The sequence below is a fragment of the Balaenoptera musculus genome, chromosome 1 (assembly GCF_009873245.2).
Source record: "Balaenoptera musculus isolate JJ_BM4_2016_0621 chromosome 1, mBalMus1.pri.v3, whole genome shotgun sequence".
Taxonomy (NCBI): domain Eukaryota; kingdom Metazoa; phylum Chordata; class Mammalia; order Artiodactyla; family Balaenopteridae; genus Balaenoptera; species Balaenoptera musculus.
Window position 1 is genome coordinate 23,203,414 of NC_045785.1, and position 72,089 is coordinate 23,275,502.

At 48.5% G+C, this 72,089-nt stretch overlaps 1 pseudogene; it reads left to right on the top strand.

Moving 5' to 3' along the window:
* The first annotated feature begins 12,590 nt into the window (after window positions 1-12,590).
* LOC118895179 lies at window positions 12,591-50,563 on the top strand (annotated as a pseudogene).
* Window positions 50,564-72,089: the final 21,526 nt, after the last annotated feature.

Sequence of the window (72,089 nt, forward strand, 5' to 3'; positions counted from 1 at the left end):
GTCTGGCAGCCTGTGAGTGGACACACACACACACACACACACACACACACCACATACACGCACACATGCACACACTGAGCGGGGGGTCTTTTCCCAGCTTCTCAGCCTGGTGCAATGTCCCATGGTTTTCCAAGATGGAATCAGTGGCCAGGAAGCTGGAGGCTCCAGGAAGCCCCTTCTGTCCAAGACCCTCTCTCTCTGAGGGAGAGAAGGTGCTGGAAGGGAGGAGGTGTCTGAGTCATGAGGCGCCTTGGCCCAGGTTCATCAGCAGACCTGTGGAGGGGTCACAGTTGCCAGGAGGGGTCACTGGGGTTTCCCTGTGTCCTGGGCTTGGTCCAGTGTGATCTCTTCTTGCTCTTTTCTCCATCCTTCCACCCCTCTGACGGCCTCTGAAGGCTTCAGGCTTCTCACACGGCAAGTGGAGCCTCCTGACTCCTGCCTGGGACGTTCCTTGGTGCCAGTGAGCAGGGCATCTGGGTTGGTGCTGGACTGCACGGCCACAGGGACCTGCTGAGGGGCCTCGGTGCCAAGCAGCAGTTTTTGTCTCAAGTCTGGCTTTTTTTTTCTCTTAGTGGTTCTCCAATTTCAGGATCATTTTCTGTCTGTGTTTTTATTCTCTTGTCTTTCTTGTGCTTTCTCTCGGGGTAACCTGAGGCTTGCAGGCTGCTAAGTATGACATGTACATTTCAATGAAATGCAACAGAATATAACTGAACATGTTTCTTTCATGTCTGAGTGCTGGATCAATCTCCCGGACACATCTCTGTTTCCTCTTCACTCTCTTTGCTTCTTCTCTGAGATATTTCCTCCCCTCCGCAGAATCTCTGGGATTTGAATGGCTCTGTGGCCCCTGCTCAAGGCAGACACACACAAGATCTTGATTTTACAGCCTGTGTTCCCGTGATCCACAGATCACCCCAGGGCTGAGGACAGGGAACTCCCAGAGTCTGTGTGGGCTCGGGAGGGCTTTCCACTGTTGCTGGGGACAGTTGAGGAGCTGTGGGTGGGACTGGGAGGGTTTCCTGTGGATGCAGAGACTGTCTTTGACACACTCGTGCAGACACACTCTTGGTGGGTCCTTCTTTGTTGCTCTAGAACCGAGGTTGGATGTCTGTGATCATGACTTTCAGCCAAAGCAGCCATCGTGGGTCCTCAGTGAGTGAAGGGGTCAGCAGGGAAGCCCCGGACACCACCATGAGCTGTGTACTCAGCTTAGGAGGATAGCAAGAGGCATCGGATGGAGCTGAGCAGGGAGGTTCTACTGCCTCGGTTTACTCGCTGTGTGACCTTGGTGAGTGACCCAACCCCCCGAGCCTCAGTTTCCCCATCTGTACTATGGGCACATATCAGTACACTCTACAAAGGGGTTGTAGGGAGGATTAAATGAAACGATGCTTGTAAAATGTCAGCACGGTGCCTGGGACACAGCAGGTCCTGAATAAATGGAGGCTAGTAATGTTCATCCATTCATTCATTCATTCACTCATTCATTCATCTGTCCAGCCCAGTTTGAGAGCCACTGTGTGCTGGGCTGTGTGCCAGGCACGAGGGAGAGAAGAATAAAACCTCCGGTCACCTCCAATAGCTCACAATCTAGTGGTGAGACTGAAACAAGCTCTGTAGGAGGGACATCTGCTGGGTTTTCTGGGAACGGAGGAGGGACAAGCACCAAAGGGAATCAGAGAAGGCCTCCTGGAAGAGGTGACACTTGAGCTGAAGAATGTGGTAGATTAGGGACCAGGGGGTGGTCTGGGGGCCTGACGCCCAGGGCCTGTGGGGATGAATGAAGGGAGGTTTGGCAGGGAAGGTGGGTTGAGCAGGCAGCGCTGGGAGCCATGGACGGTTCAGAAGCAGGGGAGGGATGTGGTCTGAGTGGCGGGTCCTCCCACAGATGGGAGCCTTGAGCGGAGAACATGTTCCTCTGGGGAAACCGTGTCCCTCCTGGCCCTCCTGCCTCTCGGGCCTCCATCTGGGGCTTCCCAGAGTGATTCTCATCCTCTGTCCCCCAACTCGGCCTCAGGGGCTCCTGGCTGGAGATGACATCTCCTGAGTCCCCGGCTGTGGCTTGGGGGCCCCTGGTCCTCCCTCCTATAGTCCTGTGTCTCTGTTCTGTTTTCCAGGCACCTTCTCTGAACAGAGCGAACTCCACCGATTCTTCTCCCTCCATGCCTTCCTCCCACCAGTATTTACTGAGCACCTATGATGCGCCAGGCCCTGTTCTAGGAGCTACGGCAGTGAAAGAAACAATGACACTCCCCGGCCCTGAGATCACAGCCCAGTGGGGGCACAGACGGTTCCCAAATAACCTGGAACCTGCCTGTGACCAGTGTGCCCAGGATGAGGTTCCCAGGGCTCGGGAGGCTGTGCCAGAGTTTGACCTTGACTGGAATGTCAAGGAGGGCTTCCCTGAGGAGGGGACACTTGCACTGAGATCTGAGGGGTGAGGAGGGGAGATCCTGGGGAGATGGGGAGGAGGCGTGCTCCAGGCCATGTGAACAGTGTGTGCAAAGGCCCTGTGGTGGTGGTGGGGTGGTGAATTCAGGGCCTGAGTGGTGGTGCTTCAGGCTGGGTGGAGGTGTGATGGGAAAGGAGGAAGGAGGTAAGGCTGGAGGTGGGGAGTTGGACTGGGCCCCGCTGGACCAGGTCGGCCACGGGGAGCAGTTCTGTCCTCCTCCTGAGAGCACGGGGGAACTGTTAGAACTCAGGAGGCCTGAGTGGATTACTGTGGTGAATCGCTCATTGCAGTCTCTGGTCAGGAGAAGATGGTGGGCAGGAAGCGGGAAAGAGGCTGAGAAAACGTCCAGATGGGAGATGATGGGAGATGATGGGGTGGGAAGAGGCCATGGAGTTGGAGAGAGAGAATGATGGCAGCGGTCTAGGGAGATGAAACTGGAGGTGGGTTTGATGTGGGCTGTAGGGAGGGAGTGGGAGGGGTCGAGATGCCCCAGGGTTCCTGGTGGAGGCTCCAGAGCAGTCAGGACCTGGGAGCCAGGTTTGGGGGAAGGTCGTGGTCACTGGGGTCACCTCTCTTTGGTCTTTCCCTTCCTCACCTTCTAGGTGTAAGAAGTTTCCTCTTCCCTTTTTGTCCAGTGTCTTTTCCACCCCTCCCTATACAATTATGTGTTGCCCACTGATCGCACCTTTTAATGGCCCAGAGAGGGAGCTTGATTTCCCAAGAGCACACAGCAAGATGGATGGGGATCCCAGAGCAGGGCTCTTCCTACCACACTGTGTTGCCTGAACATGACTGTTGAGTGGCCAAGACCACTGCACCACCCCTGGAATCTGTACTGTAAACACATTTGGCCACATCAGGGGCCAAATGTGTTTACAGTATAGATTCTTTTATTTCCTCTCTTTCATAGAGAAAGGAAGAAAACTGCTCTTGCAACGCTGGGGGCACCTCTCAGGATGTGGCCCTGGGCCGGCTGCGCCCTGCAGGGCTGGTGCCTGGAGGCTGCAGCAGCTCAGGGCTCCTTGCCACGTCCCCTCTGGTGCCCTGGGATTCTTGCCGCCCGGTCCAGGGGGTGGTGAGCTTCCCATCACTGGAGGGGTCCCTAGAGCCTGGGCAGCACTTGGCAGGGAACTGAGGCATCAAACGCTGGATCAGGGCATGACTGAGACTTCATCTCTGCACGTCTCCCCCACCCCGCCCTTCATGCGACCCCAACACCAAGGTGGAGACGAAGAAGGTGGGGAGGAGGAGCTGACAGTTCCCATGGCGGAGGGTAGTGTTGGGTTTGGACCTTCAGGGTCCAGATCGATTCACCTCCTCCTTCTCCAGCTCCTCCCCCAATCCCCTCCCAAGGGTCAGGCTGTGTTTTCCTCATTTCACTGATGAGGAAACCGAGGCTCAGAGAGGTCAAATGAGGCAGAAGGAGTGGAGTTGGGATTTGCCTGGCTCTTTCCCCAAAGCCCGACTCCCTCCAACACAATAAAGGCTGCTCTGAAGTGAGCGCTCACCTTCTGCCAGGCTCCTCCCTGGCCATGTCTCAGTTAACCCTGACAAGGGCCTACATGGTAGATACTGTTACCTTCACTTTCCAGGTGAGGAACATGATGATCAGGGAGGTTAAGTTACTTGCCTGAGGACACACAGCTGGTGAGCCGTGGAGCTGGGATGCAATCCCAGGTCTGTCATCCTCAGAGTCTGTGCCTGTAATCACTGCACTGCACTGCCCTCCCCCCAGGAAGTGCTTCTTGAGGTCCAACCCAGTTCCTCCACCCTGACCAGCTATGGTAGAGTAAGAAACAGATTATAAACCTCCAGAGGGCAAGGGAGTTTTATTCATCTTGGTACGTCCATGGTAACTGATGAGTGAATAAATGAATTAGTCACTCTGTATGTTGGTAAGGAGGTGGGCAGGCTGATAGGAGGACGTGGCTGCCAGGTAACTGGTGAGGGGAGAGCACTCAGATCTCTCCGAGGGGAAGGAGATGTTCAAGGGCATAATCTTAGAGGAGGCATTAAAATTGATCTTGGTGCAGCTAATACAAATCTATGTGTCAGGCCTGTAAATCGCCCATTTAATGGGCCTGGAGGTGCCGTGATGAGGAGGCAGGGGCAGGGCTCAGGCCCCACTTGGGACCACCAGCGGCCAGGGTGATGCTGAATGTGCTTATATCATGGGTGGGGAAGGGTGTTGATCTGAGCAGCCAGGATGGGGTCAGGGGGTCAATGTCCAGCTCCAAATCCACCCCCTGGCAGAGAGACTGTGAGGGCGGGGGCATGGGCTGCAGGCCCTGGGGAAGCTCCGACGTGGAAAGACAGGTCGAGGCCCAGAGCCCGTTACTATTCAGGGCTCTCCTTTGCCAGCTGTCCCTGGGCGACTCTGAGGTCGGGAGGGCAGAGCAGGGAGGCCCCTCCCTGTCTGCTGACTCGTCCCGCCCACAGGACCTTTTCCAGACACCACAAAATCAGACGTCAGTGGAAAGAAAATGACTTCTCAGTTTTGCCAAAAATCCAACTCTGAGTGAAACACAATGATGTCAAGCGGTTAACAAAGTTCTCATGGCGGGCTGTGTTTTGCTTCCTTCTTTGATCCTGTCTGCTCACAAAATGAATTCTGCCAACCCCCTTGAAGCCAACTGTCAAATTAAAGCATTTTAGGGGAGACAGATCTCTTACTCTGATGGCAAAATTCATTTGATTTGATTCTTTAATCCAGTTTCCCTGCAAAACCCGGAGCTGAAGTTTTAGAGCCTGTTCACCCTAAATGGTTTTCCTCACTTCTCCCTCCACCTCCTCTCCCAGTGCCCTGTCCTCCATCTCTTACAAAATAATGCAGCAAAGAATTGCACCTGGTGTAATGATAGCCATTTGGTTTCTTGAAACAATTTTTTAGGGGGAAAATGGCAGAGCACAAAGCCTGTCTCTCCGGCTTGGGGAAGCAGGCGCTGGCTGCCAAAGGCTCCCTCAGCCCAGGGGAGTGACTGCAGGCGGGGTAGGGATTTTAGACCTGACATCTGTGCCAGCAGGATGGAGAGGCAGGGGGACGCCTGGGAAGACAGCGGTGCCTCATTCCTGCTGGAGCAAAGGGGCTGCTGCTTTTCCTCTAATCCCGGCTCTGCGCCCTGCCCCTCTTCCATCCCACATCTCTGTCCACCTTCCAGATCTTAATCCTGCATTTGGGCTCAGCACTTTACAGTTTGCAAAGCATTTGCACATCCATTATGCTCACCCATTCACTCATTCCTTTATTCATCCATTCATTTGCTCATCATTTACCCTGTTACACTACTTGTGGAGTTGGGTTGACTGTGTGTCATGCCCTGTTTGCCCTTAGGGCAGGGAAGGTACAGAGATCAGCAAGACACAACTTCTGCCCTCTCATAGGTCAAGAATTGGTGAGGGAGATGAAGTTGTAAACAAATAGCTGGGTGCTTGACACATAGTGGGGTGCTGCCATCAGTTCAGATTTTCTGAGCAGCAACTAATAAAAAATTCAACAACAGTAGCTCATGCCATTGAGACGTGAAATGATCTCACATAAACAGATGTCTGGAGGGGCTCCCGGGCTGGTCAGAAGCTCAGAGGTATCAGCAAACCCAGATACTTTCTTTCGCTCTTCTTTACCATCCTTGGCCATCTTGGTCCAGGGTCTGATATGAGAGTCAGAGGTGTAGACAAATAGCCCTGACTCTGTGTGTTGAGGGTTATGAGAGACATGGACGGGGCACATGGTAAGTGGTTCCATCAGTTGGGATGTGTTGGGTATCAAGTAACAGAAAATCCAACAACAGTGGCTCAAGTTATTGAGACATGTAATGATCGGGCATAAAAAGATGTCTGGAGGGAGGTAGTTCTGGGGTTGGTCAGAAACTCAGTGATGCCAAAAAACCAAGGTCTTTCCCTCTTTTCGGGTTACCATCCTTGACCTTACTGACCTTTTTCCTTACTTGTTGCCTCATGGCTGCATGATGTCTACTGCAGCTCCAAACATCATGTCTCACACTAAAACATTCAAGTTGAGAAGAAGGGAGGGAGTGGAGTGAGGCAGAAAAAATAATTCCCAGAAGTCCCTCTACCAGATTTTCCCTTATATCTCAATGGCCAGATCTGGGTCGCACTCTCACCCCTAAAACAATGTCTGGAGAAAGGAGGTGGGGTGCCAGGCTTGGCTTCACCCCCAGGCTGGGGAGGCCCACCAGGCCTGAGCCTGTTGCTGCAGAACAATCCCAGGGCTCTGTGAGTGAAGGAAGGAGGGGTGGGCTGCTAGGCGGGCAGCCACGAGTGTCTGCCACCTTCTCATCAGTGCTTGTGACCGAGTGTCCTGGTCAGTGTGGGGTCTGGGGTGGTGGCCCAGCCTGGGCCCTGGGGGCAGAAAGCTCTGCTCTGAGCCTCTGCCCCATGCGGGCTGTGTGATTCCGGAGGTACTTGACCCGCCCGGGGCATAACCTCCCCCCTGTAGAGAGGGGGCCTGAACAACACCTGCTGCTTAGGGCGCTTGTGAAGGGGACATGGGGTCATGCGAGCAGGTGCCTGACCCAAGGGGGTGTCAGCAGCTGGGAACCATAGCAGCCATTAGCCCCATTTGTGAAATGGGCCCATGTGCCTTCTCTGTCACAGTCCTGGGGTGACAACAGCAGGGGCATCAGTTCACACGAGTGAGCACTTCCTGCGTCTGCTGGGCGCCCTTCACTTGCACTCGCTCCCTTAATCCTCACAGCCACCCTGCGAGGAGGGAGCTGCTTTCATCCCCATTTTACAGCCAAGGAAACTGAGGCTCAGGGGTGAACCCAGGTGAGTGAGGGCAGCCGGAGGTCCAGCTCTGACCCCCTGCAGGGACCTTGGTGGAGCCACAGGCAGGCGCTCAGGTAACCCCTCCCCCCGCCGATTGTCACCTGGTCCAGGCTGGTGGCTGGGGCTGACCTCTCTCCTGACCCTGCTCTCTGTCCTCCCGGAGCTCCAGGACCCCAGGACCTGCCTGTGGTGTGGGGAGATTTGTCCACCTTCCCCGCTGCCCCTCCTCCCCAGGATGATGAATGGACACGTTCCATGTCCTGCGTGATGGGGACACGTGAGCATCAGGCTGGGGTCCCTGTGTCTTGGTCGTGAATTGGCAACTTGCATCCTCAGGGAAAAAATGTACACTTATGAGAACATAAGCATATGCTAATGATGGATAATTACAACCCATATATATAGATTTATCAAAATATGCAAAACTATTCTGACAATTATACACCTATGGCACATCGCATTTAATAACTGCACTTGAAGATCCTGGCCAGCACTGTGATGCAAACTTGGACACCAAGTGTGAAATGAAACTGCAGCCCCATGGGATGCCTTGGTTGTCTCCCCTGCCGGCCCGCCACTCAGACCTGCACCGATCCCCACCGTTTCCAGCCTTCCTGGTTCTCTCAGCTCCCAGAGAGACAGACCTTGTGGGGGATGGGTGTGGAAGAGACCCTGAAGACCACCAAGAGTGAACTTCCCCTTTTCTAGACGGGGAAACTGAGGCTTCACCCATCACTCTCTCACCCAACAGTTTGCTGAGTGCCCACGACGTGCCGGGCTCTGTTCTGGGCACCGGGATTGAGCTGGTGTCCCTGTGGGGGGAGACACGACAGTGCCGGGTGGTAATGGGCCACTTGCGAGAACTGAAGTGGGTGGTGGGGGTCCCAGAAGAACTCGCTGAGCGGGTGACCTTGAGCGGAGAACTGAAGGAAGTGAGGGCGGAGCTGTTCTGGCCCCTGAGGGATAAAATGTGCACGGGCTTGGCTGGCGGGGGACCGAGCTCACCCAGGGAGGATGGGTCTCCACCCACTTGTGGGTTCTGCAAACGTTTATGTCTCTGGGTCACCGGTGGGGGCCCCATGCTGAGGGCGAAGGGAGCAGAGAGAAGCAAGGACGGGTCCCTGTCCTCAGGGATGGGGGGCGGTTTAGATAAATGACGACAGTCCATAGTGTTCAGGGCACTGAGCCGGGGGATGTCTCAGGAGATGAGAGAAGCAGAGCGTGGACCCGGACAGGCCTGAGCTCAGTCCTCACACCAACACTTCCTTCTTCAGCTCCCAGAGCCTCTGATTTCCTGTCTGTACAATGGGTGGGTGAGGGTGTCTGGGCATCAGGCTTGTTTTAAAGCCAGTGACTCTAATGGTCCTGGAACGAGACCCCTGGTCTGGGTGGTCTTCCAGGCATCTTTCCAGCCCTGAGTAAATAGATGATAGCTATTTAGATGGCTAGGGGGATAGAAAGGCCTGAATCTGGATCTCTTCTGAAGCTCTTTCCTTTAAGCCCCTGCCCCTCTCCGGCTGCCCTGGGTCACCAGGGACTTTCCCCCTCCCTGTTCTCAGGACAGCATCTGAATATAGACCCTTGGGGGCCTCTCCTGAAGGGTTTTATATTATGATTCTGAACACCAATAGTGGAGAGTCAGTCTCTGTTAATGGTCCCTGCGGTAGAGGGAGGCAGTGTGGCCTACTTGTTAGACCACAAGCTCTGGCCAACCCTGGTTTCTAGCTGCTTGCTTGCTGTGGGACCTCAGGAGAATTACTTAACCTCTCTGAGCTCAGCCCCCTCATGTGTGAGTTGAAGATAATAAAAGCATCTGCCTTATGGGTGGGGCCAGACTTAGATGTGGTAACACATGTGACACGCTCAGTGACAGATTCTGTTAGTATTACTCCTGTGTTGTGTCATGGCTGGTGATCTCTTTGGCCCAAGCCCCCCGAGGTGGGCAGCTCCCCCTGCACCTGGAGGGTGCTGGCTCCACCTGGGCCTCTCACCATTGACGCAGTGAGAAGAGATTGGCCTTGGATCCTATAGACCTGGGCTCAGATTCAGTCTCTAGTGCTCACTCGTTGTGTGACTTGGACAAGTGGCTTAACCTCTATGAGCCTCATCGCTTTTCCCCTCTGTAAAATGGGCACAATAATACTGACCACATATGGTTATTGTGAGGATTTGATGAGGCTACCTCAGCGGGAGGCAGATTCCTGGGCTGACATGGCACTTCCAGGCAGCACTTGGAGGTGGGACTCTGGGCAAACCCAGGGCCTCTCTGTGCCTCAGATTCTTATCTGTAACACAGTGATTGTGACAGTCCCTGGTGGGAAGGAGGTTGTGGGGACTCCACCCCCTAATGTGTGTTAAATGCCTGGTACACGATGAGCCCCGAATGCATGTTCACTGGCATGGTTATCATTATTATGACGATGATCATTAATCAGCTTGCAGGTAGATGCCGCCATCTTGACATTGGACATCAAGCCCAGCCCCGGCACAGGGTCTGGGCACAGTAGAGGTCGACACTCAGTACAGCAGGAAGAGCAGGGACTGGGGAGCAGACTGCTGGGGTTCAAGGCCCAGCTCCATCACTTCTGAGCTGTGTGACCTTGGATGAGTTCCTAAACCTCTCTGTGCTTCAGTATCTTCATCTTTAAAATGCGGGGATAGCAACAGTGCCTCCCTGATAGGATTGTTGAAACGATTAAGTGAACTAATGCACATGAAGAGCTAAGCGCCAGGCCTGGCATAGAGTCAGCTCTTGCTATTCCAGGCCCCGAGGGAGTGTTGGCATTGAGGGGCCTCTAAAGATCTCCCTTTCTGTGTGGAAAAGGGAACCCTCTTACACTGTTGGTGGGAATGTAAATTGATACAGCCACTATGGAAACAGTATGGAGGATCCTTAAAAAACTAAAATTAGAACTGCCATATGACCCAGCAATCCCACTCCTGGGCATATACCTAGAGAAGACCATAATTCAAAAAGATACATGCACCCCAATGTTCATTGCAGCACTATTTACAATAGCCAGGACATGGAAGCAACCTAAATGTCCATCAACAGAGGAATGGATAAAGAAGATGTGGTACACATATACAATGGAATATGACTCAGCCATAAAAAAGAACGAAACTGGGTCATTTGTAGAGACGTGGATGGACCTAGAGATTGTCATACAGAGTGAAATAAGTCAGATAGAGAAAAACAAATATTGTATAATATCGCTTATACACGGAATGTAGAAAAATGATACGGATGAAGTTATTTGCAAAGCAGAAATAGAGACACAGACATAGAGAACAAACATATGGATACCAAGGTGGGAAGGGGAGGGGTGGGATGATTGGGAGATTGGGATTGACATATATACACTACTATGTATAAAACAAGTAACTAATGAGAACCTACTGTATAGCATAGGGAACTCTACTCAGTGCTCTGTGGTGACCTAAATGGGAAGGAAATCCAAAAAAGAGGGGATGTATGTATATATATAGCTGATTCACTTTGCTGTACAGAAGAAACTAACACAACATTGTAAAGCAACTATACTGTAATAAAAATTAATTAAAAAAAAAAAAAGATCTCCCTTTCTGCCACTGCTGCACTCAGAGATGAGAAACCAAGGCCAAGAGACACTAAATTAAACATTTGAGAACAAGACAGTAGATGACGGTGCTAAATTGTGCAGGGTGGACAATTAGAGAACAAAACCATCTGTAATAAAGGGCTAATGGGCGGGACAGATGCTCGGTGTGCCCAGAGCCTGAGATGCAGCCTGAGATGGGGACGGCCTCGCCAGGGCCCAGCACTCTTGTTAATAACACTGACCTTTCCGCTTAAAGTAAGTGATGCCTACTTCCGGTGAAGCGTTTGGAGTGTAAAATGGTAAATATGAGAGTACATAAATCACCTGATGCCGCATCTCCCAAGGATAGTGGCCGGTAAATTATTGATATCTTTCTTTATTCTTCTGTTCGTCCGTGCACATTTTCATTTTTATGTGACTGTCAGGATAAGCTCAGATATGATGCAATAATGAACAACCCTCCAAAACAACCGAGGTTATCCTTGCTCCTGTCATGTGTCCGCTGCAGTCAGCGGGGAGGGCTTTGCTCATCACCAGGGACCCTCACTGATGGAGGCGCCACTGTTTCAGGATGTCAGCATCTCCACGTGTGTCTCTCAACTGTGACAAGGAAGATTGGAATGTTGAGCTCTGACCCTTAGGTGCTCCCTCCTGGAAGGGACACTCCCCACCTCCACTCATGTTTCCTTGGCCAAAGCAAGTCTCATGGGCATGAAGACTGACATGAGGGTGATGGGGGCGTGCCACTCCCCCACTATGAGGGCGGGCAGCTCAGGAGAACTGGGTCTTGGAGAACCCCAGCTGTGCCCTCCACTCTGCACACACCGATTTGGCTCTTTCTTGCCTGACGCTCCCCTCTGACCAGTTTTCCATCTCGTGTGTTCTTGGAAATAATCCATTTGATTAATATTTCATAATTTATTTAACATCCTATTTATGTAGTTTAGATAGCTTCATTTTTTACTATTATGAATAACACTGTGATTAATATTTTCATTCTTTCATCTTCCTTTAAGCTTCTGTTTTGTTAGAATAGCTTTCTATAAGGAAGGAGATGTTAGATAAAGTAGTATGAAGTTTTAAGAACTGATAATGCCTAATATATAGGGAATGAATAATTTCCATTTGCTTGACTGTCACTTAACCCCAGAACTGAGATCCTCTCCCACTGTCCAGGCTCTCCCCCTGGTCCATCACCATCACGCCTGCACCGGTGCAGTGAGCTTCTGCCTAGTCCCTGCCTCTGCCCTGGCCCTGCTCCCGTCACTCTCCCCGCAGGAGCCGGGTGACCCTGTGAGACTCGGGGCAGAGCCGTCCCTGCTCTGCTCCACGTCCCAGGGCTCCTGCCTCACGGGGACACCGTCCACACTGATAGTGGCCCTGGGCCCTGAGGTCTCATCCCCATCACCTCTAAGCACAAAGCAGCCAGAGACAGCTTTAGAAATATGACTTTAATATACTTCAGTGACTTACTGTGGCACTTAAGCTTAAGTCCTGAATTCCTGATGCAGCCGCCAAGGCCCAGGGAAGTCTGACTCTGTCCGCCTCTGATCCCCCCATTCAAGATGGTCCAGGCACACTGGTCTTTCTTCTGCCACCCAAACGTCTGAGCCTTGGCACGTGTTGTTCCCTCTGCCTGGAGCATCCTCACCAGGGAGGCCAGAGGGAATGACGGGACAGGGGGCGTGGGCCGGTGTGGGACCAACCCCGCAGGTGCTACAGGATGCGGACAGGGTCTGCCTGCTCTGCTCGCAGCTGCCTGAACCATGAGGACGGAACCAGAGCCACAGCCCCCCGCAGACGAGATCCGGCACCTGGACAGGTTAGCGGGTGGCGGTGGGTAGTCAGGTCACCTGCTTTCCTTACTGGGCACGGCCACTGGAGCCACCAGGAACGTCTCTCACAGAAGCTCCGCTGGCCAAGGGAGGGGCGTCTCTGCCCTGGAGTCAGGAACGTCACTGCCTGTGCGTGCACTGGCCGTGACGCGGGCTGGGCAACTCGCCTCTCGGGCAGAACGGGGTTGTGATGCTCTGTTCTACTCACTCTTCGGCAACCAGGTCTGTGAGGGGCCTCGGACAATGCAGAGGTTGCCCGGGTTACCTGTTACCAGCAGGACCCTCATCCAGGGCGGGAGAAGGCAGAGGGCAGGGGCGGGGCGGGGCGAGCCTCCCGGTCCTGCTCAGGCCTCTCCTCGCTCACGTGCCTCACTGCTCACTCCTGGCATCTCAGGGACACGTGGAGGGAGCCGGCTGCTTCCCAGCGGCGGAGGAAAGAGTTCTTACCAGATTCCCAGATGTTCATCAAATTGGAATGGAAGTTGTGATAGTTATCCATGTGAAAATGCTACTCTGAAAATAAAAATAAAAGCAAGAAAGGCCATCTACCCTCTTTCCTGAGAGAAACATTGTGGGAACTGCCAGTGTCCAGGGGCAGGAGGGAGGAGCAGGGAAGTGGGCGGCCCAGGATCAGATATCTGACCTCAGTCTCTCCCACTTGCATGGCCCACGCCTGCATCTCTGCTCCCAGCCTGTATGGAAGATTCTTCTGAACACATCTGTTTTTACGCAAAACCACCCCTGAGTTTTCCACTGGTGTCAGCCCCATGTTCCTGGGAGGGAGTGGTGAGGGCTGAGGGCCATGGGGCTGGATGGAAAAAAGGAAGGAAAAAAACTCCCATCACAGGAGATGGCGAGGCTGGCCTATTAGTACATGAATGGAACTAACCCTTAGTTAAGAAATGATTTGCTGAAATAACAGGCTTCTCATCTTCTTCCTGTGATCACTGCATGCTCCCTGACCACCTGTCTTCTCTCTGCACTCCCTCCCCCTCAGGATGCTCTATTATTTTTTCCTTCTTTTTGCTTAACTATAAGACAACACTTTTTGCCACATCATTTTCATAAAAATCCTCCAGGGAGAAGCACAGCAGAGCCGACTGCGTAGCCCCTTTTGCAGGAACCAAAGAAACCATTTTGCAAATTGCACAAAATGATTAGAAATTAGAACGGCATTTATGTCAATTACAGCTGGGGATGGAGAGAAAGGTGGTCTGTGTGGAGGTGGGGCTGGGGTGCATTACGCTCTCCTCAGTAATGGGGGGGCAGCGTGGGAAGTGGAGAGAGCACTGGACTGGGGGTCCCGGGGGCCTGGAGTCACACCCCAATGGGCTCCATCCAGAACCTCTGTATGTGTAGACGGGTGTGCAGATATGGTCAGCACACACATGGACACACACAGAGACACAGATACACACAGGCAGAGACAGACGCAGATACACGTGGACACAGGCACGTATTCCCCCCGGATACACATACACCCATCCCCCACGCGCACACACTCACCCATTCACGTGACACACAGATGTGTTCGTTTGGCCGAGGTCAGAGGCAGGGGAAGGTGAGCCCACAAGGCAGCGGGGCGGGGGGCTGTGAGTGTCATTCCCATCCCCCACGCTCCACCCAACTCCCCTTCGGAGGGAGAGGATGAAGAGGGTGGATTGGGTGGCAACCCTCACCCTCTCAGGAGTCAGGAATGGATTCTGCTCCCAGCTCTGATGAGCCCCCTACCCTGAGCCCCCTTCCTCGAGCCCCCGGCCCCACCACTGCCAGGCAGAGACACCTCCTGCTCTGGCTCCTTGCCCAGCCGAGGAAGGAGCTCTACTTGCGTGATGACAAGCAACACACACATGATACAGGTCAACCTGGTGACACTTACAGATCCGAGAGGCTGAGGATTCTCAGGGCACCGGCGGGTCAGCAGCCAAGGGAGGATGAGACACACCAGTCAGGTCCGTCTCTGCTGGCCCTTGACCTGAGGATGTGTGGTTTCAAGGGAGGAGGGTGGTGATTCTGGCAATGAGAGGAGAGGAGCAGGGAAACCAGCCGTAGAGAGAAGGATGAACAGGTGCCCAGAGAGAAGCTGAGATGAGCCCCCAGGGTGGGGTGGGCAGTGAGCAGCTGTCTAGGGTCCCAGCGGGGGCTGCAGGCCCTGGTTTCAGGCTCTAGTGTGGCAGGGTCTTCCCTGAGACGCTCCCCCCGACCCCAAGCCTGGTACTCTATCCACACACAATTTCCTCTTGCCTAAGCTACACTGGTTTTCTGTTTTTTGCAAAGAGCCCTAACTCGGACACCAAGAAAACCTATTTATTTTTAAAACTGCTTTAAAAAAAGCACCATTTCCAACAATGAATGTCTCCCGCTCACAGAGGCCTCGTCAAACATGAGGAACGAGGCGTTTGCAAACCTGTATGAAAATTAAATCCACAATCTGGGCACACAGTTGCTTGACAAGTGATAATTAACTGCTGACAACATAATTTCAGTTTGGATGCAAATGTGTTTTTCATTAAAAAGTAATCAAAGAAGATCTGTGAATGGCCAATAAGCACAAGAAAAGATGCTCAACATTGTTAGTTATCAAGGAAATGAAAATTAAAGCCACATTGAGAGGGCATTACACACCTACTAGAGTGGCTAAAATTAAAAAGACTGAAAATAACAAGTATTGGTGAGGATGTGGAAGAACGGAGCCCTTACACATTGCTGGTGGGAATATGAAATGTTACAATGACAGTGGAGAACAGTCTGGTGGTTTCTTAAAAACTTGACTGCATCTACCCCACAATCCAGCTGTTCCACTCCGTTTACCCAAAACTCTGGGCTTGACTGTGGGAGCTCAGCCCTTCCTCTGGAAAGCTTTTCAGAACAGATGTTGAGTGTCCACTGCCCTTTGCTGGGATGGGGCTCCACCAAAAAAAGGCACTGGGATTATGTGTCCCTAGATCTTCTCTGACCCACAGACCTGGCGGCAGTCCTGGCTCAGACAATCCATCTCTTGCTGAGGGACCAGCATCCTCCTCTGATCATGCCCAGGCCTGAATGTGCCCAAATCCAATGGGTGGGGGCTTGGTGCTGACGCCAGCTTCAAGAGAGGAGACGGGCATCTCATCTCTGCAGCCCCTACCACACTCTAGGTTCTGCAGGTGTCATACCCTATCTCCCCATTTCACAGAGGAGGAAACTGAGGCTCAGAGACTTGGAGTCACTTATTCAAGGCCACACAGGTGATGAGTGGCAAAACGGGGAGAGATGTGAACTCTGACTTGCCTGACTCCCAAGTCTGTGGCCCTCACCCCACCTACCTCCCTTTCCTGTGATCCACTCAACTCCTCTGTGCCTCAGTTTTCTCATGTGTAAAATGGGAATGATAGTGGTACTTAGCCTCATGAGCTTGTCATGAGGATTAAATAAGTTAATACATAGAACAGTGCTTGGTATACGGAAATCTCTCAATCCATGTGAGTGATAATACTTATTATTAATTAATTCAGATAATTAAAACTATCATGGTGCCATCTTCATTCCTTCCCCCAGTGGGACAAGTTGGCTCTTCCCCCTTAATCATCTCCGTATCCCCCTGGGAATTTCATCCTGATTTCCCTTACCCACTTAAGAGGGAAACCAGAAAGGGACCCTGTGACCTAGAGATCAGGGCAAACATTGTTTCCCGGCCTGTGAAGGGGCAGAATCCTCTGAGCTGAGAATCCAAGATTCCTATACCACTAAAATAGCCAAACTCTCCAGTCACTCAATTACTGTAGAATCTACGCTAACCATGTGAAAGGGCATTTTAAATGCCCACGTCCGATTGTGTAGAAGGAAACTTGACTTCATTTCAAAGGGGCCACATCTGTCTATTTCTCTTCTCTCTTAGGAGCAATATGTCATGATCAAGGACAATTCGAAAAATGTAGCAAACTTAAGAAGAGGAGCCCGGTCTCCCTCTTGGACAGTCCTTCTCCAACTCTCCCTCACTCTGGAAGGAGGCAGAAATTCTAGAATCACGGATACAGACTGGAGACACAGCATTCAGTCCACACGACAGACAGCAGGTGTGGCATCCAGGTCATTGTCAGGGAGTCAGCTCCTCCAGGCACTCATGAGGGACTCCGCAGTTGTCCGTCCCCCATCCTCCATCCCCCATGCTGACTTCTCATCAATACCTGGGCCGGGTCAGGGTCAGTGTGGGGACCCGGAGACACGTTAACCCTCATGCACTTTGATCAGAGCAGAGCCCCGGCCCGGCATCAGAGCCCGTTGAGACTCTGTGTACAATCGCACTGGTTTCCATACATACTAGAGGTAGCGCACAGGGAGTGGGGGAGGGGCCGAGACGGGCAGACACAGGCAGAGTCCAGGGAAGGAGTGACACCTGGGAGAGCGTCAGTGACGGGGCCACCGTGAGAAGCTCCGTGAGGACGTGGTGAGTGGCCGCCTGCTCGTCAAACCTCGTGGTTCTGAAAGGGACTGAAGTGGCTTCTCAAACCCACACTGCACAGCAAGATTCATGCGTTCCTCCCCCAGCGTTCGCTGAGCACCTACTGTGTGCAAGCCCTGCTCTGGGAGCTGAGCTTGCGCTGAGGACCAGATGGGTCCCACCCTCAGTCAGGTGGGGGAGAAATAGAGACCCCATTACCCCTTGATGAGGATGTACCTGAGCTGTGGGGAAACAGTTGAGGGATGACTAACTCTGACCCTGACCTGGGTCTAGAGTGAGAGCTCCCCGATAACCTGGGGAGTTTGGGCATTTGGAGACCATCTTCACTTCTCAGGGGAGCTGACAGAGGTGGCCCAGATGGGGGAGAGACTTGCCTCATGTCCTGGATCCAGGTTTCCCCAAACCTGAGCTCCGTCCTCAGCATCACCTGGCTTCGGGGGCTTATGGGACAATCATGGTGATGACGCAACCCCCTTCCTCATTCCCAGGCCACACAGCAAACTTTCCCACACTGACAGTAATTATACTAAGCAGAGTTTAACTTGCAAGGAGACAATGAAAATGTGTTATTTAAATAGTGATTATTAAAATCATGCTGGGGGTTTGCTACATAATAGGTAATTATCTGGAACATAATTGGGAAAACAATGTAGTCAACGCTATTTAGCTCTTCCCACTGAAACCAGAGTTAATCCTGGGGAGCGAGCGGAGTACTCAGTGGCACCAGTGATATTTGCAATTATATTCTTATTACGTCTAAATTGAGTGGAGGTGCTTCCTTAAGGTTATTGATACTTCCCCTTCATGTCCAGCCAGAACACATCAAACCATTGTTCCATTTACACCTTTGTACAATTATGCATTTGCTTATTGTTTTTTATATGCACTCATTCACCTCTAGTACTAGTTTTATTTTTCATGCATTTATTGCTTCTTTCATTCATTTATTCATACACTCATCCTGTGTTCATTTATTCCTTGCTATTCATTCCTCCTTCCATTGATTGTACTTTCATTCACTCTTTCTCCCCTTGTTTATTTATGTACCCAGTTCCTCACTCAGTCAACCAGCGACTCCTTCATTCCTTCACACTTTACTTCATTGGGTCATTCATCCTACCACTCGAGGATGTGCTCTTTCATTCATCACTTCATTCTTTCATTTATTTGTTATTCCCTGGTTCACTCATTTATTCAATGGTTCATGTAGTTGTCCATCCCTTCATTCATTCATCATTTGACTGTGAAGGGTTTGTTCATATGCAATGTGTGGGGTGCATCTGTCTGGTGTGATTGCAGCCATGCCACCTCTCTGGCATTTTCTAGGCATTTCAGTAGAATGGGCCTTGGGACTTACCTTTTTTTAAAGCCAACTTTTTATTATAGGATAATGTAATGTAAAACATACATAGAGCAAAGTACACAAATCATAAGTGTATGGCTAGAAGAATTTTCTGAAACTAAATATACTTGTAGGACAAGCACCAGGTCAAGCAAGAGAATGTTACCAGTAGCCCAGCCTGTCACTGTCCCTCCAAGCTTAGACTGGTAATCAGTATCGTGATGTCTAACACTGTGTATTGCCTGTGCCTGATACAGAACTTCATACAAGTGGATTTGAACTATTTTGTGCTCTTACGTGCCTTGTTTCCACTTTGTCCAACATTATGTTTGTGTGGTTTATCCAAGTTTCTGCGTTGAGTTGTACATTGTTCACTCATGTTGATGTATGATATATGTATATTGTTTGAATATGCAACTATTTATTTACCCATCTAACTCCAGGTGAAATTGAGTACCGTCCACTTTGGGACTGCTATGAACAGTGCTGCTATGGAATTCTTGCGTGTGTCTTTTGGGGAACATATGGATGAATTTCTGCTGGGTGGACATCTCGGAGTGGAATTTCTGGATTTCATGGACTATTTCATGAATATATGTATAGCAATATACACATATACTGAGATATATATATATATGTACACATAGTATATGTATATATGACTATACGTATGTTCAGCCGTAAAAGATACCATCACACAGTGTTCCAAAGTGTTTATTGCAATTCGTCTTCCCACCAGCAGTGTGTGAGGCCCATCCTTTCCCCACATGCCCCTGAATCACTCGCCTTCCCCATGACCTCACCTCACCCTTGGTCTGTCTCAGGCCCCCGGCCCAGGTGCTCACTGCTCCTTCCCAGTCTTGCCCCTCCTTGGGGCCTCAGTGAAGGTCTTCCTCTTCCCTGGTTCTGCTGTTGGCTCCTTCCAGCCCTGGTCCTGGGGACACATTCTCAAGCCACTCTGGGTGAGTGGCTTGAGGCCAGGTCATCTGGACCTGGCCCAGCCTGGCTGCCTTTCCCACCCTGGGGACTTTGTTGGGGGATGAGGTACCCAGGCATCCTGACCTACCTCCTGGGGTAACCGGCCCACGGCTCAGGCCTTCTGCTGAGCACTGGGGGTCTTTGATAAACCAGGTGTAGGTCCTGCCCTTGCACAGTTCACAGAGTAGTGTCTGAGATATTGCCTGGGTTTCTCTTGCTGTGACTCAAAGATGGGTAGTCAGATGTGAGAGGAAGAAATTGACAGAGGAAACTTCACATGGAGAGACTCATAGAACCTGGCATCTGATTTACTGGGGGTGGGGTGGGGGTGGTGATATCATAGGCTAGAAAGTACCTGAACTTTAAAATGAGTTGGATCTGGGCTCAAATTCCAATGCATTCATGTCTAGCTGTGCGACTGGAAGGTGATAGCACCAATTTTGGTGATTAGAACACGTGGAGGTGCCATCAGTGCATCCAGGAGGACATGTCCAGTGGGCTGTTAGGAATCCAGAGACTGATGGCAAGGGCCCTGGAGTTGGAGCTGGAAAATCTGGAGAGTCTCACCTCCGTGACCCTCTCTAGGGACTGCAGTCAGCCAAACCCACATTTCCTTCTGTTTCCTTCTCTGATTCTCCAGCAGTGTGACCTTGGGAAAGTCCCTTCACCTGTTTGTGTCTCAGGTGCCACAATCATGCAATGGGGATAAAAAGACCGGCCTCCTGGGACTATGCAGAGGATTGAGCGAGACGGTGGAGGTGAAGGGGTTAACAAACCCTGCCGCCTAATCCTTCCTGGGTTGGTCATCACATTCTCTCGGAGGGTGGTGCTTCCCTCACTTTGGTTCTATGTATCACCCTTCAGGATTCCACTTCCCTCCTTCTTTCCACTCCCTGCTCACTTACTTTCCTTTGTCTCACTTTTTCTTTGACTTATTTTAATTTTAGACTCAGAAAGATTGTTAGAGACCAACTGGCCCAACCCCTTGCTTTACACATTGGGGAAACTGAGGCCTGGAGAAGTAGAGCAATGGGCTTGAGGTCACCCAGCCAGCTGTGGTCCAGCTCCCAGCTCCACTCAGGATCAATGTCTTTGCTCAATGTGGTTCCTACTCTATGTTCCAGGGAGATGTTCAACCTCGTCTGGGAATTTTCTGACTGATATTCTCAGAAAGAACAAAAGCCAACAAGCATGAACACTGCCTTTGAAAAGCTGGAAGCTGATTTGTCTTGGGGCCCTATTTTCTTTTTCGACTCACCCAAAGCCACGTTTTCTCATCTGAACTGGCTGTCAGCTTCACTCCAAAGCAAGCACGCTTGATCTATTGCCTATGTGAACATAGCATGCTATTGATGTAATTAAAAATGCCATCAAAAAAGTTTATGACAAGTGAAGGGCTTTGATTTGGGAGAACTCAAGTTGCTTTCAGACTTTTACTTTAATTTTTAAGTCAGGAGAGAGCAAATTATTTTAAAAGGTTACCTTCACCTTAAAAACACCCCAGATGACATTGCTTGAGTACATGTTGAACGTGTGAAATGTGAGTGTTTTATCACTTATCTAAGCCTTTCCCCAGTGATGGGAAGACCCAGGCCAGGGACTCCCTGCTGCATTGCATCATCAGCAATTTCTCTTTGCAGCCTGAGGGTTTGTTTCAAGAGACCAGACGGAGCTACTAGACTCAGATGAAGACAGGCAGCGACAAGACTTGATTTCAGATTTATCAGCCCTTTCCATTTACTGATGATAATAGCTACCATCTCCTGAGGGCCTACAATGTGCCATGCACCATGCTGGGTGCTTGTTTGTTTAGTTATCATTCATTATTCATGATCCTTATGGTAACCCTGGAAAATACGTTTATTTAAGGTCCCACCTTTATCACAGCCACATCTGCCTGGATTATTGCGGGAGCTGTTCAACTTTCTCCCTGGTTCCATTTTTGCCTTCTATGGTCTTGTCTCCATGGAGCAGAAGAATAGAGTCTATGAAAACGCCAGTGCAACCAGGTCCTTTCTGTTTACACCCTCCATGGCTCCCATCTTCTTCAGATTAAAGAGTCCTTCACGGGCACCTAAGATGTCTGTGACCTCTCTCCCCTCCCCTCCCCTAACCCTCCCTCCCCACTCTGCCCCAGTCACATGGGGACCAACCCTCCTTGATGACCCTCGAGTATGCCAGGCACACTCCCACCTCCTGCCTCACAATTGTGGTTCCTGTGGCCTGGAGTGCTCTCCCCAGGTACACGCATGGGTCACACCTTTTATGATCCAGTTGACCTTTAGGGATTAAGGTTATTGAGGGCTTAGATGATCTTCAGGATGCCAGTTATTATTAAGCGCAATGCTCCTGAAACTTTTCTTACAACACCCTCTTAGGGCAGGGGGTAGTGAATGCTCTCTGGGAATCTGAGGGCATTGACAGACATGAACCACCACGGAACAGAACTTTTTGAGGACTGCTCACTGATCTTGAAAAAAGTCATGTTAATTTTCACTGTATTCCATTATATATTTGTATTTTCTTGAATTAAAAAAAACTTCCACTAAATCTTTGAGTAGTATGGACGTTCTAGGAAGGTTGGCTTATCATTCAAAAAGGTGCTGTGCCTGGAAATCCACCAACTGGAGAAGCAGAGATTTGGGGGTAGGCGAGGTAGGGTGAGGTCTTGGAGTAGGTAGAATAAGCTGAAGCTGCAGTTGGCTTAGAGGGACTTTGAGAAGTAAAGAGCCATGTGGTTAAGAGCACTGACACGTATCTCATATTTCACACCAACCAGCCAAGTATCTTTATCCTCAATTTCCTCATCTTTAAAATGCCACTAACATTGGGGATTACTTCATAGAGCTCCCATGAAGGGTCAATGGAATAATGAGTGCAAAGCAGCCAACACACAGTGACATCATTGCTATTGTTAGCTATCATCATAGCAGGGCTGATTTTTAGGGTCTTCAGCCCAGGGACATGACTGAAGTATTTTGGGTGGATTTCTGCAGCACTTGCAGAGGGAAGTAGACGGGGCTGTTGGCTGGGGACCAGGAACTGATCTTGGTTCTGGTTCCAGCTCTGCCACTAACTCACAGAGGGACCCTCGGTAGGACTTTTTCTCTCCCTGGGCCTCAGTTTTCTCATCTATAAAATACAGAAGTTTGGATAGAACAATTGCCGAAACACTTCCAGCTGGAACGTTCTCTGAATCTGGGAGTTGCTTTCTTGACCTGTTGAAAAACATTTCAATGTCTCATGAGGTGTCTGCTAAAGAAGCTTCTAAAAAGTCTAATTAGTTTGGTGTTGATGAATATGGCCACATTTATTAGCCATTCATCAAGAATCTTCTGTATAGGAGAACAGAAGGGATAAAATACTTGGAAGTGCAAAAATATGGTGGGCAATCAGCAGACTCACAAGCCTGTTGGGTGCTTTTCCCCATATGGGGACAGAATTAGGGTTGTGGAACTCAGAGATAGCACCTGCATTGTACATCAAACCAGGCATCCTAGAATCAGAGGATTGTGGCTCAGGGAGGGAATTTATTTTCCCCAAGGGGATATAAAGCTGATCCAAGTCACTGGCCTTTTAGTCCAGTGACCATTTTATCAATTTACATCACTACTCCAACACTCCTGGCATTTCTTCACCTGTAAACTGAAGAGAGAGATTATTAAACTCTCTCTCTGAGATTTCTTTTCACTATATTAATTTACTATTCCTTGAGTCATGAAAGACATACGGAAGCTGGAGTTAGAACCTAGGCCAGCATGGCCACTCTCCAAGGTTCTAAAGGAGAGTGAGGGCCTGTCTCTACAACTAGGCCCCCACAGCCAAGGGGAGGAGGGCACAATTGGCTTCAGAACCTCATGCCATCCACCCTAAAATTATTATTTCTACCATCTCATCGTCCCCCCATGTGCCAGGCTCCTGGTGCCCTCCCCAACTAAGCCTTGGAAACCATGCATGACAGGGGCCTTTGGAGAGAAAACAGCAGTGGTGAACGGTATGTTAGCTTTGTTTTCTCACTGATGAGGCACTGAAACTGTGTCTGTCCTAGGTCTGGGTGGTCCAGAAAAAACAACGCCAAAGCTAAGCTGTCTCCATCAACCATGATACCATATGATGGTGGGAGGGGCACTCTTGGATACACTAAAGGGCACATTCACAAGCTGTGGTCAGGTTATTATCTCAGACCTTAGATGGGCTGGCTGTCAAGACCCTGTAGGAGCAGCTACAGCCAACAGAGTGGGAGACCAGGGATGTGGAAAAGATGGGCCAGGAAGGGCAGGAGATCCCATGGTCAGACCCACAACTTGGAATCAGTTGGGCTGGAGAACTGCAGGAGGGAAGGTAGATTTGAGGAGGCCAGAAGGTAAAATCCTGGGAAGTGCCTGATGAAATCATCTCCTTCCAATTTAAATTTGCATTCACTGAGCACTCACTGTGTTACACGTGTGGTTTAATTTAATTCGTTTTAGTGATACAATAAAGAATGCAGCATTATTGCCACTTTACTACTAAGTAAACGTAGCCTCAGAGTGGTGGAGGGACTTGCCCAAGCTCTGTCAGGTTGGGGAGGGGACAGAAGTGAGTTTGGAATAAACTCTGTCTGCCTGTAAAACCCTCATTCATTCCATAGCAAACACTCCCACCCCTGACTCTGAATGCAATGGAAACAGGGATGGACTTGTCCGGAGTGAGTGGGGAGGGTGGGTACAGCAAGGGTGCTGAGTCCCTTCCTGCCACCTGACTTTTGTGCAAACACAGCATTGAATTGGTATGACTTGGAAGCCCATTTCTGGGAGAAGGGGTAGTGCATACCAGCTGGCATCTTATGGCTGGCAGTGTCTCTAAGTGCCCTTGGGAAAAGTGATGTGGGAATATCCACTGGTCAATTAATCAAAGGAGATTGGCCTTTGGGTCATACTTGGCCCTTAGGCCAGGGGTCATAAACACTGACTCACCCACCAGATGTATCTGGGACATTGAGTACTTTCTCTCTCTTGGTATCATGTGATTCCTTGAATAAATAAGAGCCGTTTGTTGATCATCTACTGAACTCATTCAACAAATGTCTATTGAGTGCCTACTAGGTTCTGGGCACAGTGAACCCCACAAAGCGGGCAATGACAGAGACAGGACAGCCGGACTCCCGCTGTGTCCACTGTGCTTGTGGCCTCTGTAGCCACGTGAGAGCTTCCCTTTCATACTCTGGCCCCTCCTGCTGCTCAACTTCAGATGCTACGTTTCCCCGCCCCCCCATCATTTGCTGGTCCTTGGTCTTAGAGCTGGGGCTGGGGATGGGAGGAGGGAAACAGCAGGCACATGGAAGACAAATCACAGAGCCAAAGTGGGGATTTTCCTTCTGTTTCTTACTCTAAGAAATGACAAGTTTAACTCAAATTAATTCAAGCTCAGTTTATACCTGAAGAAGAAAAAGGAGCTGGTTAGACTCAATTTCTTGGTCGGCTTTTCAAGCCTGGTATTAATCTATTCACCAGCTTCGTTCACCAGGAGAAAACATGCTTCTTCAGGAGTTTTCTAACTGAAAATAATGCCTCATTTAGTTAAATATATTAACCTGAGAACAGTATTGGTGTCAGAGAGACTAATGAATGTCATTATAGGGAATGCACAGTAGTCCTCGAGGGGCCCAACCAGCCATTAGAAACTCTCTGCAAATGCACTCAGCTATTGTCCCAAGGATGTGGAATCTCGAGGGAGGGATGGAGATGGGAAAGGAGCTGGTGTGGAGCTGCGGTCATCCCAGGAAGCGGTGCTCTGATGAATCCCGGCATCTTTGAATGCTGTGAGGGGCACATGGCCAAGGGAGGCACCAAGTGTAAAGTGACTCATTGTTGGGTCCAAAAGGAGGGACACTGGGTTTAGCTTCTAGAACAGGAGGGAAGGCAGAAGGATCGGAGTTCAGACATCAGAACACTGGGTCCTGGTCCCAAGTCTCCTCATCACAGTGGACGAAATTTCATTCCACCCCATCTTTTCTGAGCCAAGCACTGTGCTGGGCATATTCACATGCATTATATTCATGCAATCCTCACAGGATCCTAGGGAAACTGAGGCTCAGAGGAGTTAAGGGGCTTTCCCAAGGTCACCAGTGAGTGGGTGGGGGATCTGAGACCGAGATCCAGTCTGGCTGACCCTGGTGGAGGCTTCCTCTTCCAACCCACCCGGCCTCTCCCTCCTGGTGGTCTGTCTTCAAAGCCCTCCAGACTCCTTCTCCTGGACCCTGTAATTCCTTCATTACAGCTGTGCGGGACTCCTCTGGTCTGGAGCTGGTGTACCCCCTTGCAGAGGGAGTCCCGCTATTCATGGGGGGGTGTGAATTACAATCACTATGGACATCTGCTCTCTCACAAGGTGAGCTCTGACAGTTCTGGCTGAGTGTTGTAGTTGCAACTTAATTGCAGATTGGGGTACTTTATATGCTGAATGGAACAAATTCTGGGTGAAATGCTACGTTTAACTCCACTGTAATTATTTTTGCAATTATTTATTTAATTTTCATATCTCCTGTAAGTTCTTTGGTGGCAGGTTCTATCACTATCTTCGTCATTTTTCTATTCTTTGGTGCCTGGCACATATAGTAGGCACATTTTAAGTATCTGCTGGGTGGTTGAATAAAGGATGCACTGAAAGGGGGAAATGAGTTCTACTAGCTCAGTTTCTTTAGGCAGGGTGAAATACCTGTGGAATCTTAGGAACAAAGATAATGGTGAAGAGATGATTGAGAAGAACCAAGGCACTAGAGGAAACACTGCAAGGCTATTGAGTCCTGCAGCTCTGCAGTGAGAGAAATGTGGTGTATCAGTTAGCTAATACTGCATAACAAATAACCCGGAAACTTATTGGCTTAAGATAATAAGCATTTATTTAGCTTATTTATTTATTTAGCTTATTTAGGAGTGTGTACATAAGCTGGGTACTTCTGCTGATGGGGTGGGTCTGCTTGATCTTGGTTGGGTTCACTCATGCACCTGCAGTCAGCTGTGGACTGGTTCAGGGCGGGGGCAGTCCCTGGTTTAGCATGGCCTCAGCTGGGATGGCTCATTTCTGTTTCATGTGGCCTCATCTGACAGTGGGCCTGTTCCTATCTTCATGGTGAAGATAAAAGTTCAAAAGAGGAAGTGAAAGCGCACAAAGTTGTTATGAGACATGGGTTGGCAGATTGACCATATATTCTTATTTTCCATATTCTTGATGCTCTGTGTTAGAGCCTGGTTCTCTCCAGGAAGGGCTAGTTAGTTCCTACAGATAACAAGTGACTCCCCTGTGAGAATGCCTTTGATGTACAAACCAACCAATCCGGAGCCTACAGCCCTGACCACTCTTATCTAACTCTCACATATCAAGTCAATATTCTTCCTGCCCTAAATCACCCCAAGCTAGGTACTGGCAACCAGGGACCACCCCTATAGCCCAGAACTGCCAAAATTATTCAGATTATCTAATCCTAAGCTTACTCAGCATTCCTACCTTACCTTGCCCATTTCTTCCCACAAAAGCCCCGAAAAAAGCTCTGGGCCATGCCTTCCCTTCTTCCCCTTCTGCTTCCTGACCCACCTTGGTGCTTCCCCATGTGGCCCTGAATGCTGTGCTGTGCCTCATTTTTCTAGGGATCTATGCGTTTAAATTTCCTCCTTTATAACATGTCTTCACGTCTTACCATACCTGGTTAAAAAAACCCTGAGTATATTTTTTTTAAATTGAAGTATATTTGATTTACAATATTGTGTTAGTTTCAGGTGCACAGCAAAGAGATTCAGTTATATATATATATATGTTTTTTAGATTATTTTTCATTCTAAGTTATTGTAAGATATTGAATGTAGTTTCCTGTGCTATACAGTCGATCCTTGTTGCTTATCTATTTTATGTATAGTAGTTTGTATCTGTTAATCCCATACTCCTAATTTATCCCTCCTCCCTCCCTTTCCCCTTTGGTAACCATCAGTTTGTTTTCTATGCCTGTGAGTCTGTTTCTGTTTTGTATATAGATTCATTTGTATTATTTTGCTAGCCAACAGGCACATGAAAAGATGCTCAACACTGGGAACATTTTAACACAACTGGTACAGCAAAGCAGGGCGGTTTGACACTAGATGGAGATGCTATGTCTTCAGACTGCTCTCTGCTTACTAACCGGCCCCCACAGACAGCGGCCACTGCCCCGAGAGGCACAGCCAGGTGTCGGGGTGCATGCTGCTTGACGGTGATTGCGTTGTGCTGTTCCTGTCGGGTGGTGCCATGATTTCCCAGCCGCAAATGGTGGAACTCGAAAAGCTGAGTCATCCCCGAGCTGGTGGTGGTCTAGAGTTTCAGGTGTTCAGGACAGAGCATCTGGGGGTGTGGAGGTAATTAGCTACTTCAGTTTCCCCAAGAGACCCCTCTGCAGGGGACAAGGAGTGACCACACTTCTGGTGCTGTGGGACGAGTCTGACCAGCTGGCTGGGCAGGACCTACAAGCCTTGGGGCCATCTGAGTCATTTCGATGAACGTGCCTAGTACCCGGGACGTTATATACTCCTGGTGACGGTCAATAAACCACCTCCTCTTTCCCCTTGGAGCTTCGCGGAGTCACATTTGCGCCTGTTCTGTAGAGTCGTCGGGAAGTGCGCCACCTGAACCTTTGCCATGTGTCGAGGGTCCCATTTGCGGGGTCAGTGCGAGTTCCTCCTCCTCCTCCGGGGGGTGCGATGCCCTGCAATCCCTGTGGTTCAGGCTGCAAGCTTCTCTGCTGTCATCTGCTTGCTGCTGTCGCGATTTGTTCCCCCACCTAGTGGGATATAGGAGGGCCCCTCCCTGGAGACCAGTGGCTCCATGTTTAATAAAAGAGGGGAAAGGAAAGGATCATCCCAGCCCTGGCTCCCCTCAGACCCCTCACTCCCCGGGGATATGGTTCAATTAATAAAAAAACATAAAACATCTAATCAATGTGCAAGGGCTCTCTGAAGTACTGCGTGTCAGTACCAGGGACGTCCACACTCAAAAGAAAAAAACTTGAAAAAGAAAGCTGATAGCACTGGTGCTCTCTCAGATGTAAACCCTCTGAGCTGGAGTGGGATGCCCTAGAAAGGGAGGCCCCCGCTCACAGCAGAGGCCACTGGGGACCACGCAGAGTCCAGCTGGTAAGCACCCTAAGGAAAAAGGAAAAAAAGGAAACTATGGTCAAAGACAGACATGAAAAAAAAAAAAGGAAAAAAAGTTACTCACCTAGAGATACAAGCCAGAGCCCATACCCCACTCTTCTTCTTTATCAAACTCTCACATACCATGCCAATATTTCCCCTGCCCTAAATGACCCCAGAGCCAGTTATCAGACATCTCGGGATGACTCAATAGTCCACAGTCTGCAAAAATTATTCAAACTGTCTGATCCTAAGGTTACTCAGCATACTTACCTTGCCTCACCCGTTCTTTCTCACAAAAACCCTAATAAAGACTCTGGGCCATGCTCTCCCTTACTCTCCTTCTGCCTCCTAACCCACCCTAGTGCTTCCCCAGATGGCCCGGTGCAGTGTGCTCTGCCTCTTTCTTCCAGGTATCTGTGAGGATAAACTTCTTCCTTAATGAAAATCATTTCTGTGTCTGCGTGTCTTACCATACCTGATTGAAAAAAAACAACAACCCTTTACAATGTTGTGTTAGTTTCTGCTGTACGGTGAAGTGAATCAGCTATATGTATACATATATCCCCTCCCTCTTGGACCTCCCTCCTCCCACCCCCCATCCCCCCCATCTGTGTCATCACAGAGCAGCAAGTTGTACTCCCTGTGCTATACAGCAGGTTCCCACTAGCTAGCTATTTTACCCATGGTAGTGTATTTATGTCAAACCTAATCTCCTAATTCATCCCACCCTCCCCTTCCCCTTCTGTGTCCACACATCCGTCCTCTAATTATACTCCAAAAAAAAAAAAAAAAAGGATAACCAACAAGGACCTACTGTGTAGCACAGGGAATGCTGCTCAATATTATGTAACGACCTAAACTGGGAAAAGGATTTGAAAAAGAATAGGTATGTGTATAACTGAATCACTTTGCTGTACACCTGAAATGAACACACATATAGCTAATCAACTATATTCCAATATAAAATAAAAAGTTAAAAAAAACACAAAAAGACAACAACCTTGGGCATATTTTAGAACAGCTGGGAACTGGCACACTTCTACCACATTCTATGGGCCAAAGCAAGTCACAGGGCCATCCCAGATTCAAGATCTGGGGAAAAAGACCTCATCTCTTGATGGGAAGAGAAGCAAAGTCATATTTCAAAGGTCAGGAGACAGATGCTGACAGAGAAGAAGTATGGTGGCCATTTTCCAATCAGTTTTTACATATGTTTTAACATTTCATTATTCACCATTTATATTCCTTATGAAAACTCTCAGCAAACTAGGAATAAAAAGGAACTTTTGCAAACTGATAAAGAGCACCTATGAAAGCCAACAGCTAACATACTTAATGGTGAAAGAGTGAATATTCTACCCCTAAGATCAGGAACAAGAGAAGGATGTCCTTTTTCAGAATCTGCTCTGTTCAACACTGTACTTAAGGGTCTAGCCAGTACAATGAGGTTTGAAAAAGAAATGAAACGCATCCACACAGGAAGGGAACAAGTAAAACTTTAGTTGCAGACAACGTGATCAGCTACATAGAAAACCCAAAGGAATCTAAGTTATTAGAACTAATAAATGAGCTTAGCAAGGTTGCAGGATGCAAGATCAATATAGAAAAATCAACTGTATATTTACTAGCAATGAACAATTAGAGATTGAAATAAAAAATACCATTTACAACAGCATCAAAAATTTTTAAATACTCAGGGATAACTCTGACAAAAGATGTATGAGACCTATACACTCTGGACTAAAAAAAAAGCATTGGTGTGAGAAATTAAACAGGATCCAAATATATGGAGAGACATATACCGTTCAAGGTCAGGGGACCTAATATTGATGTGTCAGTTCTCTCGGTCAACTCAATCCAATTGAAAGACCAACAGGCATTTGTTTTTTTAGAAATGTACAAGCTGTTTTTAAAATTCATATGGAAATGCAAAAGACCTAGAATAGTCAAAACACTGTGAAAAAGAATATATTTGGAGGATTAACGCTACTTAACTTCAAGACTTATAAGGCTCAAGTAATCAAAACGTGTCATATTGACATATTTATCAGAAAGATCAATAGAGCAAGATAGAGGGTCCAGAAAGAGACCCATAGATATATGCACAACTGAATTTTGCCAAAGGTGAAAAGGAAATTCAGTAGAGAAATTGTTTTTTCATCAAATGGTCTTGGCACTATTGGATGTCCCTATGCAAAAAAGTGAGCTTCAGTTCATACCTTACATCACACAAAAACTTAATTTAAAATTGATTACAGATCTAAATATAAATCCTGAAACGATATAACTTCTAGAAGAAAACAGAGGAAAAAATCTCTGTGACCTTGGGTTAGGCAAAGCTTTCTTAGATGACACCAAGAGCATGGTCTGTAAAAGAAAACACTGATAAATTGAAGTTAATGAAAGTTAAAAAAACATTTACTCTTTGAAAGATGTCAGAGAATTAAAATACAAGCCATGGACTGGGAGAAAATATTTGCAAAGCGTATATCTGATAAAAGATTTATATCCAGAGTATGTAAAGAACCCTCAAAACAAACAACCAATAAACAGTAGACAAAAGAGTTGAACACATAATCAAAGAAGATCTGTGAATGGCAAATAAATAACACATGAAAAATGCCAAACATCACTAGTGATTAGGAAAGCACAAATTAGAACCACAATGAAATGCCTCTACAGACCTGGGGTATCACAATGGCTAAAATTTAGAAGATGGATCATATCAAGTTTTGCCAAGGGTATGGAAGAACTGGACTGCTCATACATTGCTGGTGGGAATGTGAAATCATACAGCCAATTTGGAGAACAGTGCGATAGTTTCTTACAAAGTTAAACACCTACCATATGATCCACTCCCAGTTATTCACCGAAGGGGAACATGGAAGTCCATAACAACTTTAAATATAATAGCCTCAAACTAGAAACAACCCAAATGTCCATTGGCGGGTCAATGGATGGACAAATTCGGCATATTTATATAATGTGACACTACTTAGCAATAAAATAACTATTGATACATGCAACATGAGTGGATCTCAAAATAAATACACTGATGCCAGATATAAAGGATCACATTGCTGTATGATTCTATTTACATAAAATTCTAGAAAATGCCAACTCATTGATAGTGACAGAAAGCAGATCCATGGCTGTCCAGGGACGGGGGCGGGAGAGCAGAGACGGGCGGGAGAGAGGGATGATAAAGGAGGACATGGAGATTTTTGGGGTGACGGGTACATTGATTATCTTGATTGCAGTGATGGTTTCAAGGATGTATATAAAAAAACGTACCAAATTGTATGTTTTAAATACATGCAGTTTACATCAATTATATTATACTTCACTAAAGTATTACGAGACTAAACTGAAGTAACACATGTAGAACACTAAAACGATCAAACACAGTTTCCCCAGTGGCTGGAAGCTGATGTCATTACATTTTTTTTTTGGTTTTTATTTTTTTATTTTATTTTTTTAAACATCTTTACTGGAGTTTAATTGCTTTACAATGGTGTGTTAGTTTCTGCTTTATAACAAAGTGAATCAGTTATACATATACATATGTTCCCATATCTCTTCCCTCTTGCATCTCCCTCCCTCCCACCCTTCCTATCCCACCCCTCTAGGTAGTCACAAAGCACCGAGCTGATCTCCCTGTGCTACGCGGTTGCTTCCCACTAGCTATCTATTTTACGTTTGGTAGTGTATATATGTCCATGCCACTCTCTCACTTTGTCACAGCTTACCCTTCCCCCTCCCCATATCCTCAAGTCCATTCTCTAGTAGGTCTGTGTCTTTATTTTGGTCTTACCACTAGGTTCTTCATGACCTTTTTTTTTTTTCCCTTAGATTCCATACATATGTGTTAGCATACTTATTTGTTTTTCTCTTTCTGACTTACTTCACTCTGTATGACAGACTCTAACTCCATCCACCTCACTACAAATACCTCCATTTCGTTTCTTTTTATGGCTGAGTAATATTCCATTGTATATATGTGCCACATCTTCTTTATCCATTCATCTGATGATGGACATTTAGGTTGCTTCCATGTCCTGGCTATTGTAAATAGAGCTGCAATGAACATTTTGGTACATGACTCTTTTTGAATTATGGTTTTCTCAGGGTATATGCCCAGTAGTGGGATTGCTGGGTCGTATGGTAGTTCTATTTTTAGTTTTTTAAGGAACCTCCATACTGTTCTCCATAGTGGCTGTATCAATTTACATTCCCACCAACAGTGCAAGAGTGTTCCCTTTTCTCCACACCCTCTCCAGCATTTATTGCAGATTTTCTGATGATGGCCATTCTGACCAGTGTGAGGTGATACCTCAATGTAGTTTTTTTTTTAATTAATTAATTAATTTTTTAAAAATTAATTAATTAATTTTATTTTATTTATTTTTGGCTGTGTTGGGTCTTTGTTTCTGTGCGAGGGCTTTCTCTAGTTGCGGCAAGCGGGGGCCACTCTTCATCGCGGTGCGCGGGCCTCTCACTATCACGGCCTCTCTTGTTGCGGAGCACAGGCTCCAGATGCGCAGGTTCAGTAGTCGTGGCTCACGGGCCTAGTTGCTCCGCGGCATGTGGGATCTTCCCAGACCAGGGCTCAAACCCGTGTCCCCTGCATTGGCAGGCAGATTCTCAACCACTGCACCACCAGGGAAGCCCCTCAATGTAGTTTTGATTTGTATTTCTCTAATGATTAGTGATGTTGAGCATTCTTTCATGTGTTTGTTGGCAATCTGTATATCTTCTTTGGAGAAATGTCTATTTAGGTCTTCTGCCCATTTTTGGATTGGGTTGTTTGTTTTTTTAATATTGAGCTGCATGAGCTGTTTGTAAATTTTGGAGATTAATCCTTTGTCAGTTGCTTCATTTGCAAATATTTTCTCCCATTCTGAGGGTTGTCTTTTGGTCTTGTTTATGGTTTCCTTTGCTGTGCAAAAGCTTTTAACTTTCATTAGGTCCCATTTGTTTATTTTTGTTTTTATTTCCATTTCTCTAGGAGGTGGGTCAAAAAGGATCTTGCTGTCATTTATGTCATAGAGTGTTCTGCCTATGTTTTCCTCTAAGAGTTTGATAGTGTCTGGCCTTACATTTAGGTCTTTAATCCACACCCTGATACCAAAACCAGACAAAGATGTCACAAAGAAAGAAAACTACAGGCCAATATCACTGATGAACATAGATGCAAAAATCCTCAACAGAATACTAGCAAACAGAATCCAACAGCACATTAAAAGGATCATACACCATGATCAAGTGGGGTTTATTCCAGGAATGCAAGCATTCTTCAATATATGCAAATCAATCAACATGATACACTATATTAACAAATTGAAAGAGAAAAACCATATGATCATCTCAATAGATGCAGAGAAAGCTTTCGACAAAATTCAACACCCATTTATGATAAAAGCCCTGCAGAAAGTAGGCATAGAGGGAACTTTCCTCAACATAATAAAGGCCATATATGACAAACCCACAGCCAACATCGTCCTCAATGGTGAAAAACTGAAACCATTTCCACTAAGATCAGGAACAAGACAAGGTTGCCCACTCTCACCACTATTATTCAACATAGTTTTGGAAGTGTTAGCCACAGCAATCAGAGAAGAAAAAGAAATAAAAGGAATTCAAATTGGAAAAGAAGAAGTAAAGCTGTCACTGTTTGCAGATGACATGATACTATACATAGAGAATCCTAAAGATGCCACCAGAAAACTACTAGAGCTAATCAATGAATTTGGTAATGTAGCAGGATACAAAATTAATGCACAGAAATCTCTGGCATTCCTATACAGTGGTGATGAAAAATCTGAAAGTGAAATTAAGAAAACACTCCCATTTACCATTGCAACAAAAAGAATGAAATATCTAGGAATAAACCTACCTAAGGAGACAAAAGACCTGTATGCAGAAAATTATAAGACACTGATGAAAGAAATTAAAGATGATACAAGTAGATGGAGAGATATACCATGTTCTTGGATTGGAAGAATCAACATTGTGAAAATGACTCTACTACCCAAAGCAATCTACAGATTCAGTGCAATCCCTATCAAACCACCAATGACATTTTTCACAGAACTAGAACAAAAAATTTCACAATTTGTATGGAAACACAAAAGACCCCAAATAGCCAAAGCAATCTTGAGAGCGCAGAATGGAGGTGGAGGAATCAGGCTCCCGGACTTCAGACTATACTTCAAAGCTACAGTAATCAAGACAGTATGGTACTGGCACAAAAACAGAAATATAGATCGATGGAACAGGATAGAAAGCCCAGAGATAAACCCACGCACATATGGTCAGCTTATCTTTGATAAAGGAGGCAAGCGTATACAGTGGAGAAAAGACAGCCTCTTCAATAAGTGGTGCTGGGAAAACTGGACAGGTACATGTAAAAGTATGAAATTAGAACACTCCCTAACACCATACACAAAAATAAACTCAAAATGGATTACGTTTTCTTTTTGTTGAGGAGATCCGTCATCAGATGAGGCTTTGGCTGTTACCTCTTTTCAGCACTCTGAGTCTTTGGAACGAACCCTATCATTTACCCCTGACAGTAAGTGGTCTGTCCCTCCTTCTTGCTCTCCCCCTGGCCCTCCCTCTTCTTCCAGAAATGACCTCTGCTAATTCACAACCCCCCACCTGGCCTTCCTTTTCCCAGTGAACTCCAGCATTGAGGTGACATTCAGGTTTCCTGGCTCCCACTGCCCACATGCACATGAGGATGACTGATTCACACTACGAGGGGTCCCTGGATCCACAAAATCGCTGACACATTTACAGTCTTTGCAGAGCAGAGACCCTTTCCAAGGAGTGATCTGGGAGCACCTCCTCTGTCTACCGCACCTGACTGGCTGTCTGCTCTTCTGATCATCTTCTCTGGTCTCCAAAATGAACTTTAATTTCAGGCAGAGGAAAAAGAAAAGGCTCACAGAACCTTGTTCCAGGGCTCCCAGCAGAGCTATCACTTCTTGGTCTTAGTCAAAGGCCCCCTCCGTAAGCAACTGCCCACTTAGCACTTGTGAATGGATCTAACTTCCACAGGCTTTAAGTGTTTTCTTGGAATTGATCTTCCCATGAAAAGTATGCTTTCAAGGCATGCAATAACCATGAGAACCTTAAACAAATTACACTTTATCAAATGGAGAAAAACAATGCACTTGAAACACGCTATACAAGGGAATAAAGGGCTGTCAGGTATCAAGATGGAGACGGTGAGGGGAGAGCCTGGGTACCACGTGCGGCTGAACTCACGTATTGTCACAAACGTTTACCTTTGCATTCAAGAGGTGAATGTATGTCCTGGGTCAGTTTCTCTGCTGTGTGATCTGTTTCTCTGCTCATTTCCCAATCTGCCCCCCCTGGGAGGGGGGCTTCTGAGCCACTCTCCTCCCCTCTGGGGGGTGATGGCTTTGCCTGGGAAAGGAAGGTGGGGAGGGGTCCTGCTCTCTCCTCCTCCTTCCCCCCATCTGCCTCCTCCCTCCTGGGCCCCATCTGCTGAAATGAGCCTGGAGATCCTGGGAAAACAGGGTGCAGGGGCCCCAGTTCTCCAGGAACACGGTCGTGTGGAGACATCTCATCGGGGCGGGAGGACAAAGATGAGCCCCAGCCGCCCCTCTTGTCCGCCCCTTCCCCACACAAGGGCCCGGGGAGGGGGCTCCGTTCCTCTGGACGCTCAGTCAGCAGGCGTTGGCCAAGGGCAGCCCGTGCCCGGCTCTGTGCGGGGCCGGGGATTCAGGCAGGACGAGCCCTGGTCCCCACCTCGCTCTGTGCACAGTGAGGCCACATCGGCCTCTGACCCGCACGCTGTCACATCTGTCCCCTCACCCTGCTTTGTGTTCCCTTAGTGAGTGTCACCACCTGCCTCTGGACATGGCTGTGTCTGTTCCCGTCCGTCTCTCCACCGAATGTCAGCTCCATGAGGACAGGCCTTTTCCTGGCCCGCTCAGAGCTGTGTCCCCAAGCCTGGGACAGCTCCCGGTGTGTAGTGGACACTCTGTTTTGTGAGTGAATGTCACTGGACTTGCTCTAGTGGAGGAAACAGGAGGACAGAGTTGCGGGTGTCCTCAGGGGGCCGCCTTCCTTAATGTGTGAGGGCCCAGGGGACACAGGCGGGTCAGCCACAGCATCTGCTATGATCATAAGAGCATCTCGTGCACGGAGCGCCGGGGCTCCGAACCAGCAAACTCCACTCTCTCTTGACCAAGGCCAACCCAGCCCCTGTCGGTGACAGCTGTCCTCCTGCTGCCACCAGGCCACTTGGATCTGCGCACCTCCCGCCTCAGCCCACCCTCCCCACGTGTGGAGCAAGGGCTCAGCTGGGGCTTCCATGCTGTGCCTCGGCCATTGGCCCTGGGGTCCTGCAGGTGCAGTTCTGATGCAGGAGGCTGGATGGGCCCAGAGATGCTGCACTTCTAACAGGCTCCCAGGCGATGTTGCTGTTGCTGGCCCACGGAGCACACACTAAGCAGCAGGGTGGTTAGAGGTCACCTTGTTTGTGCACTGATGTTTACTGAGGGCCTACTGTGTGCTGGGCACCGAGACACAGTGGTAAGCAAGGCGGGCTCGGCCCTGCCCTGTGGAGAAAACAGACACGCTGCCGAGAAAACAGACAAGGATGAGCCACGTGCGTGATCCCCGAGCCGCCCACTCATCCCAGCGTCCACCCCAGGCACTGCCTCGAGGGACCCTGCAGGGCAGCCCAGGCTCTCCCCTCACTGCACTCTTCTTTCCAGGGCGTCAGTGGGGAGGGGACAGGGAAAAGTCTAGCTGGGCTCTGTCCCGAGGCTGGTCTTGGGGTGTTTCCCAATGGGCCAGGTCAGAGGACAGTTCCCATCCAGGACAGGGCATGGAACTGGGGCAGGAGGAATGTACCACAGCAGAGAGCCCAAGGGGAAGCTGAGAGCCAGGCCTAGGAAAGCTAAATCCCACAGTCAAGGCAGATGGGTGAGTGGGGAACAGTGCCTGGTTAGGAGCAGGGTCCTTAGAGATGCCTGAACATCCAGGAGTGGTCCCTTGATGGGTCTGGCCAGGCTGGGTGTGACTGGGTCTCAGAGGGTAAAGGTGCCCACTGTGCACATCCCTCCCACAGCCTGGAGCTGCTACTGGCTGTGTGCTGATTCCTCTGGACCCCACCCACCCCATTCCTGGCTATGCAGCCCAGAGCCCTAGATTGACCCCTGGGCTCTGTAGAAAGCCGAGCCCCACCCCCTCCTCCCTCCCCACACTGGCCCAGCGCCTGCGGGCACGGGGACGGGGATGCACCGTGTCGGGGTGTCGGGGGCTGTCCAGCCCTGGCAGAGGTTAACGGTGTGTTACTGCAGGGGCTGCAGGGGCTCCCTTTGCATCCGAGGGAGGCAGGATGCCTTCAATCATCAGAAGCAGGTGTTCTGTGTTTGCCTCCTGGATGAAGTCTTCCTTGAAGGTAATAAGTAAAGCGGGTACATTAGGGAAGTGACAGCCCTGGGGCTCGGGTGGGGGGGAGGATAAGGGGGGATGTGGTGCAGACCTAGAAAGAGGGGTTTGGCCACCAGGACAGGAGATACCGCGAATGGAGGCTTTTCTGTGAGCCCACGACACCCCCGCCCCAGGGAGCGCCTCAGTCTGTGCTTTCCTCTGAGGATTGTTGTGGGGAGGGCGGTGGGGGGCAGGCAAGGCAGCCCTAGAAGAGGAGTTAGGCACACGGGGATCCCCCAACTCCCTGCTGTGTGACTTTGGGCAAGTTGTCTTCCCTCTCTGGGCCTCAGTTTCCTCATCTGTAGATGGGGGACAGTGATTTAAACAGCCCTTCCCTCACAGGGTGGTTGAGGACATGAGCCCTAAAAGCCGTACAGATGGACACCCAGGAGTAGAGGGGCAGTGAGGGCAGTGGTCAGGGGCCAGGGGTGGAGTCACCACAGGTCTGGGATTTAGATCCAAGCTGTGACCTTGGGAAGTTCCGTTCCTTAACTTCTCAGTGTCAGTTCCCTCAGCTGTAAAACAGGTTAACACAGTCCCTTCCTTGGAGAGTGGTGGTGAGAATTAATGAGGTGGTGCCCACACAGCCTGGCGCACAGTAAGCCCCCAGCCAACCGTGGGCGGTGTCACTGGTGTTCTAAAGGGACGTGAACCGGAGGCACATTCATGCTCCTGGTCTCCGTCGACCCTGACTCTGACTTCTTATGTCTACAGAGCCTGGTCTCACTCTGCTTTGCTCTCTCTGCTTAGGGTACCCATCCAATTTTTCCCCCCATTTCTCGGGAACGGCCCAGGGAAGGGAGGATGTGTTGTTGGTGTCTGGCGTTTGGACTACATTTCCCCAAAGAAGCCTTGTTATCGTGGTTAGTAGTAGTAGAAGCCATTAGGACTTTTGGTCCAACCCCAGTCTATAACAGAGTTTTAGGGAAAATTCTATTCTGAACTTCAAAAAAACTTTAGGAACATAACATTCCTAAACTCTTGGAGAAGAATGAATATCCGTCTTGCACCCCTGCGTGCCAGGCATGGTGTAAGTTCTTTGCATATGTTAATTTACTTAATTTTCACAGTGATGCAATGAGATTGGCGGTATTAGTCTTATTTATTTATTTTTTTCTGGCATATAATTTATTTTTAAAATTAACCTTTTTGTGGGGGGAGGTAATTGAAGAGCCCTGTGAAGTTATAAGAAATAATACAGAGGTGTTTCCCTGTTCCTCCCCACTAACCATAACTATCGTTGCTGGAAATGACACGAGAACCAAAGGAGCACTCTGTAAAGTGGGCAGAGGAAGGCAGGCGGGTTAAGAGCCCCAAGACTGGAGGCACAACACGGCGGCAGGATGTCTTAGATCCCACCCACCCACAGAAGAAGGAGACCCAGGCCCGGTTCCTCTCTTAGCCCCAATCTGGCAACAGAAGGCAGCCCAGGTAAGCTCCTTCCTCACTGGATCTAACGGGAGCCCTGCCCACACAATCAGGTGACACCGGCCAGATGGATCCTACCACAGCCCCCAGCTGGGCAAGCATTCATCATCCTGTGGGGGAATTGACATTCAGCTGAATTTTAAAAAAAGAAAGGAATGAGAGAGATCTTGTGTACCCTTTGTCCAGTTTCCCCCAATGGTAACATCCTGTAAAACTGCAGGACTATATCACAATCAGGAGATTGACATTGATACAACCCACCCATCTGACTCAGACTTCCCCAGTTTTCACTTGTACTCATTCATGAGTATGTATGTGTACGTGGTACGGCCGGGGGTGGGGTCTTCTCTGCCCATTCTGACCCACCATGGCCACACCAAAATGGTGGCCCCTACCTGCCCTGAGCTACCCCTCTTCCAGCTGGCTGCCACAGTTTAGTGACTCTGTCTCCATGTTCCAAACTGAGGTTCCCGAGAGGGGAGATCTGCTAATTTGGCCAGTGTGGACCAGGTGTGCACCTCAATACTGTTAATCAGCTGAGGGTTGCTGGTGGTGTGGGAGCGGGAGAGGATCTTCGGGGCTGCGGGCTGAGCAGGGAGGAATGGGTCAGGAGAAAATAATCAGTATTTCTAAAATGATGGGAGTTATGGTCCTTATTTTTCAGTTAAGGAAATTGAAGCTCAAAGAGGTACAGTGAGTTGCTAAAGATAGCACAGCTAGCAAGCTGGAGAATCGCGATTTATACCTGAGGTTCAGCTGCAATCCAGACTGCAACCCTCAACCCCTCTTGCTTTTCCGTCTCTTCCTACCATCTGCTCCTCTCACCTGCCGCTTCCTGCTGGGCCAAGCAGAGCAGGAAACAGGGAAAAATGACTCCCCTGAGGTGAGAGATAATGGGGGCAGCTCCTGGGGCCGGTGAGGGTGAAGTCCTGTCGCTGCCCCCTCAGCACCTGGGGCACCTGCAGATTCCCCCAGAGCCCTGCACCTGACACCGAGGTTGCCCCTGCTCTCCTTCCAGAGCAGGCCTGAGGAAGTCAGTGCACCTGACCGTCATGCTCAATTATTCACGCCAGTAAGAGTTTAATTAAAATTTCATGACAGTCATCATGTTTCACCCAAACAGCGGATGATGGCCTTGCATTTTTGCCTGAGTCCAGCGGTCGCATCGCAGAGATCTTCATCCGAAGCCTTTCAACCCTCACAAATCAGTTCTGATAACAAGCCCTCTTGTGATTGTCACAAAGTCCAAAGTGGGGCAGACGCAGCACCCTGGTGACTGTGGTTGAAGAAGGCCCTCGCTGGAGCAGGGCTGTGGGGTCTGCTGGCCACTTGGTCCTGGCCTCTGGTTCCAGGAGACAGTCTCTGACATTTACCCAGCGAGATCCATGGGATGATTCCAGGTAAACAAAGGCCAAGGATTTAAGAAGGGAGACTGCAGAGTGGGTTGTACCTGGAGGTTACAGAAAACCACATCCCTGCAGGGGCAGTGGGAGGGAGGGAATGTGTGTGCATCCCCTTCAGGATGTCTTAGGGTTAGGCAGGTGACCTTGGGGCAGGTCCTCAGTTTCTCCACTTGGAAGGTGGAGCTGATGAACCCTCCTTCACAGGGCGCTTGTGGGGGTCACAGGAGGGGCTGTGGGAAGCTCTGAGCACGCTGCCTGCACAGTAGCTGCTCAGATAAGTGGCTGTTGACTTGAATTGGGTGCCAGATGACTTGCTGAGCTGGGTGAGGTGGTGATGGGGAGCCCTGGCTTCCAGCCCTCCCCTGTCCCACCACTGATTGTCTGCGGAGGCTCTGGGCACCACTGGGCAGTGGGAGACTGGGTCTACATCGAGGCCAACCAGACATGGAGACTCAGGGATATGGGCAATAGACTTTCCTGCTCAAACAGACAGCAGCGCTTTGGAGGCAGCCCCAGCCATGGCTGATAGGAGACCAGACAGCATTTAGAGAAACTGGGGCAGGTGAGAGATGACCAGCAAGGTCAGCCCAGGGCTTCCAGCAACAAAACAGAGCAAGGGTGTGTCCTGCAGGCAGGCGGAGCTCCACCCGCTGTGGGGCCCGGGAGTGGGTGGTGAGGGGAGATCCTGACTCGGGGTGAAGAAGGGCATCCATAACATCTGAGAAGAAGGCCGGTGCCTGAGCCCGGAGCTCAGCTCAGGCCCTGGGAATGAGTGCAGCAGACCCCCCAGTACACATCCATATCCCCTCTGCACCCACCGATGCGGGGCCAGCTGATGGAATAACTGGGGGTGTTCAGTGTAGTGTAGGCTCTGGGAGATAGCAAGGATTCTATGGGAGGGGCTGCTTAGGACCCGGGGAGGAAACAGATCGCATCCTGGGAAGAAGCCATGGCAGAGTGAAAGGAGCAACTGGACTCAGAACAGCGAGATCTGGGTTCTGGGCCCAACTCAGTCTCCAGATCACTGTGTGAGACCCTGGGCAAGTCACGTGACCTCTCTGCACGTCTGCAGAACAAGGCACTTCTAAGAGCCCTCCCAGAGCCTTGACTCTAAAGAGTTCTGTGCGAATGCTTCCGTCCAACCCCCACCTTCAATACGACCCGTGGCTTCCCAGCTCAAACCCGCCTCCTGCCAGAAGGCAAGTCAGCACCAGGAACCCACAGGGTGAGTCAGCAGCCCTCACGGCCGCCGCGTGATGCAGGTCTGGCCGTGACAAGGCTGATCGGTTCATTAGAGTCTGGGGATAATGTGCCCTCGCCCTTGGAGATGCCATTACGGGGTGGTTTCTGCAGCTTCCTCCTTGGGAGGGAAGAAAACGGGGAGAAGGGGCAGCGGGAGATGAACCTGACTCACACCCTTGGGGGAGAGGCTGACACGGCAAAGTTTTGTGCTGGTCTCAGCTTGGAGACTTAGATGCTGGAGGGGAGGCAGCCATTAGGCTCTTTCATCTCCTGTGAAAGGAACCTCAGTGCCTAAACCTGGCTTGAGCTCAGAAGGGATTTATTGGTTTTATGCCACTGACAAGCTCAGGGATGAACCTTTAGTTCCACCTTGTTGCAGGGGCTCAAATGATGCCACCAGGATGTTCTCCCATCTTTTAGCGTCTCTCCCCCATGCAAGGCCATGCTCAGATCCCCCTTCTTGGAGGCCAGATGGTTTTCCATCCAGACTGGAGTCCAGCAGAGAAGAGAGAGCTTCCTCAACAACTAATCAAAAGTCCTGGGCCGATTCCCATTGGCTCCAAGGGTCACACACCTATCCCCGAACCGATCTGGGTCAGTGGGAAGGAATGTGGTGATTGGCTTAATCCAATCAAGAAAGATCCTGCAATCTGGAGGTGGGGTTGATCCAGCCTAAACCTGGGGTGGGCTGAGAGTAGGGGAGGGGGAAATTCTGGGGGAAATTACAGCTTTACTAGTAAAAGGGTGACAGGATACTGGATGGCAACAGCCTACAGATATCTTCCACTGGGTTAGGGTAGAGGGCAAGAATAGCTAATGTATAAGATCAAGAGGAATAGTGGGAGAAAAGCCTAATATCCATGAAGCATGGCTGATCTTACTTCATCTTCCCAGTAGTCTAATTAGAGTGTGAGTAGTAGTATCCTAAATCCAGAATCCTATATTTTAGTGTCGGAAGGATCTTCAAAAGCACCTGGTGTGACATCCTTATGTTTAGAGATAAGGCAACAGACCCAGAAAGGTTAAGTGACTCTCTCAGGGTCACATGGCTCATTAGTAGAAGACTCAGGTCTTCCCAGGCAGAGGTCGTTCCAGCCGGTGTCCATCTGTTCAGAGGTGCTGCTGAATTACAGTGAACGCTGTGCAAGGCAAGCCTGGCTCTCACTCAAACCAGGCAGGACAGCCTACATGGGCTAGAGTCCATCCTGCCTTGGGTGAGCAGAAAAATGGGTCCCTCATCACCTCCCTGCCCCCAACCCCCCAGCATGGGCAGGTGTCTCCGTAGATACACCCAGCTGCGCCCTGCTGGAGACTCTCTCAGAGGATCCTGGGGCGCTTCACGTTTCACACTCCTGATCGGTAGCTGACCCCAACCTCTGCCACCTGACCCTGCCTCCCTGCAGGTCTGTGAAAGCAGAAAAATTAACTCCAAGAGTATGAAAAATGGTGAGACTCTTCACGGTCATCTAGCCAAAACCCTGCATTTTATAGGAGGCAAACTGAGGCCCAGGAGAGGAGGGACATTCCAACGCAGGCAGAGCGATCCAGGCAGAAGGGCCCCTGGCTCCCAGTCTGATGCTTTCCCGCCACCCCACTGGCCTTGCTGGTTGCATGAGCCCTGAGCCGCCCTTCTTGTGACCTCTGATGGGGACTATCAACCATCCACATATTTACACACGGACAACCTCTCTCCCTTAAACAGTATCACACTTTTTGCAAGGTGTATCCACTGTCCTAGTTAAACATGAAACAAATGAGGGCCAGAAAGCAGTTGGGGGTTGTCCAAGGTCAGCTGCCCACCAGTCAGAGATCAGGGCCAGCCTCCTGTGTCTCAGGACAGAAGCCTTCAAAGAGTTTGTGTCACTTATCCTCCTTGATCCCTGCAAGGCTGGAGTCCCTGTAACTGTTGCCCTAGTTATAGATGAAATAATGGGGCTCAGAGGGGCCCAGCTCTCTGGGCTCCCTCACACAGCTGGTCAGTGGTGAAGAGGGGGTGGGCCAGCGTGCCTGGAGTCCAGTCTGGTACCCTGTCACCCTGCACACTGCCACTTGTACAGTTGGGAATGGCCTTCCTGAGAGTAACTGGAACCCGACCAGTGGAGCTCTAGACAAGTCAGGGGTTATTTTTCTCACTCAGTGAGGCGGGATTCACTCAATGAATCACTGGGGTGGGAGGTGGTGAAAGCCCAGCAGCTCCAAGATACCATCTGGCCAGCCTCCTCCTCTATCTCCCCTCAGTGTCCTCAGGGTGTGCGGACGCCCTTGAGGTCACAGCGTGGCTGCTCCACCTGGGCCTCCTTTCAGGCTGGGCAGCTGGCGGTCCTCTGGGAGAAGCCAGAGGCCCCTGCCCTTCCAGGGAATTTCCCAGAATGCCCCACAGCCACCTCTGCCCCGTCTCATTGGTGGGAGCTGTGTCACATGACAGCCTGCAGAAGGACAGGAAATGTAATGTTTTTAAGTAGGGGAAATTGTTGTCCCGGACAAAATAGGGGTCGTGTTAGGAGGAAAGCAGAGGAGGGTCACTATTGATGGGCAGCCTGCAGTCTCCGCCCCAACACTTACAATCTCATTTTCATGTTTGCTACCTCCCTGGGTCCACACAAGCATGTTTGTTGTGATCAGGCAGTGAGAGGCTGAGCCACTTGCCCGGGACCCCACAGGAGTGGTCTGAGGAACAAGGCTAGAGCCCGGCTCCCTGCAGCTCCCCAGATCTGCCCTCCTGCCCCACGTTGTCCGCTCTCTCTTCTCTCACCGTCCCAATTCTCTGCCTCTCCAGCTCCCCAGACCAGATGGGGGTCAGCACATTCCTGCGGGCTGAAGATGAGAGGGCAATTGTTTATCACTTATGGTTCTGACACAGACGTACTTTCAGGCTGAACTACCTTAAGCAAGTCTGCTATGGAAAGTCCAAACTCAAACCAATCCCCCGGTGTTACACTCCCTCTCTCACATCCTGCTGGTGGGATAGTCACTGGGGTAACCTTAGCGGAAGACAGTTGGGCAGTGTCTATCAAAATTCAAAATGCACGTGTCCTTTGTCTCAGCAATTTAACTTCTAGGAGCTGATCATTCTGAAACACGCTAGAGTACAAAGCTATGCAACGATCTTCACTACGATGTTATTTGTAATAGCAAAATTGGAGAGATCTAAATGTCTATCAGTAGGAGATTGGTTACTTAAGTTATGGCATATCCATACCATTGAGTACGGAGCAGCCATGAAAATGATTGACTTTGGCCTCTACGATCTGACTTGGGAAAATGTCCATGATGTGTTTTTGAATAAAGAAAGTAGACTGATGAAAAATACAAATAGCATTATAAAGATTCTAATAATCTTGGTTTGTATACAGATAAGTGAGTATCTGGAAGGATATGTGCCTGTGTGGGAGACTCTCAGGAAAGTTCCTCATGCATTGAGGCCCTCTCATTACATGAACTCTATGTCCCTTATCCAAGCCATTTGTGCCTGAGATCCTTTCCCTTTTTGCCTACATCAGTAATGTTCCCATCTCTTCTGGATCATTCCAATTAGTGTACAAACACACCATTAATTCTCTAATAGCCCCAAATAGAAACAAGTCAATATCCAACCTCTTCTGCTACTTTTGTTTCCCTTTACAATAAAACAAAAGTCACGATTATTACTATCTTTAATTCCCCTCCTCCTAGTTTCTTTTCACTGCACTCTAATTGGATTTCATCTCCTCACATTCCACCATAACTGCTCTTGTCAAGGTCATCAATTATCTATGCACCGATAAACCCAATGGTCAACTTTCAATGACATTTGACCTATCAGTATTTGGAATAGTTGCTCATGGCTCTCAAACCTTCCCTCCTCTCTGCTCTGGGATCCCACTCTCTCTTGTTTTTTTCTGCTTCCCTGGTTACTCCTCCTCCATCTCCTTTGCTTGTTCTTTCTTGGCTCCTCAACCTGTAACCCTTGAGTTATTCCAGAGTTCTGCCGTTGGTTCTCTTCTCCTTATCCCCCCTCACCCCCTTCGGGACTTCACCAGACTTGTGGCCTTTACATGCCATTCATATGCTGATGGCTCCCAAATGTACATCTCAACCTGGACTTCTCCCTGAACTTTAGGCTTATACATCCAGCTGTCTATTCATTCTTCCCTCCCTCCCTACCTTCCTGGTCTCCTGCCTCCCTTCTTCCCTTTCTTTCTTCCTACCTACCTCCTTCTTCTCTCTCTTTTTCTTTCTACCAAAAATCATACATTATCTCTATAATTTGTGCACACAAGTTCATGCGTGTGTGTGAAACACCCTTACAAGCCAGAACTATTTTCAATAGAAAGCAGTTCCACACTTTACAAAAGATTTCCAAAGCCTTCCTTGAAATGCTACACTCTCCAGAGAGCTACAGAAAATGATTTTGATTTATAAACCCGTTTCTTTTATGCTCCAATGCAACCCTTAAAAACCTTCTCAATTTCTGTTTCAAGTTCTGTCCAATTCAACCAGTATTTTCCCATGTTCTTACTAAGAGCTGGGTGCTGTGCTTGGCACTGTGGGGGGACAGAGATGAATAAGATCCATGTTCCAAGGGAAACTGGCACTGTCAACTCTCTTACAGAGAAGGCTTTTAAGAAGAACTTACCTGGGCAGCTGATGCCACAGGAAATTTAACGAAACCCTAAGCACCATAAGCAGATTGAACTGACAGCCCAGAATGAATAAATGCCCCTGGTTTCTGACAAAAATTCTTTCCTTGATTGGACTCCAGCCTGGTTCCTCTGAACCCCCCTTTTGACTAAGCCTAACCTTAGCTCTAAAGAATTGAACAAAACACTAACAGTTTCTAACAGCTCAAGGCCACATCCCTAGGATGTCCTTAGCCCCTCTTAAAGAGCCTGCCTGACAAAGCTCAAGGATGCCAAAAGAAGTTTTGTTTGTTGCAGCCAACACCTGAAGATATGGCTGCTGTCTCCCAACCTTCATAGGAGGGCAGGAGCCTACCTCAATGAGTGCCACTTAGCAAACCCAGATGGGTTTTACGTGGACCAACCTTCCTTCCCACTCTTTGTAATTTTTCACTTTCCTGACTCTGCTCAAGACCCTGCCATTGCCTCTCTTCCTCATCATTCTCCCTTTAAAACACCCAATCACCTCTGCACAGATTGGGGTAGAGCTCAGCTCTTTCCCTTAGTGTCAGTAGTTATTGAATAAATTCTATTTTCACTGCTGTAACTAATGTCTGGTTGTGTTTATCTTCAACATCCCTCAGGCTGGTGGGGCAGCCAGAAGGGGCATAACTATACACAGAAGGGTAGCTGAGGGATGGCAGGGGGAATAGCTGCCAAAGTCACCTAGATTTTCTCCTATGTTTTCTTCTAGACATTTTATAGGTTGTATTTTATGTTTAGGTCTATGATCAATTTTGTGTTAATTTTTGTGAAAGATGTAAGGTCTGTGCCTGGGTTCATTTGTTTTTGCAAATAGGTATACAATTTTTCCAGCACCATTTGTTGCAAACACTATTATTTCTCCATTGACTTGCCATGCCCTTTTGTAAAAAACCAGTTGACTATTTTTATGTGGGTCTATTTTGGGGCTCTCTATTCTGTTCCACTGATCTAAGTGTCTAACTTTCATTGTCTTGAAAACTGTAGCTTTATAGTTAATCTTGAAATTGGATAATGTGAGTCTTCCAACTTTGTTCTTTTTCAGTATTATGTTTCCACATAAATCAGCTTGTCAATATCTACAAAATAACTTACTGGGATTTTGACTGGTATTGCATTGAGTCTATATGTCAAGTTGGGAAGAATTGATGTCTTAACAATATTGAGTCTCAGTTCATGAATATGGACTGTCTCTTCTACTTAGACCTTCAAAAATTTCTTTTATCAGTGTTTTTTAGTATATAGATCCTGAATATATTTTGTTTTATATATATACCTAAGTTCTTTGGGTTTTTGGTGCTATTGTAAGTGGTATTTAAAAAATTCAAATTCCATTTGTTCATTGCTGGTATGTAGAAGAGCAATAGACTTTTGTATATTAATCTTGTATCCTGTGGCCTTGCTATACTTATTTTAGGTTTTTTTCGCAGAATTTTGGTGATTTTCTGTAAAAAACCATGTCAACTATGAATGAAGACAGTTTTATTTCTTCCTTTATGATATATATGCTTTTAATTTCTTTTTCATGTCTCATCGCACTAGCTAGGATTTCCAGTATGATGTTGAATAGGAGTGATAAGAAAGAAGACATCCTTACTTTATTCTTGATCTTAATCTCACCATTAAGTATTGATATGATGTTGGCTGTAGGTTTTTTGTAGATGTTCTTTATTGTGTTGAAGAAGTTATCCTCTATTCCTAGTTTGCTGAGAGGTTTTTGTTTTGTTTTTTTTTTGAATGATGATGAATAGGCATTAGATTTTGTTAAATGCTTTTACTGCATCACTTGATATGATTGTATGATTTTTCTTCTTTAGCCTTTTGCTATGGTGGATTACACTGACTGATTTTCAAATGTTGAACTATCCTTGCATTTTCAAATGTTAACAGTTCTTGAAAATATGGAGTCTTCTAGCCCATAAACCTGGAATAAAATCCACTTGGTTGACATGTTCATCCTTGTTATACATTGTCAGATTTGATTCGCTAATATTTTCTTGATAATTTTTGTGTCTGTTCATAAGAGATATTGATCTGTAATTTTCTTTTGTTATAATGTCTTTTTTTTAAGGTATTGGGATACTATTGACTTCATAGGATGAATTAAGATGTGTTCCTTCTGTTTCTATCTTTTGGAAAAGATTGTAGAGAATTGGTAATATTTCTTCCTTAAATGTTTGGTGGAATTCACCAGCAAAACCATCTGGGCCTGTTGTTTGCTTTTTTGGAAGACTTTAAAAGAATTATTGATTCGATTTCTTTAATAGCTGAAGGGCTATGCAGGTTATCTATTTGTCTTTCTGTGAGTGTTGGTAGTTTGTGTCTTTCAAGGAGCTGGTCCATTTCAGCTAAGTTATCAAATTTGTGTGCATAAAGTTGTTCCCTTATTATTCCCTTAGTATCTTTTTGATGTCCTTGGGATCAGTACTGATGACCATTTTTTCATTTCTGATACTGGTAATTTGTACATTCTCTCCTGTTTTCTTGTTCAGCCTGGCTAGAGAAGAGAAAAAAGCTCCTTAAGTGATGAAACCGTAAACTTCAAGGTCAGGTTTTACTAGTTTTTTGTAGATTTTTTTGCTCTCTGGCACATGAAATGTTTCAGGAACATAATAATTGCATAATGTATTGTGTTGTTATATCTCAAAATGACAGAAGTTTTGAATACTACAATCCCCTGATCTTAAGAAGTTTAGAATTTTAACTTTCAGCAAGTCATTAACAATTAACTGAGCATCTACTATGTGGCAGGCACTGTGCTGGGCCCTGGGATACAATGGTGAGCAAATTAGACATGTTTCCTATCTTCATGGTAACTGGTCTAACATGAGTAATGATATCACAAATAAATAAAAAGTTGCTACTGTGGTAAATTATATAGGGAGAAAGGGTCTATGATACCAATTCATAGAGGAATTTGACCAAGCTCAGGAAATCAAGGAAGGCTTCCCCAAGGAAGAGACAATGGAGCTGAGGTCTGAAGACTGATGAGAAGGTACCGAGGCAGAAAGCGAAATGTGTTTCTGGTAGGGTTGACAGCACATGCAGAGGCCCTGTGGTGGGAAGGACTACATCAATATGAAGTCCTGAAAGAAGGCCAGTGTATTTGGGGAGGACATAAGGCATGGGAGAGTGTTGGGAACTGAAGCTGGAGAGGGCAGGGCCTGGCCAGGATGGAGTTGGGCCTTTATTCTAAGAGCTGTGGGAGTTGTTCCTGCTAAGACTGGTCCAAAACACTAAGACCACTCTCCAGCTCCCTCTTCTTTTCTCAGAAGGAAATGGGAGCTGGCAGAGAACTGCATCCATCACCTATTGTCTTCCTCATTTAGCCAGCTCTGTGGGGCATTCCCATGTAGTTGTTTCTTTTAAATAGTTTTATTGACATATAAGTTATAATAAAATTCACCCATTTTAAGAGTATGATTCAGTGATTTTTAGTAAACTTCAAGAGTTGTGGAGAAAGTGGACATCCAACTTGTATTGGAACTTTCGTATCACATATGACAAAGGAACAATTTCAAAGTGGGTGATGTGGAGAAGGGCAAGATGATTTTTCAGCAGTGTGTCCAGTGCCCTACCGTGGAAAAGGGAGGCAAGCACAAGACTGGACCAAACCTCCATGCTCTATTTGGGCGAAAGACAGTTCAGGACCCTGGATTCTCTTACGCAGATGTCAGCAAGAACAAAGGCATCATTGGGGAGTATTTGGAGAATCCTAAGTAGTACATTCCTGGAACAAAAGTAATCTTCACTGGCATTAAGAAGGCAGAAAGCGTAGACTTAGTAACTTCTCTCAAAAAAGCTACTAATGAGTAATAGGTGGCTACTGCCCTATTTATTACAACACAGAAATGTCTATGACCTTTTTATGCATACCGTATCTAAACTGATCTCATATACCAGAATTCAGATGGTGAATGGCTGATAGAATATTTCTGTTGGACAGTCCTGATTTAAATAGGACTGGCTTGTGGTTAAACGATGATCAGCTTTTTGAATTTTGAAAGTAATTCTGGTTCAGCAAGGGCTGTCACTGTTTTCCCCTTCTAAAAATATGATTGAATTTGATTAGTAATGTTCAACTTTTCACAGAGATGGTGAATGCCATCTCAAAACCTATAGGAGTTTGGTTTTATAGGTAGATCTATACAACAGGTTATATTAACATATTTAAGTATTGAGGAGATTCCTTTATTGTTTCATAAAACAGAGCAAGACTCACCTGTGTGTTTCAAGTTGTGTTTACCAGCCTGTTAAGGCAAGGGTTGAAGATAAGCTGGCAATGTCTACTTTATCTTTTTGGTCTTAACTATGCCTATTTAATTAAAATTCCCTGTATCTAAAATGTTGCCTTTTATTTAATGAAAGGCATTTTAGTGTAGCTTATGTATAATATCAAAGAATATTGAACACACACACACACACACACACACACACACACAAACAAGAGTTGTGTAACCATCACCGAAATCCAGTTATTGAACATTTCTATCACCCCAAAAGTTCCCTTGTGTTTGCTTGCAGTTAATCCCCACCTTCCCCTCCCCTCCAAACACACATAATGTCCTAGGCATTCAAGGTCTGATTTCTGTCTCTGTAAGTTTGCCTTTGGTGGACTCTTCATATAAAGGGAGTCTTACTGTATGTAGTCTTTTGCATCTGGCTTCTTTGCATAATATATTTGAGGTCATTCATGCGTAGTATATGTCAGTAGTTCTTCGTTTTTATTGCTGAGTGGTATCCACTGGATGGATACTCACATTTATGTATCCACTCGAATTTGATGGATGTTTGGGTTGTTCTGCGTTTTGGTTGTCATGAATAATGCTGCTATGAACGTCTGCATATGAATCTTTTTGTGAACATAGGTTTTTTAATTTCTTTTAGGAAGATTCCTGGGAATGGAATTGCTGGGTATTATGGTAAGTTTATGTTTAGCTTTTTAAGAAACTGCCATACTGTTTCCCGAAAGTAATTATACCATTTTACATTCCTACCTGCAGTATAAGAGAGTTTCTATTTCTCTACTTCTTTAACAACACTTGATATTGTCCTTTTAAAAAGTATAGTCATTCAAGTGGGTGTGAATTGGTATCTCACTGCTGGTTTTAGTTTGCATTTACCTAATGACTAATCTCATTTGTTGAATACGTTAAGCATGTTTTTATGAGCTAATTAGCCATCCATGTATTTTCTTTGGTGAAATGTCTACACAAGTCTTTAGCCTATTTTTAAATTGAGTTGTTTGTCTTCTTATTATTGAATTATAAGTGTTCTTGATATATTTTGGATACAATACCTTAATCAGTATGGGATTTACAAATAGTTCCTCCCAGTCTGTGGGCTTGTCTTTTCATTTTCTTAATGGTGTCCTTTGAAACAAATTTTTAAAATTTTGATAAAGTAAATATGCTGATGTTTTTTTCTTTTATGGATTTTCTTTTTGGTCTCTTCCAAAAAGGCGAAAAATTCTTCGCCTAACACAACGTCACGAAAATGTATTCCTTTGTTTTCTTCTGGGAGTTTTATGGTTTTAGCTCTTATATTTAAGGCTTTAATCCATTTGGGGTTAATTTTTGTGTATGGAATAAGGTGAGGGTTTAAGTTCACGTGGGTAGCCAACTGCCCCAGTGTCATTGGTTGACAAGTTTGAACAAATGGTCAAACGTGCCTTGACAATTCAACAAGACATTGAATTGTCTTTGGACCTTAGTTAAAAAACAATTCACCATAAATTTAATGGCTTACTTTTGGACTCAGTTTCTTTTCTTTGATCTATATGCCTATCTTGCACCAATGCCACACTATCTTGATTACTATGGCTTTATAATATGTTTCAAGGTCAGGTAGTATCAGTCCTCCAACTTCGTTCTTTTTCCAAATAGTTTGGTCTAGTCTCTGTCCTTAGAATTTCCATATAAATTTTAGAGTCAGTTTGTCAATTTCTATAAAAAGGCTTGCTGAGATTTTTATAAGGATTGCATTTAATATGTAGATCAATTTGGGGAGAATTGCCAACTTGACAATATGGAGTCTTGCAACCCATGAACATGAAATATCTCTCCATTTATTTAGATGTTCTTTAATTGATCTCAGCCATGTTTCATAGTGTTCAGTGCACAATCTTGCCCTTCATTTGTTAAACTTATTCCTAAGTATTTTCTTATTTATGATGTTATTGTGAATGGCCATATGTTCATGTTTTATTTTTACCAGTCTGGCTGTTAATTCTTTCTCTCAGTTTCTTTTTCCTGGAAATGACCTCATTCTAAGACCGGACAGAATCAGGAAATCAGGAGGGCTTCACTTTGGCATGTTCTGTGCCCCCAGCCTGGCTTCAGAAGACCCAGGTTTCCCAAAGCCCAGACACCAGCTGGTTGCAGCTCAGAGTACAGTTAACCTTGGAGGCCCCAGATAAATGACAAGGCTGTCCTGTCAGACAAGAGAGTTTAGAAAGGTGGGAGCCACAGAAAGTGGATCTCATGGGCATGCCCTTCATAGGGGCCTTTGGGATGCAGCAGATCCCAGATGTGGGTCCCAGGAACCATGAGCAGGGCTGCAGGCTGGGATGGTGCCCTGGGTGGGGGGAGGGGTGGGGTGTGGGGGGGCAGGGGGTGGGGTTGGTCACAGAAAAGGGCAGTGGCTGAGGCATGGGCAGCTCTGGGCAGCTGGAGGAGGACGCTGTCCCGACAGGACTGCTCACCCACGTGCACAAGTGCCCACCCTGTGCCAGGCGCTGAGCTTGTGGCCGAGCCTGGAGCTGGGCTAGAGCTACTCAGAACCTTGGGGCGACATCAGGCCTGGAGCACAAGTTGGGACGGGTCCCAGGATGGGGAGACAGGGCAGCCAGAGGGAGGACCTGAGAGAGGCTGAGGGAGAGCTCAATACCTGTCAGACCAGTGATGGGGACCAACTAGTGAGTGCCTACTGTGTGCTTTGCACAATGCTATGCTTCTTCTCATTTAAGTCTATGAGGATGGAACTGTTATTGCCTTTATTTTACGGATGAGGAAACTGAGGCTCTGAGAGGTGACTTAACTGTCTGCCAGGCACCAGCCTCTCCAGCCTCGTCTCTCACCTCTGCTCCACCCCTTAAAGTTACAGCCCATCCTCCAGCCATTCCAGACCATGTGCTCCTCCTTGAACAGGCCAGATGCTTCCCAGCCTCTGAGCCTCTGCACATGCTGTTCCCTCTGTCTGGTGTGCCCTTCCCACCATGACATCCCAACAAACTCCCCCCCTCCCCCCTCAGTTCAATGTCACTCTGTGAAGCTTGCCCGACCTCCCCAGGCAGATTCACACAAGCCCTGCTCGGAGCTCCCGCAGATCCCACACATCCCTGCAGCCGGCACCTCCCACTGCACCAGACTCTCCTGCTCCCGTATTCCTCACCCACCAGGCTTAGAGCTCCCGGAGGACCAGGGTATGGCTTATAAAGTGCTAAATAAGTGCTTCTGGGCACCTGAATGAATGAATGAGTGAGCAGGTGAGTGAAGGCTTTGGACCACAGAGAAGTGAAGAGACACTGGCGGTCATGTCTTTCTCCTGAAGGGTTGACATCAAAGGTCACCAACCCCTTGTTGACTCAAACAGGGGTTTCAGGGACTGGAAATGGCAGGAGAAGGTCTGCAGTCCATGCCCCTGCCTCTAGGCTGGAAGCCAGTGTCTTTCTTATTTGATGGATGAATCAGAGAAGTCACCCTCCCTGCCCAGTGTCACAGGCAGCACCCTGCCAAGAGCCTTGATTTGCGACAGGCACATCCAGCATCCGCCACAGTCATCAGAGCGGCCTGGCAGCCCCAGGCATTGTGCACTCAGCACCTGCCCAGCCCTGTGCGGTGGGCGCCGTGAGTATCATCTAATTCAGCTCTCACTGCACATCAATGGGGTGTGTACTACACCCTCATTTTATCTATGTTTCGTTGTGCTTAGTTTTCTCCATACAAAAGAAATATATGCTCATCTTAAAAACTTTTTTAAGCAGTAAAGAAGATGAGAGCCCTCATCAGCACGTGCTGTGATTCCCATTTTACAGATGAGGAAACTGAGGTATTTTCTATACAACACCTTATTCCCCTATGATCACGCAGCTGGGCTCTCTGTCTGCCTGGTGTGACAGTGGCAGCTCAGTGACTCACGGGGAAACCATGGCCCTGCGGAGGGCTTGGGCAGTTGGCAACAACTGGCTCATTTGTAGCGATTTTTCTTCAGGGTTGGTGCTGGCAAATCGATATTCAGTTGTGCCACCCATTATGGTGCCTGCCTTCCCACTCAGGGATGGCAGAGAAGAGCAATAATCTTGACAAAATCTAAATAGCACTGTTTCAAGTGAGCTGGAGAGGAATCTTTGTACATTGGGTTCCCGGGGAGTCCATAAATCTGAGGCTGATGAATTACCTGGGCAGGTGCCTCTGCCACCGGCATCCTCGCGGAGGACCAGAAAGTGGGATAATTACTTTTCTGGCACTGGTTGTCTAGAGCGAGTGGGTCCATTTTTCTCTTTTATTACCATTGAATTTCAGGAAAGTGTCTGCTGAGTCCCCCACCCCTGCCCCCCTTTTCTTAATGCTGGATTTATTTGATGACTCCACTAGGCCTGGTGGGGGGGGGCAGAGTGAACCCTGCAGTGAGGAGGACTTGGCCCCTGAGCCCACCTGCCCGAGGCTTCAATCGGCGGGTGCGATGGGTGGGTGGCTGGACACCCCCCCATTCATAACCATCATCTCCATCAATGGTGCCATAAATTTTCCTTCCTTCCCTTTCCCTTGCTCTGTGGGCTGGCTGTGCCCAAGTCAAGGCAGCAGTAATGGGCTGAGGCAAAGTTTTTCTTAGTCTTGGGAGATGTAGTCTGAGCAGCCACGGACAAAGCCGAGATTTGAGGTTCAGTTATTAAAGGAAGATGGGAGAATCTGCTGGGGGGGCACTGGCAGACCCGTCCCACTCAGGCATGTAGATGAGGGGTGTTTCTGGGAGTTGGGGTGGAGCTGGTAGTGCGAGAGGAAGGAGCTGGGTCCATTCTGTCCTCTCCACCTTCTTTCCCTCCCCCAAGACCTGCTTTCCACTCCATGTTTCTCAAACTTGACACTGATACGTGGTTCTTTTGTTGCCTTAATTTGGATCTCTCAAAGTGCCTTCTGGATCATCTCTTAGCTCTGGGATCCCTCAAACTAGGGAGACCCCCCCCCGAACATTTGGATAATTAGGTAACGTTTACATCGACAGAGCCTTATACATCTATGGTAAACACTGCTGAAACTCCTTGTTTATTCACACGCTCACTTGCTCACTCACTCACTCAGTATTTACTGGCTACCTGCTCTGTGACAGGACCTGTGCTAGGGGTTGGGGATACAACAGAGAGAAGAATCAGATATGGTTCCTGCCCTCCTGGAGCTTAGACTACAGTGGGAGCAGACAGTAAAAAAAGTAAATCATCTATGTACAGCTATAGCTCTAGTAAAGGTTCAGGGAAGGCTGTCTTGAGCAAGTGATGAATGCGAGTTTCTCAGGTAAGTGGGAAGAAAAAAGCATTCTAGGCAAAAAGAACAGCATGTGCAAAGGCCCTGGGGTGGGCAGGTTAGCATGACCAGGAGGCAAATGTGGCTGGAGCAGATAAAGTGAGGGGAGCAGGGTAAGACGGGGCTGGAGAAACATTGGCCCAGGCTGTCTCTCCAGTCAGGGCTGCAGGAAGCCTTTGGAGGCATTTGAGCAGGGAAGTGTGAGCCCTAGTCCGGCAGTCTCCTAAAACATCCTCCACTTCTAGAGAAAGCTGAGGCCACTGCGATTCTTTTGCTATCTTCAACCAACTGTGTTCCCACACATCTGGATTCGCTTATGTCAGAGCCAGATTCACTGCAGTCCGTGGGGGAAAGAAAGAATCCAGAGCAAAACACTGGCTGCGGCGATGCCCCCGGTTCACACTCCTGGTGTTGAGGCCTGAGTCCCGGACAGACCTTGGCTGCTAACACCCTTTTCTTGGCGGCTGCTGTGACCATGTGCATGGATGGAAATAGTCCCCATTAGCCCTTGTTGACCTCACTCTTGTCTAATAACCAAGTGTAAAGCCTTCTCTGGATTAAACTTGGCCCTTTGAGCCTCAGCATAAACAGGGAAAGATCAATCCTTTCAGGACACAGAGAGCCAAAGCACTTCCTCTTTGGGGAAACTGCTCACCCCCATTCCAGGAAGGCCTGAGTGGGTGCTCTCAGGAGCCGCATTAACTCTGTCTCCCTTGCCTGTTCCCTTGTGTTCCCATGCTCTCTCGAATAGAGGGAAGGGGTGGGCTTACAGCTGGCTAGGGGCTTGGCTAGAAGTTTAGCCCACCTCACCTGTACCATGGCCTGTGGTCAGTGACCATGAATGATGTAACATTAATAGTTGGGGTAATGAGGGCATCATCATCTCCCCCTTCCAATTTTCCTACTGACTCTTAAAGTAGGAGCCGCCACACTCTTGGGACTATTGTCCAGAAGCATTTGCCTCAGTTTCCACCTCTCACTTTCTCTTATTTAAGGGAGAAGCAGGGGCTTGTCTGATGAGTGCATTCAATTGACATTGTCATTCTGTAATCCACACAATTAGATTGAACCAATCTAATTGGACCAGCAATATTGGCCCAGTTGAGGACCGTGGTGCAGGGAAATGTTCCCTATTTGTCACCAAAGTGGGTCCACTCCCAGGCTCTGCCCCTCACTAGCTGAGTCACCTTAGTCAGGTGACTTCACCTCTCTGAGCATCCCCTGTAAAGGGTGAGTGGGGTTGTCTAGAGCAAAATGTGCTTGGAGAGCTGTGAAAGGGAATGCAGACAGCAGGGGGCATTGGCGCAAGAGGTCAGAATTACCCTGGTGTCTCTATGTCTCCTGGCTATGTGTCTACTTCATTGATAATCTCTTTTAACAGTCATGTCAGTCCTTTGCGTTATCATGAACCTTGTGTCTGTAATGTTGCTCAGACTCCAAATCAATAAAACCCCAATCAAAGTGGCTTGCATCATAATGACATTCATTATTTCATGTGAAGAGAATCCAGGGGTGGATGAGGTTACAGATTTGGTTGAATTGACAGCCCAAGGGCTATTCTAGGATTTTAGGAGAATTCAGAAAGGGACACCAGCAAGGTGTCAGCAGGATCCAAGGGAGGGGAAAGGGGGGAGAGGGTACTATTTCTCGAGCACTCATGTTGCATGATCTTCGGCAAACCTTTCTGCCTCAATGAGCCTCAGTTTCCCCATGTGCACAGTTGGACAATAGCTGCCCCCACTTCACAGGTTGTCATGAGACTCGATGAGATGATCCGAGTGAACCCCTTTGCGTGGCGCCTGGTAGGTTGTGAGCACTCAGTAAATAGCTCTTACTGCCGGCGCTATTGCCGTAGTTGATGCTGTGTGAAGGCTGTCGGGGGGGTGATTCCGCTTGTTCTGTGTTGTCCCTGGATGTGGAGCTGGGATCTTCAAGAGGAACCACCAGGAGGCAGAGTTCAGCTCAGGAGAAGGGACCTTCTGATCAGGTGAGCTGCCCAGCACAGGGCAGTGGACAGTGGCCCTCCCCAGGGGTCAGGCACAGCCAGGTCAGGCCTGGAGGGAGACCCTGTGGCAGGCACTCAGGCCGCACTGCCTCCAGTGCTTCTAGCTTGGGTTGGGGGCGTTCTGGGGGGATAAACCAATGATGGAAGCAGACAGCACAGTTACAGCTTCTGAGCACACACGGGACATGAAAATAGCCTCTCTGGATTCAGCTGGACTCCTTGCCCAGCTGGCACCCTGTGGCTCCTGGCCTCAGGTCTCAGCAAAGCCACTGGGCCATAGGATCAATTCTCTCTTCGTTGACACAGCCCTTGCTGCCACTCAATGCACGGGGGGAGGGGGAGAGCCCAGTTTGCCTTGGACAGTGCTCTGCAAACCAGCCAGCTCTGGCCCTGTTGAATCCTGACCCTGTCTCTTCCAATCACTTAACATCTCTAAGCCTCAGTCTCCCTTTCTGTAAAATGGGAACTAAATCCACTTCATACTTCTGTTGGGCCTTAAATGAGTTCACATATATGAAGCGAGTTCGTCAACAGGTGTGTTTTGAGTGACAACTATATGCCAGGCACTGAGTTAAACTCTCTAGGGACATAGAATGGGGACATAATGGTGGAGACCTCATAGGTTGCAGTGAGGTTTGGCTGAATCACTAGATGTAAAGCATTTAGCACAGTGTCTGCTCCCCAGGCCCGAAGACACAGAGAGAGTGGCACTTAGGGCTTGGGGCAGTACTCCTTGGACATAACTCCCCAGGGAAGTTTTTAAAAAACTGCAGATTCAGGACCCCTAGCACCAGAGATGCTGATGCAGCAGCTGTGGATGGGGTCCAGGAATCTGCATCTTTAATGAGCTTCCCAGAGGAGGCTGATGAAGGGGTTCCTTAGGCTGGGGTATGGAAATCAGCACAACAGGGACATAGAGATGAATGACGGGGCACAGGGGCTAGAGGGGAGATGCCCACTTGTAAAGAGCTTCAGTGTGAGGCTGAGCAAGGCACCAGCTCTGGAGTCAGAAGGCCTGGGTTCAAGCCCCAGCTCTACCACTCTCCTGCTGTGTGACTCGGGCACATCCCTCCGACCTCACATTTGCTGTCTGCAAAATGGGGTCATTGTGGTTTGCTATGAAGGTTAGATGGGCTGCCCTACGTGAAGAAATAGCCCAGGGTGATTCCTGCAGGGCTGTGAGTCTCCTGTCCTCACCTTCCCCCAATCCACCTCTGAACGACCCCACAGACTTGCCACCGTCTGTCCTGCACAGGGATGGTCAACTCCTGAGAGGCAGGAGGGGGCTGCCCTCATCCCTGGGCCCTGAACCTCTGCCCAGGAGGAAGGAAAGCTGCCTGCCAGGTGGCAAGGTCAGGGGTGGGCACTGGGCCCTGGAGACCCCCTCTGGCCCGGCTCCTGCAGGAAAGTGGTGAACCTGTAACTAACGCCTGTGCAGCTGGAGTATCTGAATGCCTCCCAGGCCCCCGCGGTGTAGCTAAACCCAGAACCTCTTCTTCCTCTGCACAGTACTTGGCCTGCCCATGACCTTTGACCTTCTGACACAGGAAGGAGGTTGGAGGCCATTGTGGCTGCTGGAGGTGGGTGGGGAGGGAGGAGTCCTTATGTGACCTCCCCAGGGTCACTCTGCAAGTCAGTGCCAGTGGGGCTCTCAGCTCCTTCCAGGCTCCCCATCATCAGCGCCAGACCCTCTTCTCTGGGCTGTGTCCAGAGCGGACAAGCTTTACTGTGACCGCAGTTACTGTTGGCATCTTTCCACGGGGGCTCCATGCTCTCTCATCTCTATTGTCTCAATTAGCATCAGGGCTGCTTTTATTAGGAGATCTCCTTTCAGGAGTGACATAAAACATTTCTTTCTTTTTTTTTTTTTTTTAAACATTTCTTGAAAGGAAGTACAGTTTCCATTTTCTCCCCCTCTTACCCATCATAACGCATTTCCATTTCAATTGAGTCTGTTTTCTTTTTGTGCATCACATTTCAGAATCTGCAGCATTAAAGACCAGCTGGGTTGCCGTTTTGAGCGGTCCATTCCCAGCACCTTCCTGCTCCTCCTCCCCGCCCCTCGGTGGGCTGGTCTCCTCCTGATCGTTGCTCCCTTGGAAAGAAGGGCGTGAATCCACTTCTGTCTGCCTCAAAGCCTCTTAACAACCTACTCCACCCTCCTGTAGGCCCCCAGATGTAGATGATGATGGTGGTAAAAATGGCCCAGGTGTTGCAGATGAAGCGAGCTGATGATTGCTGTAAGTTGAATTGTGTTTCTCCAAAAAGATACATGCAAGTCCTACCCCCAATTCCTCAGAATGTAACCTTACTTGGAAATTGGATCTTGCCAGAGGTAATCAAGTTAAAATGAGATCGTTAGGGTGGGCCCTTGTCCAATATGACTGGTGTCCTTATAAAAAGGGGAAATCTGGACACAGAGACAGACACAGAAGGAGACGATGTCAGGAGGCACAGGGAGAAGATGGCCATGAGCCAAGGAATGCCTGAGCCTGCGGAGGCCTCAGGAACAGGTCCTTCTCCAGAGCCTTCCGAGGCAGCATGGCCCTGCTGACACCTTGATACAGAGTCCTGGCCTCCAGAACTGTGAGAAGTAAATTTCTGTTGCTCTAAGCCACCCAGTTTGTTGTATCTTGTTACAGCAGCCCTAGTAAACTAATACAGAGATGACGACAAGGTGGCAATGCATGTGAGGGGCTGTGTAGAGACATTGCTGGGAAGGGGCTGCCTGGGACTACCTTTCCCAGCACCCCCTGCATGTAGGTGGAGCCATATGATACGCTCTCACCAGGGAGTTGGAAGAAGTGATGTGATTGTCACTTCTGGCTGAGGTGATTAAGAAGTGGGTGTGTCTTCTCCACTCTCTCTTTCCCCTCTGCAAGCTGGAAGCAGAGCAATTTGAGGCCTTGGAGGAAGGTGGAACCATGAGATGGAAGGAGCCTGGGCCCTAAATCACCTCATGGAGGAAAGCTGCCTGCTGGCTGGCAGTGTCAGAGCTCTGAGAACATGCGGCAGATTTAACCCAGAGGAGGTGATGCCTGTGCACGGCCTTGAAAAAGTAAGTGACCAGTGGGAAGGGGCAAGGTGCACCAGGCAGAGGAGACAGCATGTGCAGAGGCCCAGGGGAGAGAAGCTGAGCCCTGGGGACCTCCAGTAGTTTGTGTGGTTAGGGTATATCCTGTGATGGGGAGAGAGGAGACCCCAAGGCAGAGAGGTGAATGGGAGCTGGGTCCTGGGGAGGCTCGGTGCCATGTGGGGGACTTTGGGAAGCATGTTGAGTCCCTGCTGGGTGGCTATTGAATACTTTTGAGTAGAAGGACCATGTGACCACATGGTCACACTTGTGCATTTGAAAGGGCCCTCTGGCTCCCAGCGTGGGGCTGGACTGGAGAAGGAAAGATGGAAGGCGGCAAGACCGGGAGGGAGGCTGGCCCAGTGCACTGGGAGAAAGAGCAGGGGCAGAACTGAGACAGAGGGCCTGGGAGTGACTTTTAGGGGAATTCAGGATTTAGAGTCAACAGGCCTTGGTGATCAATTTCGAGGGAGGGTGAGGGAAATGGAGGGATAAAGGATGGTGTGTAGGTTTCAGGCCTGGGGATGGTGGCGCCATCGCTGAGATATGGGGATCCAGGACTTGGACAGTGTCTCTGTTCTGGCCCGGGCCTCAGTTTTCCCAATTGCAGTCCTGTGTCCAGAGTTACAGACGTAGGTAATGGATCAATAACTGGATGAATTAGTCAAAGGGCACAGCAAGAGCACATGCTCAGAGGCGGGAAGTTTATAGTGGGGGACAGTTTTTACTTGTATAACATCTGTATCCTCAACAGGCAGAGGCAGTCGTGCCTGTCTTGCTCACTTCTGCACCCCTTACACCAACAGACGGAGCCCAGGACACAGCAGATACTCAATTAATGGTCATGAATGAATGGAAAAATCAACAAACAAAGTGCTTTGATTTGGCTGCGCCCAGAGGACTGGTCGGGACTCCTGGGACCGTGGAATGGAGATCTCGGGTGCCGGGGTGGTTTATTTTTCATTCCTTTGATGATGGGTTTAGAGTTGAGGCAAGGCCTGAAAAGAAAGACAGCTGGGTCCAGCAGCATAGCTAAGTGGGCCATTTGGGAGCCGAGGAAAGGGATATCATTGGTCTGATGGTCCTTATTGGTCTTAGCAAATCAGAGCCTCCCCGGTGTTCCCCAGTGGATGACAATGAGGAAGGATGCCAGTGCGCTGCTACCTTCCACACTGTCCGTGGAGAAGAATAACCTCTGCCCTCTCCAGAGCCCGGCTCTGCTCTCTGCTTCCCTCCATCCCTCAAACGGAAAAGCAGGTGATGGATGGTTTGTTTCCTTGCCTATTTCCTTCTCTGACAAAGTCAGTTACCCTGGGAGGAATGGTTCCATCCATCTTACCTGGAGTCAACCAGCTTTTCTGCCAAATGTCCAGAACACAACCCAATGGAGACAGGCTGTGTCCCTGACTCCTGCTGGATCCCCAGGGAATCCCTGGTCTTCCCTTTGGAAGGGGAACATTGTGGCAGGGCTGCAGCTGAGGTGCTTTCGTCCGTCCTGAGCAGAGCTGGCTGGGATGCCCTCCCTGTAGCCAGGCCTGTTCCTGTGGCCCAACAACGGGGAGGGTTTGCAGAGTCTGGCACTGGCTGCTTCCTTTGGGAGGCAAGGAGCGCTGTGAAAGGACACCTACCCAGGCAGGCACACTTTCAGAACCAGGCTGTGTATCATCAACAAGGCCCCACCCCATGCTCGCAGGCACAAAGGCAAATGGCCAAGGGAAGATGAATAGGCATCTCAGAGCGCCCCCCCCCCCCCCGCCAGTACCGCACTGCCCTGCCTGCATCAGGTCTTCACTGGCCCTGCCTGGACACTGCCCAGTCCTCCCCCCACCCTGCCCCAGACCTACCGTCACACAGTTGCCATGTGCTCTGTCTCAGGCACAGCCCTGACCGTGCCAGCCCCCTCCCTGCTTAGGAACATTCCAGGGTTCTTCCTCTCCTACCAAAGGAAGCCACTCAACTTTGCAGGTGAGGCTGACCTTGATTGAACCCGTTAACAGTCCTGCAGGGAGGCTGTGCAGTGCAGTGGTTAAGACCCCAACTTTGAAGCCAGGCTACCCTGGTTAAAATCTTGGTTCTGAATGAGTTACTTAATTTCTTAGCACCTCAGTTTCTTCATCTATAAACTGGAGATAATGATAATATGTATCTCATGCCATTGTTATGAGGATAAATGAGTTAGTGTGTGTAAAACCCTCACCACCTGCTCATTCTTGTGATCTGTTACTCCTCTTCCCCCTCTTCTTCCCCTTCCTCCTCCCTCCTCTCCCTGCCCCTTAGACTTGTTATTTAACTGCTCTAAGCCTCGGTTCATTCATCCTGCATGTGCAGATGGTAATGCCAACCCCACAGGCTTCTTAAATGGATTGAATGGATTGAATGTTCACGAGAAGGGCTTGGTGCACAGTGGGTGCCTAATAACTGCTGGTTAACACAATCGGTGCTGGGCTGACATAAGCCAGCTCTGCCTCCAGGACTTCACCTCCAGAAGTGCAGGCAAGATCCCTGGGGAAACCTTATCCACCAGTGTTGCTCTGGGAAAGAGAATTGGAAACTTTTCTAATTCTAAAGAGTAAATGTCAGAGGCTTGGGTAGGATTTTGAGGTTCTGAAAATAAACATCGGCATGGAAGGGAGGGAGGGAAGGGGGAGAGAAAGGAGGGCATAGAGGTGAAGGAGGGCCAGGGTGAGAGGCAGAGATGAGATGTCCAGACTGAGTGAGAGAGAGAGAGAGAGAGAGAGAGAGAGAGAGAGAGAGAGAGAAACCTCAGTGCCTGCCCCCAGATGCTGGGATACAGAGCTGAGAAAGCAGGTAGCTGCTGAAACAGACACTGTCATGCTTGGCTGATGGTTGCCACTGGGTAGAGTGGCTCTGTTCTGCCATCAGGTGAATTGAACAGGTCCAACAGCGGGTGTTTGATGTCAGCAGATATTTGCAGAGCTGGGCTTTGGGAATAATAATACCTGCTCCACATGGCTCGTGGGTGAATTTAGAAAATGAGTTAAAAGTGCCCGTCTCTGTGTCACACACAGTAGGATTGCAATAAATGATGGGCTTTTTCTCCTTCTTGTCCTATACCACATTTTCTTTTCTTGGTCAGAACCCATCAAATTCTCCATGAGAAGTAGCCAGCTTTCCCCCTTAGGTAAGTAAAAGCAGTTTGTGATTTTCTGTGAAAGATGCTAGGTTGGTTGGTACTTTTATATGACAATGTAGATTTTGTCTTCTGCTCTTGCTGCTGTGAAGTTAGAATAGTGAAGGCACCTGAAACTCACTTTCTGGGGGTCCGGCTGCCCTTGTGCACAGAATTTCCCACTGGGTTTTAGTGGGTGCCTATAGAGCTGGTGCCATCAAGGGCACACTGAATGGGCCTGCTGTTGCCTGGTGGGCGGGAGCTTTCTTCCCCTGTATGCTTCTGCAGTTTATGTGCTGATATGGTGGTTTTAGCACATTTATAAACATTTGGGTATCTTCTTCAGTCATTTATTTTTCAGTTATTTTTAGGGGAAAATAAATTCTTTACACTCTCGTAAAGTGACTGTTCTGCAGCCTCAGACATGCCCAGTGGATGTGAGCGGGAGCTGGAAGAGGCCCTGCGCTGAGAATCAGTCCTGGATGGGCTGAGAGCTTGTTGTGCAGCTTTGGGAAAGTTGTTCCCTCTCTCTGGGTCTCAGCATCTCCTTCATCAACTCTGATATTTATAGTCTGAATGTTCCAGGAGTGTGAGGTTCCAGGCAAAGGGGAGCTCAAAGACTTTATTTATGAAACATATATGTACCTACTATGTGCCAGGCACAAGGCTGTGTCCCAAGGAAGCAGATCCGTTTCTTGGCCTCAAAGAACAGATCTAGAGAGAGGAAATTCACTCCTGAAATATGGAAAAGTCACTGTAATGTACAGAATGGGAGCTACGGGGGCAGGGAGTTCCTTTTCTTTCCTGCTGCTCCCTCCTCTGTGGGTCCCGCTGGTCTCTGCTCCTGCATCCCTCCTGGAAAAGGGGGCGGGGCACATCAAACTGAGCACCGTCTTTCCTTCAGGTGCCACCACTCCTGGGCACACTACCTCTCCCCAACACCAGCTGGTTGTTGACTGTGCTGTCGAAGCTTTATGGCACCTTTAATCCATAATCAATGTGCCAGGAGGGCAGGGACGGAACTGATTGTGTACGCAGCTCACATTACCCTGAAGAGCCCAGCCCAGCCCAGTCAATCAATGCACCTGCAACAGTGGTGACTTCTGCCTCAAATCAATAGCGTTTACAAAGTTAGGCGGGAGGGATGGAATTTCTTTTTCCTTCCCCCACTGCCTTTCTGGAATAACCAACCATCTCTCTTGCAAATAAATGCCTCGTGCCCTGCAGGCCCCTCAGGCCCTGGGGGGCTGTGGAGAGGTTTCCTTTCAGTGGACCCCAGTGTCTCCAAGCCCTGGCCCAAGAGCTTCACATGTGGACTTGACTCTCCCCGCAGCATCCCCGTGAAGTAGCATTTCAGGGGGGTTGAGTCACTTACGTGAGAATGCACAGCCAGGAAGTGTCAGAGCCTTGATATGAGCCTGGAACTAACAGATTAAAAATAATAACACGGAGCATTTATGGAGCTCCTCCAGTGCCTGGGGAGGTGGACTTGGAGAGGAGGGGCTCTCTGAGCTGGGTCCTGGAGAGCCCTGAGCTCTGTTCCCCAGGCGGGCATGAAAGGAGAGGGGGTTCCAGTTGCGTGACCAGCAGGGGCAAAGGCAGGGGAGGGGAGGGAGCTGCAGGTGGTTCCCCGGGGCTGGAGGCAAAGGACTGGCTGGGAGAGGATGCTGGAGAGGAGGCCTGATCCTGCGGGGCCTTGGATGCCAAGCCAGGAAGCTTGGGCTCAGCAGTCAGAGAACTTGTGGATTTCAGAAAGTTCTTCCATGTGGTAGGCTGAACCTGGCCCCCTTCAGCCCCGCTCTTTTGTTTTATTTAATTAATTAATTTATTTTTAAAATTAAATTAAATTAAATTAAATTTTATTTTTTTAAACATCTTTATTGGAGTATAATTGCTTTACAATGGTGTGTTAGTTTCTGCTTTATAACAAAGTGAATCAGCTATACATATACAAATATCCCCATATCTCCTCCCTCTTGCATCTCCCTTCCTCCCACCCTCCCTATCGCACACCTCTAGGTGGTCACAAAGCACCAAGCTGATCTCCCTGTGCTATGCGGCTGCTTCCCACTAGCTATCGATTTTACATTTGGTAGTGTATATATGTCCATGCCACTCTCTCACTTTGTCCCAGCTTACCCTCTTTTGTTTTAGCTTTTCTCCTGAGCCCCATGGGACAGGATGTATTTGTGTTTCTCTCCGGGACAGCCAGAGAGACAGCTGCAAGTGGCCTTGGCTCCGCCCATGGACGCCTGTCTTCTCAGGTTTAAAGACAGGGCGCTGCAACCCCTCCCATCCTCACTTCATTATGCCTCTAGTCACCCTCCAGGTCATCGATAAAAACAGGTAAGATTTAATACCTGCAGTTCTACAAAACTGATGTCCGTGCGCCCTTGCTGTGAGCCAGCCCCTCTTCTGGCACTGTGCATGTCACCCCTCATGTCACCCTCACAGCATTCCCATGGCCAAGGTTTGACGTCATTCCCACGTCCCACGTCTGTGCTTTAACAGTGGTGCTGTATCACCGGTTGCCTCTCTTTTGTGGTACTCATTATTCTCTGAACTTTTCTACTAAACCATTCCAACATGTAAAAAAATAAATAAAGTAACTATTTAAGAAGCTGGACTGTCACATCCTTGGTCCTGGCCTCCCTGAGCACAGAGGATGGCATCTATTCAGCTGTGACTCCCATGTACTGAATGCTTCCCTGTGCTGGCCCTATACTAAGCCCTCTACAAAGATCTCCTCTAGTCCTCCTAACTCCCCGCAACCCCAAGAGGCCAGTTTAGTTATCTCTGTTCTCCAACTGAGAACAATATAACTCAGAGACGCAAAGGGACTTGTCCAAGGTCACACAGCTAGGTGGCGCCTGGCATCAGTAACTGACTCCAGAGCCCTTGTTCTGAACTCCTGAGCAGGGGGAGTTCTCTGAGTCTGACTTCTGTAAGGGGAAAACAGAGGAGCGAGAACAAACTTGTCTTCGGTTCTGGTGGCCAGAAACCAGGAGCCCGAAGCTCTATGTCACCTTCAGGCTGTTTTGAGGATGGATGGGCTGAGCTCCTGTGCTGGCTGCAGCCTGGGTGGCTGTTCTGCCCTGAATTATGGCCTCTGTGGTTAAAGGGCTCTGGCTTTGACTCGCCAACCCAGGTGCTTTGTGTCACTTAGGGCCACCTTTACCAGGACTCTGACAGTCTCTACAGTGCGGGGGCGGGGGGGAGGGACTTGATCATCACTGTTCCTTCTTCTCAATGATTAGACCAATGCCTCCAGTCACTGCTGCCCCCATCCCTGGCCCTAGTGGAGCAGCATCAGAGGGGCAGCTTGTGCATGTAATTCAATAGCCAATCATGGAGGACACCTAGTTTGAGGCCTTGCCTGTGGGAACCCTGTATCAGTCAGCATAGGTGAGGCTTTACTTAGTAACAAACAGTCCCCAGTGGCTTAAAAAATATATATATATTTAGGTCACTGACATTTTATTTATTTGTTTCTTTCTTTATTTAATTTATTTTGAAATTGAAGTATAGTTGATTTACAATATTGTATTAGTTTCAGGTGTACAACATAGTGATTCAGTATTTTTATAGATTATACTCCATTTAAAGTTATTACAAAATAATTGTTATATTTCCCTGTGCTGTTCAATATATCCTTGTTGCTTATTTATTTTACATATAGTAGAGTGTCTCTTAATCCCATACCTCCATCTTTCCTCTCCCTGCTTCCCTCTCCCCACTGGTAACCACTAGTTATTCTCTATATCTGTGAATCTGTTTCTGTTTTGTTAGGTACATTTGTTACACACATTTTGTTGTTTTATCTTTTTGGATTCCACATATAAAACCCCAAGTATTTATTTCTTGCTAATCCTACCTGCCCGTTGTGAGTTGGGTGGGGTGGCTCTGCTCATCAGGGCCATTCACGGACCCCAGGTGACAAAGTAGCTATCAAGCCAGAGATGGAGAGAGCCCTGGTGGGTTTACACTGGCCATTAAATGCTTAGCAGGGGAATGACAAGCATTACTTCATTCACACAACTCATTGACCAGAACAAGTCACATGGTCCCACTGAGCCACAGGGGACAGGAAGTTCAGTACCATCACACACCTGGAAGGGGGAGATGCGAAAAGATTTGGCAGAACGTATGACTACCCCAGGCACCACGGGGCTGTGAAGGGTGGTGACTCTGCCCCCACCTCCCCCTTCATACCACCTCCCACCCCGCACACCACCCCAGTGGGCTTACAGCTTCACCAGGGTGACCATGCTGATTTTCCTCCCATTCAATCCCAGTGGTCTGTGGACATAATTATTCCAAGAGTCTGAGATTCAGCAGGTAAACGAGTTGAGAGTGATCACAGAGCTTGGAAGTGACTGGGCTGGGACTGGAATCCAGGTTTGTCTGGCTCAAAGCCCAATCTTCTTCTCCCCGAACCGTGGTGCTCCTCAAAATGATCAGAAACTTGGCAGAGCAGTGGAGAGGCTGGGATGAGTGCTGGGGTGCAGTCAGTGCCACAGGCCACCACGAGCCTAAGAACCCAGGAGGGTCTGGAGGGGTCACATCCAGGTGGGTGAGGAAAATACAAGGTGCATTGTGTGGGGCTGGGGATGCTTACTTAGTAAGGGGCATCAATGACAGCCTCTGGGTAGTGAGCTCTTCCTTTGTGCCAGGTCCCCTGCCAATCACTCTGCACCAATTCAATCACTGAATTCTCAGAACAACCCCCTGATGAGGTACCATTGGATAGTACCAATGAATAAGGTACCATTTTACAGATGAGGAAAATGGAGGCCAGAAAAGTTGATGCCTGAGTTCACTCAGCTGGTCAGAAGCTGAGCTCTCTCTTGCCACCTGCAGCCCTTTGCTTTTCCTTATGAGCCCCAGAGCCTGACAACCAAGCTTTGGGTTAAAAGAGCATGTAGAGCTCCCAACCTGCTGACCACCTTCTCCTACCCTCTCACTCTGCCAAACCCAAGCTTGCCTTTAAAAACTCCATTTCCCCAGAGAGGGACCCACTTCATTATGAAAGGCCCCCCTCCACAAAGACACAACACGGAGGCCGATGAAATTCACTTGGATTCAGCATCACTTTGGAAATCGATTCACTATGATTGCAAATCCAGTGTCTGTCAGCAGCTGCCTAATTTTAGCTGGATCTTTGCAGGCTTCTCACCAGGCTCATCCGCCCCTGTGGACTGACAGAGCCGTTCTGAGAGTATCATTGATCTTTTGACTAAAGTGTCCTAATGAAACACAAACCTGCTGTTACTCAGAGGGCTGTCTGCCGTGGTGGCACAGAAGAAATGCTACCAGGTCAATGATAACCATAATTTCATTGTAAAACACGCCTTCTTGTACCGTGTCCCTCCCACCTCTTCCCTGCTTTGATCTTGGGCTCACAGCTCAGACCCGGAAAATCGATGCCTTTCACTATCTCAACTTTGTCACAGAGCAATGGGGGGGTTGGGTGGGGAACCATCAATAGGGTGTTAAAGATATTTCCGGTTATGTGCAAGCTCCCTGTGATGAGGGCCCGTGGCAACTTGCAGTGAGTTAGCACCTATTTATTTGCAGGAGGGGAGTTGGTGGGAGGCTGAATCAGTGCTCCTGTTCTGGGGTATTCCACTCAGCTAAGTGACTGAGGAGGTGGCAGAGGTGGAGGGCTGCCAGAGGTTCTGGAGTCCCTGGAAGTCAGAAACCATAGTCTTTAAGGGTGGAAGTGGACAGAATAAGAAATCGGTGTCTTATCTTGCAACCTGTTGGCCAGGCAGTGGGGAGTTCCGGGAAAGGAGGCAGGGAGAAAGGCATCTACCACTTTGGAGACAGGTATTCTCTGGCAGGACCGGGTCATCAAATCCGATTTGGGGACGATCCTGAGGGTCCAACAACCTCATCTTAGACGTGGGCCTGCCCCCTGAGACCTGGGGAAGGAAAGGCAGCCTGTTTCTCGATCCCCCTATAAGTCAGTGGCAGAAAGACAGATGCTGATGCCCCCAGTTAGATTTTATGGATCGCAGGGGAAAGAACACAGTTTCCTTCAGCTGGCCCTGAGGGTGCCCAACGGTCTAGGCCAGGGATCAGCAAACCACAGCCCACGGGCCACGTCTGACCCCACAGTCTGTTTTTGCAAATAAAGTTTTATTGGAACACGGCCCCACTCATCCTCTCCTGTACTGCCTAAGGCTGCGTTCATGCTCCACCGGCAGAGCTGACGAGCTGCAGCAGAGACTGTGCAATCCACACGCCTGAAACATGGACTATCTGGCCCTTTCTAGGAAAAGTGTGCCGACCCCTTCCCTTTTCTAGACACTTACCTGAGGGGCTCTTACACATAATTTATGCAGAGGTTTTATGTACATTATGATATTATTATGAAAAGTCAGACATTTGTTTTCAAAGGGAAACTGACATGGATTCCTCCAGATTTAAAACTGACAGCAGCAAAGCTTCTCAGATATCAGTGGGGAGCGGCCTGAGCCTACCCACTCTCAACCTCCCCTCCTGTTGCTCCATCCCCAAGCAGGGCTGCCAGATAAAATACAGGACATCCAGTTACATTTGAATTCCATATGAACAACGGATTTCTTTTTTACGATAAGTATATCTCAAGCAGAATTAATTGAAGCATTCTGTGTAGGAAAACAGAGAGTTATTAAGAACAGGAGCTCTGAAGACCTGAGCTGACTTGACATTGATTCCCAGCTGCCGTGCTTATGTTGTGTGTCATTGATAATTTCTCTAAGTCTTAGATGTTATCTATAAAATGGATTTATTACTAGTACGTATCTCATGGGATGGCTGGGAAAATTATTTTTAAAAGTCTAACTCCAGTACCTGGATGTCAATAAATGTATTTATTGAATAAAGAACAGTTAAAAACAGAATAGGTATATCCTAAATATTTACGGGTTATACTCATAGTAAAAAAATATTCATTGTTTAACTGACATTCAAATGTAATGAAGAGTCCGTCTTTCTTACATTTTTATTTGCTAAATCTGGCAACCCAACCACTGAGCCACCTCAGAGGAAGCAGGCCACAAAAATCTTTGGTCTCCAGAATAGATTTCAAACTCCTTAGCCTGGCATTGCAAGTCTGTCCTTGGGCAAAGTCTGCAGACTCATTGCCTGCTCCTACTTTTCCATCCCCCCCCCATCCATCACCGTCTACCTCAAGCTCCTTCTTGCTTCCTTCCACACTTCTGTGCCTTTGCCTACACTATTTCCCCTGCCCAGGCCGCCTCCACACACCTGCCCACGCTCAGCTTCGCCTCTTGGCTGGTGCTGCAGAGTCACCTCCTACAAGGTATCTGGCTGCAAAGACGGCACGTGCAGGCAGGTAAGCGGAATCTAGGAAACAACAGATCAGACCTCCTGGCGTAGGTTCATTGTGGACTGTGGCTTCACGGAGAGGAGTGTTGGCAAAGTCGTCCCAGGCCAAGGCTTGAGGGGCTCCTGCTTTCTCCCCAGGAGATTCCTCCCTTTACTTTTCCAGAAGACCAGAGCCTTTCACTGGCAACCTGCCTCACACGAGGTGAATATGGGAACTGGACTTCTGGAAGGCAGGCTTTGGCAAGAGCCCCGGTGGAGGCCTGAATCCTCCCGGTATCAGG